This window comes from Tursiops truncatus, chromosome 4, assembly GCF_011762595.2.
Source record: "Tursiops truncatus isolate mTurTru1 chromosome 4, mTurTru1.mat.Y, whole genome shotgun sequence".
Classification (NCBI taxonomy): Eukaryota; Metazoa; Chordata; class Mammalia; order Artiodactyla; family Delphinidae; genus Tursiops; species Tursiops truncatus.
The window spans coordinates 131,961,879-132,033,967 of record NC_047037.1 but is presented as its reverse complement, the minus strand read 5'-3'; the positions used below and the strand labels follow the sequence as shown (position 1 = coordinate 132,033,967).

At 40.8% G+C, this 72,089-nt stretch overlaps 1 protein-coding gene and 1 non-coding gene across 2 annotated transcripts; both read left to right on the top strand.

Annotated features, from left to right (window-relative positions):
- Nucleotides 1–45,655: 45,655 nt before the first annotated feature.
- Nucleotides 45,656–65,325, top strand: EPCIP (exosomal polycystin 1 interacting protein). Its single transcript, XM_019922270.3, has 2 exons — nt 45,656–45,944; nt 61,893–65,325. Exon 2 carries the CDS (start codon nt 61,952–61,954, stop codon nt 62,609–62,611), a length of 660 nt encoding a protein of 219 aa, XP_019777829.1. The 5' UTR covers nt 45,656–45,944; nt 61,893–61,951; the 3' UTR covers nt 62,612–65,325.
- TRNAE-CUC (transfer RNA glutamic acid (anticodon CUC)) lies at nt 47,191–47,263 on the top strand. The gene has a single exon. It is a non-coding gene; the product is annotated as a tRNA-Glu (tRNA).
- Nucleotides 65,326–72,089: the final 6,764 nt, after the last annotated feature.

Here is a 72,089-nt window from a genome sequence, read left to right as displayed (position 1 = left end):
TTACAATTTCAATAAATGTTTACTAAAAATAAAATGGAGTGAATCTCCACTACAGCTAGAAGAGGCATGTGCTAAGCTTCCTCCTTTCACATAAAGTGACAAAGGAAGGTGACGAAGCCATAGAAAGCAATGGAGAGATTATCCACAGGTCAACCAAGTCATAGAACATGGGATATACAAGGGTTAAGTTTTTTCTCTTACATCACCTATTCATTCAAATAATTCAAGGGACTTTTGTAAGCATTAGGAAATTGGTCCCTAAAATGTCATAGGCTATTAAGGTAAGAAAAGGAAAGAGGGGGAAGGCAGTCGAGCTGCATTGTAAATCTCTCTGATGAGAACCTAGAGAGGACACAGGACGAGCCACAGTTCTGAGCTGCAGGCTGCACGAGGCTGAATCAATAGAGGCAAATATGGCTTCTCAGCCACCGTGTGCTCTGGCCCACAAAAGTCAGCTGGCAGGACTTGTATCATATAATAAATTCCCAGAGGACAGCTTGACTACTTATATAAAAACATGTATATCCTTCAACCCAATAATTCCTTTTTTAAGTGTTTAAGAGCTAATCAGAGATGTACACAAAAATGTCTGCATAGGGCTTCCCTGGTGGTGCAGTGGTTGGGAGTCCGCCTGCCGATGCAGGGGACGTGGGTTCGTGCCCCGGTCCGGGAAGGTCCCACATGTCGCGGAGCAGCTGGGCCCGTGAGCCATGGCTGCTGAGCCTGCGCGTCTGGAGCCTGTGCTCCGCAACGGGAGAGGCCGCAGCGGTGGGAGGCCCGCGTACCGCAAAAAAAAAAAAAAAAAAAAAAAATGTCTGCATAGAAGATGCTCATTTCAGCATTCTTTATAATATGAAAAAAATAGTCATGCCCTCAATGTCCCACAAAAGGGCTATATGAGGGACTCACGCTGCCTTTAAAAGGAAATACACAGGCATAAAATCAGTGATATGAAAAATATCTCCATGACATATTGTTGAGCAAAAACAAGCAGTTTATAAAATGACATGCATGGTATAGTGTCATTTTTATTCAATGAGATGTACAAATGATAGAGAGACTTTTGGAAGAATGGTCTCCAGTCAATTGACAGTGGATATCTCTAGGTGGAGAATTTAGGAAAACCTTTACTTTGTTTCTTATTCTGTCCTGTGTTGTTCCAACCTTCTAAAAGAGTGCATGTGGATTTTATCATCTAGTCCTGGAAGGACGGGGAAAGGACCACCGCTGGAGCCTCTTGGAAAGTCCCGGGAAACCCCAGGATACCAGTGGGAGGCCCCGTGGATAGATTGGAGGGTAGGCAGAAAGGCTTAAATGATGTGGAAGCAAAGAGAAAGCCAAGGCAGTTTATGGCAAGAGGAAGGACTGTGACGAAGCAGAATTTCCGGGTGATTAGACTGAATTCTCTTTGAGTCTGCATGGGATTGCATGTCCCCATTATTATTCATAGAATTGCTGCTGTCAGAGGACTCGGTGGGCCAGTGGAACAGCCTGGCTAACCGAGATTTCCTCAGTTAGCTTAGGGCCTGTGCAGGAAAAACAAATACCAAGTTAACTTTCTCAAGAAATACCACCATCTTTCGAGATGGAGGAGAAATTGTTCCAGGGAACATACTAAATCATCAGGGTCCACAGGTAGGCTCAAAACTATCTTGAATGGCAGTTGCATTCATCACTATGAGATATACCAAGTTTTTCTTTCCTAAAAAAGGATGAAAAGAGAGATCAAAGGATGTATTTCTTACTATGACGGGAATCCAACAGTGATTAGGGAATATCCTGTAACTATTATATTTAGGTTTGAAATACTCATAAACCAAAGATGTTCATAGTTATCTACTAGAAGTGTAAGAGCTCTAATGGGCGAAATTCTCTGGGTGGGTAAATGAGAAGCATTTGGGGCCTGGTTACTAGTTTGCCTGATGGGAGATTCCTTATAGAGTGGGTAGAGCTAGCAACAGAAATTAAAAGTGTTCACTTTTCAAAGAATCTTCAATAACACATTTTCCATTACCTAAATTCACAAACGTGTCCTAAAGATATACCCAAAATACTTATTTAAAAGGAAAATATCTCCAAAATTATTATCCCAAAGAGTTCCAATTTAAATGTCTGGGAAAATGACATCCTAATTTTCAGAGGGCTTTCCTATTTGATCCTTTTCAAACTTAACTGCCAAAAGAAATAAAAGATAAAACCATAAAGTAAAACCAAGCTGCAACAAAGAATCTTCAAACATTTGAGCCTCTTTAAACATTTTAGAACATCTCAAAGTGAAAAACGTCTCTGCTCAAACCTAGTTAGAAAATATTTGATGTTACAACACAGATTTTCTATCATGCACTTTGAGTTAACACAGAGATACGACCTAATACAAGAAGCATGGCTTCTCCCACTGGGAATTCTTAAGATATGAGAAATATAGCATGCTGCCTATTTACTTGGTTTGAATTAATAGCAATGTATTTATAGGATATTATTGAGATCAACGTATTCTCTGGCTGTTCACCGCTTCAAATTTTTCCCATTTAGCAGAATCCATACATGGCTAATGTTAAAAATGAGTTTTTTTGTGAGACCAAAAAAGAAAAAAAAAAGTATTTGATTGTATAATCTTCAAAGTGTTTAATTTGTATTAGAGCTAAATCCAGAGGCTCTGAAACCTTCGGGGCTCTCCATGTGGATTTTTGTTCTGGTTCACACACCTTGAGACAAAGGCTCATAGTCAAGATGTGAAAAAGACGTTTTTTTGTGTGCGAGATGCGGGGCAAATTTATTCCCGAGGCAGCCTGGAATGGGCTTCAGAAAATGGATAGAGTGTCTTCTTAAAGAAAGGGCCTCTAAGTGAACTCGACTGCCATTCAAAAGATTTGCTCTGACACTTAACAAGTGGTACAGGAAGAAAGGAAAATCTGTTGTTAGGTTTGGGGTGTTTATCAGCCCCCCTCGAGACACTTGACCTAATGCTTTGGCCCCCCTAATCCGCTGATCTGCATGCCGTGGCTTCGCAAGCCGCAGCCCCCAACTGCCGGCCAAACTGCCTACAACACTTGTCCCAACATGCAGCTCCCTGGGTACATTGTAAGCCGCTCACCTACTCCCCTGCCTCCCCTGCCTCCCCCCTCGCGCGGCTCCCCCTAAATTTAATTCTGCTCACAAATTGTGAAATAAGTTGTTTGGGCTGGATTTGTCGAGGGAATTGTCCCACTAATGAAACAGTCTGTTCATTATACAGTTGTAGGACGGAAGATTCAGAGCTCCCATACCCCGGGCCCCGGGCAGGTTAAGGTTTTTAGACTGACAGTTGACAAAAGAATGAATAGCTCTCTCCTGTCAAATCAGGCTTACAAACAGCTTGGCATACAAACAGTTACTGCTTGTATGCATGCGGATTTAGGGTCCCCGCCTGCTAATGCCCCAGATTTGTAAGTACAAATTGGTTAGTCTTCAAACTGTTGGCAAAAGGAATAAAATGACCAAAAATTAGTTTGTGTTAGCCTTTCCCCAACCTCCCCGCTCCTGCAAGTGAAACATTAAAAGAAAAAAGAAAAGGATAAAATAGTGTGTAATGGTCTCATGGAATATTGTTGGGTTTTTGCTTAAGACATCAAATTAAGCAGGATCATTGTTTGGCAGGAAACATTTTGTTTTGTTCGGGCACCCTGCTTCCCAGAAAGCAGCTGAAGATCTAATGGAATTAATTTAAGAGGCGTGATTTTAAAAGATGGTGGGGAGGAGATCAAAAATTTTCATTTCTATTCATTTTAGTACCTGTTGCTTAAAAGTAGTCACAATACTTCCCTTCCTTTTAATTGCATTGGTCTTTTAAAATGAGTCATTTAGATTTCTGAACCTTTCTCATAGGCAATTATGTGTAAATTAGATAAAACCCATTTTATTTTTCTATGGCGTTTCAGTTGTTTTGTGAGTACATTAAACTAATTTATTGAGGCAGAATGCTTTACAGGTAATAAAGTGAATATTTTTACCATGTGATTTATCATCAGTTTGGTGATAATTTTTAGTCTGGATTGGCTTAAGTATAGCTCTTTGATTTATTATAAATACAGGAGACTAGCAGACAGAATTAATATCACATATTTCTATCACTTTATAGGAGAAACAAACAAAGGTAACAGACTAAGATTTTTTTCAAATTCAAGCTTGATCTAACTAACATTTTTGACTTAAGAACTCTTTCCTTCTTGATCAGATACAGCCCCAGGAAGGCCAAACTCCCTGTAATACTAGGAGTTAGCACTTCATATTTTAGTAAGTTCGTTATCACGTTTCTGTGTACCCTAAAGACAATTTTAAAAAACCAGATCTTCTGGCAACTTTGCAAGCAGCCATTATGAATTAGTTCAAACATCCCTTAAAACCTTTACCCTTATCAGTGTCTAAATCCTGTACTGTTATGTTGCAACATTAAGAGTTCCAAACAATAAGTCTAATCTTAACTCATAAATGTGCAAGGTCAGTGATATTTGGCTGTTGGAAATCTGAATAGAGCAAAAACATTAGGCTGCTAGAGGGTAGGAGGGACAGCCTCCATCCCTGATGTGGTTGAATCATTTTCTATGATATTGTTCAAGTATATACTGCACACATGAGCCCTGATGTCAACAGTGGTCCTTTAAATCTGGGGGCACGAGTAGGAAAGAAAGTTTCAAGCAACTCAACAAAGAACTGTACACTAGGGCTGCACAAAAACCATCCCCGGGGGGGTCTCTTTCTATTTTCCATCTCTCCTCCAAAACTTTGCCAATATTTCCCTGCAATGGCCATTCTTTTTTCAGCAAACCTAAGACTTTTTCCTACTTCATCATGACATTTTAAGGCATTTCAAAGACAGATGCCATGACTTGTGAAGAACTTTGGGCTGAGAAAACGCATATGTTTAGTGAAATCTTTTTAGAGAATTACGCTTAGAAAAATGGCACTTCCCCATGAATTTTGCCATGGAATGACTCCTTTACCATGGAAAGCTGTTGGAAAACTCAAGGGCTTCAGTAATCAGTCACCTGTTCGGGGCAGGCTTCTCCTTACAATCCACTAGGATTAAAAAGAACCCAGGGATGAGTAAGACCAAAGCTGATCCAAGTTCCATGCAAAGATTGAAGAAAAATGAATAAATTCTTAGAGCTGCCTCTTTGCCTTAGTACTGATGAGGTACGCAAGTTGCTGGTGGAAGCCATTTTTAATAGCAAGTTGTAGACTAAAATACAAAGCTTTTCTGCTCAAAAAAGGAGACCTGGTGCTAAAGAAAATGGCATAATTAGCAGGGTAGGGGATGGGCATTGTATGCAGGTCTCTGTGGAAGGAAGTACCATTGACCTACATGTACAGTCTTCCAGGGTGGCAAAGTGACCCTTCTAAGAGCTACCCTGTCCCTGCAACATGGGAAGAATAGTATTTCCTACTGTTGTTGTGATGAATAATTTATGTGTAACACTATGTCTGGTCGCCTGGTCCAGCAATTAAAAATATATATAAAATCAGTATCTATATCTAGATCTGTATCTATCCAAAGCAGAAAAGTACTAGTGTCTTCTGAGGCATCCAAAAAACCCAACGGAAAACACAGGGCCATGGTGTTAGCCTAATAAGCTAACCTGACTGGTAATCCCCACTCTGGTGCTAGACTACCAGGTAAGACTTAATTTATCAAATGTCAGGTCTGGATGTCTGCCTCCCTCATTTCACAGATGAGGAAACCGAGGTTCAATTTCACATGGGGTTAAAACTCAGGTCGTCTAACCCCCAGTCTAATAATGTCTTCAGCACATTCATTTTAAAGGAAATACTGTAAATTCTGTAAACTGGTTTATCTTTCGGGTACTTAATTCTCATTTTATTTGTATAAAAAGGGACATTTGGGTGAGCTCAGTGCGTTTTCTAATTGACACTCTTTGGTCACTTTTTGCCTTCTGAGTGTGTTTGCAGATCTGTAAGAGCTATTTTTAGAAGTTAATTACAGTGTCTAATCTTTCCAGGTAAATGCTGAGGTGATGGTTATTGTCTTGTTACTTGCGAAGTCAAATAAACCAAACTAACACATCTATTCTTTTTTCTTAACATCTTTTAAACATTTAACACTGAAAATACATTTTTCACATAAAAGAATTATTGATTTGAGAAACTGTACCTAAACCTGGGCCCAAGGGAAAAATGAATGGCAAACAGGAATGCCAATTAAAACAGGTTTTATGAGAAATGTACTTGCTTCACCTTACACAGGTTTTCTAAGATGCCCTCAGCTCCCCTAGAAACCTCTAAAAGGTTTTTGTTTTCTCCTTTCCATTCCCTTTCTGGGTTGGCTGCCAGACCAACTTCACCACAAGCACCAATTCAACAAGAAGGGACAGAAGCTAAAACAACTACCCCTCGGGGCTCAGGTTAGAATATTAGCAGCTCATCGCTTGGACTACATATTGCATCGATTCAACAGACTCCTTGTAAAATTCAAGTATTATCAGCACACCAGTTCGGCAGAGATTATCTTTTAGAGAAAGGGGTACAGAAAGAGAAAGCTAGAGCCCCCAAGATGAATTTCATCCATTCTCCCAGTACCAGCTCACAGAAGATGCATACGAGAGCCACCACTGTTTAACTAAAGATGGGACCTGGATATTCAATCCCGTGTGAGAAGGAATATGGTGTAGGAGGTTGAAAACCAAAACAAAAAACAAAGAGGCTGTGCAGTCAGAGGACAAGGCTTTGAATTTTATTTCAACTACTCAAAAGCTATCTGACCTTGGTTATTTTTTTTCTGCATGTATAGACTTTTTTTTAGTTAATTTTTTGTCGAAGTGTAGTTGATTTACAATATTTTATTAATTTCAGGTATACAGCATAGTGTTCAGTATTTTTGCAGATAATACCCCATTGTCGGTCATTACAAGATAATGACTATAATTCCCTGTGCTACATAGTATATCCCTATTGCTTATCTATTTTGTACTTAGTAGATTGTATCTCTTATTAATCCCATATCCCTAATTTGCCCCTCCCTCTCCCTTTGTTAACCACAAATTTGTTTTCTATGTCTGTGAGTCTGTTTCTCTTCTGCCTATACATTCATTTGTATTAATTTTTAGATTTCACATATAAGTGATATCGTACATTTGTCTTTGTCTGATTTCACTAAGCATAATACTCTTTAGGTCCATCCACGTTGCTGCAAATGGCAAAATTTTATTTTATTTTTGTATGGCTGAGTAATGTTCCATTGTGTATATGTAACACATCTTCTTAATCCAATCACCTGTTGAGGGGCGCTTGGGTTGCTTCCCTGTCTTGTCTATTGTAAAGAGCCCTGCTATGAACATTGGGGTGCATGAATCTTTTCAAATTAGTGCTTTTGTTTTTTTCTGGGTATATGCCCAGGAGTGGAATTGCTGGATCGTACGGTGGTTCTATTTTTATTTTTTTGAGGAGCCTCCATGCTGTTTTCCACAGTGGCCGCACCTTGTTTAAGTTATTAAACTAGGTTGTGCATGGTTTCTTCATCTATAAGGGGGGGGTGATGTTGGATATTCTCAAGCTCCTCCAGTGCCCTGCTCTTCTAATTGAGGTCCTTGGACCAGCAGTATCCACACGACCTTCTTAGGAATGCAGAATCTCAGGCCACGTTCCACCTGCGGAATCAGAATCCTTTTTTAATAAGACACTCCTGTGATTCATACACATGTTAAAGTGTGAGAAACGCCGGCTTAGAATACACTTTTCTCAACACTCTCAACTTATCCCTTGAGGCTTTGGCTGGGTGGTGTATAAATGAAGGCTAGAGTTTTCGACTAGGATCCCCCATACACCAGAACACTACCCAGCAGTAGGGGTTGCCAGGCGGTTATTTAATGAGTTTTATGAGACATTGAATCTTCCAGACATCAAGGTAATTTGACCATTAAAGAAATAACTTTTTTTAAGGTAGCCCAAAACAAGCCAACTCAAGCGATTAATGGGATTAGTGTGGTGATACTGAAATCAGAGCTGTACCACGTGAGTCTCTCTCCATCACTCACCACTGCTGTCCTCACGGCTTATCATGGCACATTGTTTCATCAAATTAAACACCAGAGGGATGTTGTAAAGGCAACATATGGTCCTCTTTCAAAAGTAGTTAGCCTGACATTGCACAAGTGGCCTCGTCGTGGCTTCCCTGAAACCTTCTAAATCAATGCATTGAGGGTATTTGCTTTTGCAAAACAATGTCTCATAAAAGTAGTTGCTTCTAATTGCACGGTTGCTGTTGTCAGAAGCACAGCCAGGATATGAGATGTGAAGGAGAGCAGAGGGAATCAGGTTAGGAGGGGGAAATCAACTGTTCATCTTTTCCTGGGAGACCATCATGGCGGCAGCAATCATAGGAGAGAAGATGTCTGTTCTCAGAACTGCCACTTGGATGGATGTGGAGCTCTCAGACTATTTTTTTTTTTTTTTTTTTTTTTTTTTTTTTTTTTGCGGTACGCGGGCCTCTCACTGCTGTGGCCTCTCCCGCTGCGGAGCAAAGGCTCCGGACGCGCAGGCTCAGCGGCCATAGCTCACGGGCCCAGCTGCTCCGCGGCATGTGGGATCTTCCCGGACCGGGGCACGAACCCGTGTCCCCTGCATCGGCAGGCGGACTCTCAACCACTGCGCCACCAGGGAAGCCCTCAGACTATTTTTTTACCCTCTCTATTAGGCATAGCAGACAGGACGTAGGTTTTAGAATCAAGATATGAATAATTACGTGCAATTAAAAGACTTGCTGAAAGGGAGAAGATTTTCTTTAATGATCGGGAGAGAGAGAGGACAGTGTTCTGTGGAAGAGCCAGGCTCAAGGCAGCCTTGTCAGCCTCTGCTGGGCCCAGTGGAACCTTCAGAGTTTATAAGAGGCATTTTATACGCCACTGAAAGGTGAGACCAGCCCAAGACTGAATTTCAAGAGAAAAGTCATTAGGCAATATTAGGAGTAATGTTTGGTTGTTATTTTGCATTTATGTGTCCTCACTTTCCTCACCAAAGTATAATTACCAAACAGCAATCCCCACAGAGCCCCTGTGAGCCCAGTGTGGGATGGCATCAAAGCCATCTTCCTTTCTTCTGGTTGCAACTTTTTTCCCCACTCTCCCCTCAAAACACCCCCAAAATAAGAGGGCTTGACCAAACTGGGTGTGGGATTTAGATCGCCACGGTGTATGTCAAGTCATTCTGCGGTACACCTTACATTTATACGGAGCTGTATGTCAAATATATCTCAATAAAACAGGGGGAGAAAAAAGATTTTACCATGAGGTACCTCCTGCCTTCTGGTTTGTGTGTAACACTTTGTCACATGTTATGGAACAGTTGCCACCGCCCTTAGGGGGCAGCCCTAGGTCCATAGCCCCTTCTGTGTCTATGCAGAGGCAAACACAACCAAGCAGGTAGGGAATCTTTGAATCACAGCCTGAAAAAAAAAATCTTTTTTTTTTTTGTATTGTTGAAAAAGAAGATATGATTGTTTTATAAATTTTTTTAATATACTGTAGAGGATAAAATAAAAAGTGAAAGTTTTGTCAACTGACCATCCGCTCTGATCACCCCTCTCCCTTCTGCCTAAGGACACCACTGTTACTGGGTATGTTAGCTATTCTGAAAGGGATCTTAGATGGTGCCTCATCACTTTCCCAATGGTTTTTGGAATCTCCTCTATGATGCTGAGAATGAGTGAAAATGTCCCTGTAACTTCACCCTGGTGAGAATATCTCACAAATAACATAGCCTTTTACACTGGAAGTTGGGAGATACTGATTTTTATCTTGATTGATTTTTTTAAACTCCAGTAGGATCATAGGGATGTTATTTTGCTCTTCATAAAATGGACATGATAAAACTCACCACCTTCTTACCACAGGGCAAGAAGCAATAAATAACTAGGTATCCAGGATGATAAAATCCAGGACAGTGGCAGTTTTAGTGACCTCAAAATTCCAAGTTGCTTTCCTTAACCCAATGAAAGCTTTAAACATTTAAATAGGCAGAAGTTGAATAAACAATCGTCAAGGTCGTTATCTGCCAAAGAAGCTATTCGTAAAGTAAAAGGATGATTTTAATAAGAAATAAAACTCATCTACTGGTCTATTAAGAAAATTCAGCGTGGAGAGATATCGTTATAAATGTGAGGGAAACATTGTGTTCCTGCTGGAATAACAGGGGCGTGCGTGTCTTAGAGTGGAGCGTGGCCCCTCCGTTACAAGGCTCAGAACATAACACAAATCTATGCCCACAACCACGACAGGGGCAGGACCTCACGACCAGGCTGCTCCTGGTGTGGGATTCATGGGGGTTGGTGTGCATGTAGAGCCTTTGTCACTCAGCTGAAATAATAGATAGTCTTAACCAATTTAAATGACCTTAATAAACTCGTAACCCTGGTGTTTTGGCCACTTTGGGATCTGCTGTAGCTGAAGCGTAGCAAGCAACCAACCTGCTGGGAGAAGGCGCGACTCAAAACACACCTGTGAAAAAAACACACCTGTGATGAGTTATTTTTTGGTATCAGTTTAAAGCCCAAACACTGATGCAGTTTGGCCCTCTTTAGAGCCAGGCTGCATCAGCCGCTCTCCCCATTAGTTAGCGTGAGCTCTAAGATGTTGCTAATAGCTACACGTCTTGTAAACATGTGGAGTGGACCCGGCCCCTGAAGGCTCTCACTGTTAAGTGATATCTCAGCTGGGGCTGGCAGAGCCAGCGTCCCTACCAGGCAATAGCAGAAAGGTGTGCAGCCTCTGTGCAGAATCAAAACATCGTGCTCTGAGCGCTCCCTTTCTGGTGTGGTTCCCATAGAGGTGACTGCCTTTTGGTAGTAACGATAGTAATACTGAGGAGAATGAAAAGAAAGAAGGGGAAGAGCAGGAGACAAAGCTTGCATTTACACTCACTAGGGAACATTTCTGATGAGGTCAGGTGGTGGGATTTTGGAAATACTGGTTTCTTGCCCCCAAGGTAAATGGGGACATCAGCCTAGCAGAGTAGAAAGTCTCTTGGAGTGTTCCTTAGTCAGCTGAGATAACCGGTCAGCCGCTTTAGAGCTACTAACTACCAAAACTAAAGCCACAGCTGAAGATGATGAAAAACAGGTTTGCAAACCAGCTTTCAGCTAGGAAACTGCTAAGGGAGAAGAAAGGATGAGTGAAGAGGTGGAGAGGCCGCGTGGCTGCAGCATGGTTGGTTTGCTAACTTTATGCTTGAGTTCTTTTGTAGGATTAGGTTCAATTTTAGGTGTGCAGTGGAATATGGGGAAGGGTGATGGTGGAAACCAAGGGGAGAGGAAGCCTGAATTTGGGGTGAACTCATCCCTGTTTGTCAGTTTCAGCTGAAACTCTGCCAGTTTCAGCACTAAAAGTCCAGTGCCCAGGGAAACCTCTCAGCCCCAGACCAGGACAACTGGTCACCTTCCTGGAGTCACAGAAGTGCATAGTGGACAGGGACCCCAAAGACAATCTCATCCAACTCCATCTTATATAAGGGGAAACCGAGGCCCAGTGGGGTCCATGAGCAGCACAGCATGGGGCTCAGGTCTTTTTAATAAAGGATGAATAGATCTACTGTCTTGTCACGTGGGTGAAATCACCAGAGATTACTAAACGCAAATATGGCACCAAAACAAAGGACAGGCTCAAAGGAAGGTGGGTTCTAATCCCGGTGCTGCCGCTAAATGGGGACCTTGGATAAGATAATTCCCACCTGCCAAGCACTCTCCACAGATTATTTCAGAATCTGAACGATAGTCCTTTGAGGGAGGATTAATCTATCCATTTCCCAGATGAAAAATTGGATTCAGAGACATCAAGTAATTAGCCTAATGTCATAGTAAGAGGGGAGATTTGAAGGTGGGCTGTTTTGACATCAAAGTAAATATCCTCCCCAGAATGACACTTAACTGGTACGAAACTGCAGGGAAATTCCGACAGCCCATTGCTCCCACCAAACGACTCATCAAATAGGAACGACTGTTGGAAAAGAATTCTTTTCTGTTTGTTCACTGCAATCACAGAGGTAACCCAATCATCACAGAATGCCCAAATGGTTGATAACTGAGGGATAAGTACCCTGCTACTTCCAAGAAGGATTTAGCTTAGCAAGATACACGTATTGACCTGAGCTTTCATTTCTTTTCTCTTCTTTTCTTCTCTGAGAAACTCAGTATCTGATAGGCTTAAAAAATTTTTTATGTCATCAGTTTCTTATCTCTACCAGAACCAGAATATAAACTCAATGAGGACAAGAATTTTGTTCACTGCTATAACATATATACCTGGCACAGAGTAGGTTTTCAGTACATCTTTGTTGAATGAATGAAAGAAATTCAAAATTAGACATATAGAAAAGTTAAATACTTTTGTTATACATTTTTATTTTATAGCATATTCAAAGTTGATTACAAGCTCAACAGAAGAGGAAGTAGAAATTAGGGAAGCAAAAATATATCTGCCAGAAAAATTTTACTCAAAAAATTATTGGATGGGCTCTTAAATAAATGTGTGTATTTTTAATTTTTGTAAATTAACTATTTTAGTTATACTAAAGGAGACTGTTATTTAAATGACTCAATTTTTTTATGTGTGTGGGGATCATATAATGAAACAAAGAAACGAAATTTTATGGTAAAGTTAAGTCTCGCTTCCCTTTGTTTATATGGTGATGTATACATAGGGAGCACAAAGATGAATGGTGTGATATTTTATAATTATTTTTGCCTTTTGCGTATTTATCAAGTATCTACTGTCAAAACAATAATAAATAAACCGAATTTTTCAAGCTGATTTTTAAAGTAAATCTTTAGATCTTTTCTAAATGATTAACATTTTTAAAATTAGAAATTTCTACAAACATATACAAGCACCTCTGTCTTTTCAGCATATATGTTATATATAGGTTTCCTCTGATACTGTGGATGAAGTGGGTATGCAAAATTAGGGTTTGGGTTTTATGAATGAAGCTTTATATCACTTACCAAGTTCTATGGTCCCTAAATAGTTAGCATTTGAAAATGATAACACATCTTTGAAATGTATATTTGACAGTGTCAAGTAAATAAGAATAAATCACATAACTTCAAAAATGTTATTAAAATAGCCTCAGCCCTTAAAACACATTTTAGAGGAAAAAGTAAACTCTTATACAGAGTTAATCATAATAAAGCAATAAGTCAGGTTTGATGGCAGGAGATCAGAAAGTAAGCTTAAAAGCAATATATGGTGTTTGGAGTTTCTGTACAAATGTAATGGTCTGAGAAATAACTTTCTCATTGGATTGCACTGCCACTCTGTTTTAGATGTGCTATTAAGATACTGATGGAACATCTTCTTTCTTTGTGGATACAAGAGGTCTAGTACCATAAAGAATTGATTAAATCTGTGACCATTTCAAGGCAAACAGTGCATGAAATACCCATACTACAACAAGGAAATGTGTCAAAGCCAGGTTAACAGATGCATGAAGCCATATGAACTCTGCTTCTTTTGGCTTAGTCTTTATATCTCCCTAGAACTATGACTAATCCTCTTTATGTGAACAACTTCAAAGACTCTGATTTAAAACACATGGCACACATATAACAGACAAACTTAGTTCCTGCCAGCAGGTAATCAGAGGCAACAAAAAGTGTCTCTTGATGAGGAATTGCCTTGTTGTCCAAGGCACCACTTCAGTTTATCCAACAGAAATTCATCATGTCACAGCCCACTGCTCAGAGGCAGAATGAAGCCTGGTTTGCTGAGGCAAAAAATAATATAGCCTATCAGACTTGGAAGTGTTCAATTTCATCCCAGTTTACCTACTTATAGAAAAACCTATTAACTTATGTATAACTAACTTTGTAACCAGGCACTTTAGTTAATTATCTTATTTCTAACAGCTTTTCAATAGACTTTTATGAATTTTAGAAATATATAATAATATCATCTGCAAATAATTCCTAACCCCATATGTACAGGAGTTTTTTGTTTGTTTGTTTCTCTTCTCTTTTGTCTTCTCTTTTCTTATTGCATTGGCTAGTACTTCCAGAATAATATTAAATAATAGTTTTCATAGTGGTCAATATTGTCTTATCTTTGATAATAGGAAAATGTTTTTTCCCATTGTGTCTAGGATCTATTCCTAATTAAAACTTTTTAAATAAAAAATGGCTGTTAAATTTTGAGAAAAAGTTCTTTTGGCCACCAAAAATATACTTATGGGGTTTTTGCCCTGTGACCTATTAATATAGTGAATTTTGATATCAGATTTCATACTGTCAAACTATCCTTTCATTCCTATGACTTTTGCATTTTTATTTTTTTTTTTGCGGTACGTGGGCCTCTCCCGTTGTGGAGCACAGGCTCCAGACGCGCAGGCTCAGCGGCCATGGCTCACGGGCCCAGCTGCTCCACGGCATGTGGGATCTTCCTGGACCGGGGCACGAACCTGCATCCCCTGCATCAGCAGGCGTACTCTCAACAACTGCGCCACCAGGGAAGCCCGACTTCTGCATTTTAATAAACTCCTGAATCTTATATGCTAATATTTTCTTTTAGAATTGTACCTAAGGATATACAATAAAGAAATAGTATTATCCCTCTCCACACTGATGTTTCTATTCTCTTTGGCACTGTAGGAAGGGGGATGCTGTTAATACACCTCTAGAAATTTTTGCTGAAAGCAAATAATAATTGTAGTTCACACTTATATAGCACGTATTCTGTGACAGATGCTAATCTAACAGCTTTGCATGTATTAATACCTTCAATCCTCAGAGCCGCCTGTAAAGAAAGTACTATCATCATCATCATCATCATCATCATCATCTTTGTTTTTCAGATGAGGAAACTGAGCTTAAGTAACATGTCCAGCGTCACACAGGTAGTAAGTGACAAAGTCCAGGCAATTTACCATGAAAGTTTATGCTTTGATTCCCTAAGTCACTCATTTATTCAACTGTAACATGTACTTACTGAGTGCCTACTATTTTGAAGGCACTGCACAATACATTTGCCTTTAAATAAGCAAATGAATATTTAGGCATATGTAATGAATCTAATATCTATATCCCTTTAGTCCAGGCAGTATTTCCATAAATCTTTCTCCCCAACCTTTTAATATTTCTGTCCCGCCTACTGAGACCCAGTATGTAGACTGAGGGAATACTAAGTTTAGCCCAAGATACTAGCTTAGTCTGATGGCATCCTGGCAGATCCTGTGTGGGTGCCCATGGTGACAAGGGAGAACTAAATACCAAATGTCATCAAATATCAGTTTGATAAAGAGGCTGCAGGTGATGCTGCCAGACACAACAGGTCTTGTCTGGAAAAGGTAGAAAACTAGCTATAGGCTAAGATGTGCCGTAGACACAGCGTGCCTGGTCGGGAGGAGGGTAAGACACAGGGAGAAAGTACGTCCTCACATCCATCAGCACAGGAAAATCACTGAGTGCAAGTTCCAAACAAAGCTTGAGCGTGGAGCCGTGGCCAGGAGGTGGCTTTCACACCATATGTCTTTTCCCCTGCCCCAGAGCCCCTGTGGCATTTTTGAAGTGTTGGTCCTTGATACCTTCTATTACCTGGTTTTAATTAACCTCCTGAAGCCCCTTTGTGTGGGTGGCAGTGTCAGCTGTGAGGGCGATGAATAGAAGGCAACCCTGTCAATATTTTTTGGAAGGAGCCTTGTGAATGGGCCTGATGAGCCGAGGTTGGGGGGCAGGGAGGGTTGGAAGGAGTGCTTCCTCTTTAATCCGGCATTTAATCACTGGAGCTGAGGACAATGGAGGCTCCTCCAGCCTCCCAGAGTCCAATTCCATTTGGCAAGACCAGCCCTCTTTCGTCAGCCTCCCAAGGAGGCCCCACCTCCCCACGCTCCACACAAGATTCGCTTCACAAGTGTCATTGAGATGAAACAGCCAGTCCATGGGACTTAGGACTGGGGGGCCCAGCCTCTGCGACCAGCCCCAGCCCATCCTTCACAGGCCTTTGTTACTCTATGGATCCATAATTCCCTGAAAAGCTTTATTTTGATTTCCAGTCACCTTTGTATTTAAAGTTCTCAAAGCAAGTACAACCCAGTGGAGTTATTTTCGACATACATTATTTTTCCTAAGAAAATTGCGATTCCACTGAAGAGTTAAGGGTGCCAGGTGGTTCATAGCAATATGAAATTATAAACCCAGTGGCACTAATATAAAAGGAAACTTCTCAGTGATTTTAATCTCTTCCTTTCCTTTCTAAGTCCTTAACTGCTATGGCTATGTAATTCTATATAATTGCAGCAAAGATGGGATTTTTGTATTTTGCGTTTTTTCAGCCATGTGTTGTTGAATATTGCTCTGCTGCTTTTGTAACGATTGTTTTAGCGTCTAGATATTTATTTCATCAAGCTCATATAGTTAACCTGTACCCTACTGCTGGAGATATATATATAAAGGGATGTTATACTATAGGCGAGACAGCTTCAGCCCTGGGCTGCCTTTTTCCAACAGTGTGATCTGTGTGCCTTAACCACTCTGAACGTGAGTTTCTTCGTCTATGAAGTGAGGGTAACAGCACTGTGCCTCCCAGGGCCACCATAAAATCAGAGATGATGGGCATGAGAGCTGTTTCTGAGCTGCAGAGCCCATACAAGTGGTAGCTATTATTAGCTTGTTTCCAAATGTTCAACCTTAACAGTAAAGGTTATAGTGAACATTTTCAAACACATAGTATTCAACTTCTTTTGAATTCTTTGCCTAAGACAGATTCCAAGAAGTCTGATTACTGGATCAAATATTACGAACGTGTATTTCATGTTATTAGATCTTAGATCCGAATTGCTGCCTGATTTTCAAATGCTTTGAACCAGGTTACATGGTAACTGGCTATGTAGCCTTTTGCCAAGACCTCACGGACACAGCAAATTTTCATCCTAAAACATGTTGGCTAATCACATAAGTTGCTGCCATTTCCATTGCTGGAGTGCTGGTGAAGTCTGAATATTTTTCATGTCTTCCTTTATGAAAAAGAATTTCTTTTGTGTGTGATTGCTTATCTATTTGTCACTAAGTGAGCTTTTATACAGTATTAAGACCATTTTTTAAAGAATGCAAATTCCCCAAGGTGGCAAGAAAGAGACTACAGCATGTAGAGAAACCAACTTGAGCTTTAAAACATCACTTATATACATACTTGCAGGATTCTGTAGTCAATGAGCTCTCAAAAACCAAGAACCCAAGTCTCAACTTTTTTCTTGAAATGCCTCCCTCCACTATGGTTTATCCACATCTGATGCCTGACCCTGAATCTTTGGTCCTTTTCTGCAGTGTGGTGTAATCAAATGGTGTTGCCTCTGTGCATCCCAGATCAGGAAATTGGGAGACCATGCAGCCTGGATTGAGTGGGAAAGTCTTTTTTTTTTTTTAACATCTTTATTGAAGTATAATTGCTTTACAATGGTGTGTTAGTTTCTGCTTTATAACAGAGTGAATCAGCTATACATATACATATATCCCCATATCTCCTCCCTCTTGCATGTCCCTCCCACCCTCCCTATCCCACCCTTCTAGGTGGTTACAAAGCACCGAGCTGATCTCCCTGTGCTATGCGGCTGCTTCCCACTAGCTGTCTATTTTACGTTTGGTAGTGTATATATATCCATGCCACTCTCTCACTTTGTCCCAGCTTACCCTTCCCCACTCTGTGTCCTCAAGTCCATTCTCTAGTAGGCCTGCATCTTTATTCCCATCTGGCCCCTAGGTTCTTCTGACCAATTTTTTTCTGTATGACAGTCTCTAGGTCCATCCACCTCACTACAAATAATTCAATTTCATTTCTTTTTATGGCTGAGTAATATTCCATTGTATATATGTGCCACATCTTCTTTATCCACTCATCTGTCGATGGACACTTAGGTTGCTTCCATGTCCTGGCTATTGTAAATAGAGCTGCAATGAACATTGTGGTACATGACTCTTTTTGAATTATGGTTTTCTCAGGGTATATGCCCAGTAGTGAGATTTCTGGGTCATATGGTAATTCTATTTTTAGTTTTTTAAAGAACAAGCAGGAAAAATCTTGAGAGAGGAGGCAAAATTGCCCTGCCTTGGATCAACAACGGCAAAACACAGATGTGAGGAGCTGGTCCACCTAAAGCATTTAGTGCTCAGCTATCCTATCTATGGGAAACTTCCATTCCATCCAGGAGATGGGTGTTCACAGAGTCAAAACTTGGAAATAAATGGCAAAACACAAAACAAAGAGATAGCTATAAGAAAACTCAAATGATAGTATTATAATCACAATATGTGAGTGTAAATATAATGGTATAATATTTAAGTACAGTGTTATAATTACAATATTTGAGTATTAGTATATTAGAATAATATCTGAGTATGGCATTATAATATGTGAATACTGGTCCTATAGTATATTCTTTGAGTATGGTATTAATCTTATAACATTTGAGTATTAGTATTTGAGTGTAATATTAATATTATAACATTTGAGTATAATGTTTAAGAATAGCATTACAATTATATTATTTGGGCTATATCCTAGCTGGAGGACTTCACGTTAATGTACTTGAGCTTCAATTTCCTCATCTGTGGGAAGATATTTTTTCTCAAGGTAACATGAGAAAAATGTGTGTTGAAATATACGTTTGTAATATTATTTAATGCTTTACCATTTACAAAGCACTCTCATGACCCTGTCTTGATTGAACCTTATGGACTCATTTTACAGATGAAAACACGGAGGTTCAGAGAAGTCATGTGAATTGCCTAAGGTTACAGGAGCCAGATTAAACCCAGGCCTAGACGTCTACATCAAATGGTATTTTATTTTGTATCTCCTAAGTATGTGGCAAGCTTATATTTACTTACGTTGTCTCGTGCAACCCTCCAGCCTCTCCAGATGAGTGGTCAGTCCTACTTAGCCCTGCCCCATAGAATGACACTGAGGCTCAGGGAGATGTAATCGCCCAGGGAGTTGATGGCAGAGCAGGTTGAGCTGTGGTCTATCTGACTCCAAAGGCTGTGCTTATTCCACGGCACATCCAGCCTCCCCGGGAGATGATGCATCTTGGCTGGGGGAGAGAGTCAGGAGGCTGCTGGAGCCACATGAGGCAGGGGCACTGTGACTTTCTGCAGAAACGCTGAGTGGGTTGGGGACCACAGAGGCCAACAGCTTTCATCTATAGCTCAACCAACCAACAGGTTGGTTCTCACATATGTGCTCCCATCTTCATAGCACATCATTGAAAACGAAGCCAAAATCCCGCTACTTATTATTTCGTTTGGGATGCACAAAGAAGATGAAACGTGAGCAAAAACTTCTTTGCCATTTGAGCTAATCACTGAAAACAGATGGTTTGCTCGCTCAAGGTAACGAATCTCTTTCTTTTCCTAAACCTTAAGACACACACAAATAAACAATACACTATCATTATTAGCTTGTTGTTAAATAGGTTTAATGCAAGTTTCTATTTCTTTGGTTTTTGCCTTCTGATTATGGTGTACTTTGTAAAACTCCAACAAAGTAAAGTAACAATTAACGGAGTAAAAAGTTTTCGAGTAAAAATGAAAATGTTCTTCTCACCTCATTTAAATAGAGAAAATTTATTCTTCAGGTTTAGGGTTCTGCTTTTTAAAGTGTGTGGTTTAGGACTTCCCTGGTGGTGCAGTGGTTAAGAATCCACCTGCCTAATGCAGGGGACACAGGTTCAATACCTGGTCAGGGAAGATCCCACATGCCTCTGAGCAACTAAGCCAATGTGCCACAACTACTGAGCCCGCATGCCACAACTACTGAGCCTGCATGCCACAACTACTGAAGCCTGCATGTCTAGAGCCCGTGCTCCGCAACAAGAGAAGCCACCGCAGTGAGAAGCCCGTGCACTGCAATGAAGAGTAGCCCCCACTCGCCGCAACTAGAGAAAGCCCATGCGCAGAAATGAAGACCCAATGCAGCCAATAAATAAATTTATTTAAAAAAAAAATTTTTTAATAAAAAAAACCGTGTGGTTTATTAAGGAGGATTTTTGTATTATTCTCACAAAATTCCATGTTAATTTGCATTCCTTCCTTTTTCAGGAGATGTAACAACATTGTGATTGTATTAATCATATGAATTAAATATAATATGCTTTGTTATTGATTTTCATTTCATTCCTTAGCATCCAGTACAAATATTAGAAAGGCCATGCTTGAGTTATGGTCACTGCAAATGACTGTAGGTAAACATTTAATACTTTAAAAACAAAATCTTTTCATAAGGTTTCTTTTTTAAAAAAATACAGCTAAACTGTTAGTCCTCCCATATTAAAACAGATGCTATTAAAATATAATTGTTAGTTACAAAGGGAAATGGAAGTCATATTAAATTAATATCATATTATAGCAAATTAACTTGAAATCTATTTATATTATCAGTTTTCATTTTATTTACAATTTGATGGCTTTAAAAAATTATGCCGCCAACAGACACATGAAAGAACGCTCAACATCATTAATCATCAGAGAAATGCAAATCAAAACTACAATGAGATATCATCTTACACCAGTCAGAAAAAAATCTACAAACAATAAGTGCTGGAGAGGGTGTGGAGAAAAGGGAACCCTCTTGCACTGTTGGTGGGAATGTAAATTGATATAGCCACTATGGAGAACAGTATGGATGTTCCTTAAAAAACTAAAACTAGAGCTACCATATGACCCAGCAATCCCACTACTGGGCATATACCCTGAGAAAACCATAATTCAAAAAGGGTCATGTACCACAATGTTCACTGCAGCTCTATTTACAGTAGCCAGGACATGGAAGCAACCTAAGTGTCCATCGACAGATGAATGGATAAAGATGTGGCACATATATACAATGGAATATCACTCAGCCATAAAAATGAACAAAACTGAGTTATTTGTAGTGAGGTGGCTGGACTTAAGAGACTGTCATGTTGAGTGAAGTAAGTCAAAAAAAGAAAAACAAATACCATATGCTAACACATATGTATGGAATCTAAAAAAAAAAAATTGTCATGAAGAACCTAGGGACAAGATGGGAATAAAGATGCAGACCTACTAGAGAATGGATTTGAGGATATGGGGAGGGGGAAGGGTAAGCTGGGACAAAGCGAGAGAGAGGCATGGACATATATATACTACCAAACATAAAATAGATAGCTAGTGGGAGGCAGCCACATAGCACAGGGAGATCAGCTTGGTGCTATGTGACCACCTAGAGGGGTGGGATAGGGAGGGTGGGAGGGAGGGAGACTCAAGAGGGAAGAGATATGGGAACATATGTACATGTATAACTGATTCACTTTGTTATAAAGCAGACACTAACACACCATTGTCAAGCAATTACACTCCAATAAAGATGTTAAAAAAAAAATTATGCCATTGCTGTACACCTGAAACTAACACAACATGGTGAACCAACTATACTTTAATGAAATTTTTTTAAATTATGCTATTTCTCCATGTCTATCATTAGTTGAATTTTATGCAAAAAAAAATTTTTTTAAAGTCTGTTAAAACCAGAGATGATTTTGAAATAAATTGAAACAAAAATGTGTTTCAGGGCTTCCCTGGTGGCGCAGTGGTTGAGAGTCCGCCTGCCGATGCAGGGGAAGCGGGTTCGTGCCCCGGTCCGGGAAGATCCCACATGCTGCAGAGCGGCTGGGCTTGTGAGCCGTGGCCGCTAGGCCTGCGCGTCTGAAGCCTGTGCTCCGCAACGAGAGAGGCCGCAACAGTGAGAGGCCCGCGTACTGCAAAAACAAAAAATAAATTTAAAAAAAAAAAAAAAATGTGTTTCATGGTTTCATTAATAGAGCAAGTTACAGAACACAGTTTGACCTTGAACTGTAGATGATTAGCATATGTTGAATGTGGTGGAGAACAGTTTACAGAATTAAGTTTGCCCTGGGAAAAACATGTTAAAGGCACGATTTTAAAACAGATTTCCTGCATTTTCAACTACAAGCAGGCGAGGATTTGTATGAATTACAGAGGATAGGACTGTGGTCTCTGGAGCTGCGAACTGTGGGCCTTTGTAAGTTTTAGTTAGCACCCTTGCAAATCCATTGAACAAGCACAGAAATATTTTAGATTTTTGAAACAATTGATTTCTTGAGTTTCAAAATATTTTTCCCATATTTCAACAGCCGTGAAATTACAAAGAGAATAATAACAATATTCTGCAAAGAAGTGTGGTTTTTGTATGAACACCGTTTTTAAAAACTTTACAGTCCAATTTAACTGGCTGGGCTCAGTTTATGGTGCGCGTGTGTGGCTGATGAGTATGTTCTGAAGGAAAAATAAAGTGAGTAATGATTTGTGATTGTTTGCTACCTGTAACCACGTTGACAGCATTAGAGCATAACGCTGGTGACATAATTAAAATGCAAGAGAGCTATGCAACCCTCTGGGGAGAAATCAGAGCCCGAGGAAGGGTAATCTCCCAGCGCCAGGCCCCAACTCTGCCAGGTTCATTAGGACACCTCGGCCTGGAGCCCTTCACCCATCTGCCAGGGGGGACTTGGCTTTGCCCACCTTCCATGGTTCAGCTCCAGAGCTGGGAACACAGGGCTGAAAGACCACGTGCAACAGGCAAACATGGGTGAGTTCTCCCGTTTATCTTGAATGCCCATGGCCTCTTTTCTCATGCTTTGTACCCCTTCTTAGTCCCAGCTCTTGGTTAAAGATCTGATATCCACATTTATGCCCCCCTGTCATTTTAAGTAGTTGGGTTGCTTCTTCTATTTAAATCTGAAAACTCATCTCTTACATAGACAGAGGGGGTTGAAGTTAAAGTTCACTCGTGAAACTATGAGAACACAGATGGGGTAGCAGAGCCACCAGCCCTGGTGACCAAGCTTGCTAACGTCCCAGGTCTCAAAGCTGCAAAGGCCTCCAGGGGCCATCTGGTTGGGCCTTCAGCTTTCAGCCTTGAGGCAGGTAAGGTGATGGGCCTGGTGACTGCCTAGGTTTGTCAGTCCACCAGGGCAGTAGCGCTGGGGCAATGCCAGCCCCCCGACACCGGCCCCACCCCCTGGTGGAGTGAGCTCCTCCCTGTAATGAGCTACACAGCACTTACTTTCTGTGGGTTTCCTGAAGACTAGAATTTCCGTGGCGGCACTGAGAGGAAACAGTGAAATAGCAGGTGATTACATACAGGCTGTAATCAAACAGGCCAGGCCCTTGTAGACAAAATGAAGAGCATGGATTAAACGACTTCTCAGGTCCTTCTGAGCCCTCCAGTTCTGAGACTCAAAACAATTAGGGCAAAGGCTGGTTTTTCTTCTTTTTTATTAAAGTGTAGTTGATTTACAATGTTGTGCCAGTCTCTGCTGTACAGCAAAGTGACTCAGTTATACACAGGCAGACATTCTTTCTTTTACTATTCTTTTCCATTATGGTTTATCACAGGATGGTGAATATAGTTCCCTGTGCTATACAGTAGGACCTTGCTGTTTATCCATTCTATATGTAATAGTTTGCATCTGTTAACCCCAAACTCCCAGTCCAACCCTCTCCCTGCCCCCCTCCACTTGGCAACCCCAAGTCTGTTCTTTATGGCAAAGACTGCTTTTATTTTTTTAATTTTTTTAACATCTTTATTGGAGTATAATTGCTTTACAATGGTGTGTTAGTTTCTGCTTTATAATAAAGTGAATCAGTTATACATATACATATGTCCCCATATCTCTTCCCTCTTGCATCTCCCTACCCCCACCCTCCCTATCCCACCCCTCTAGGTGGTCACAAAGCACAGAGCTGATCTCCCTGTGCTATGTGGCTGCCTCCCACTAGCTATCTATTTTACGTTTGGTAGTGTATATATGTCCATGCCACTCTCTTGCTTTGTCCCAGCTTACCCTTCCCCCCCCCCATATCCTCAAGTCCATTCTCTAGTAGGTCTGCATCTTTATTCCTGTCTTACCCCTAGGTTCTTCTGACCATTTATTTTTCTTTGTTTTCTTCTTTTTTTTTGGATTCCATATATGTGTGTTAGCATACGGTATTTGTTTTTCTCTTTCTGACTTCCTTCACTCTGTATGACAGTCTCTAGGTCCATCCACCTCACTACAAATAACCCAGTTTCGTTCCTTTTTATGGCTGAGTAATATTCCATTGTATATATGTGCCACATCTTCTTTATCCATTCATCCAATGATGGACACTTAGGTTGCTTCCATGTCCTGGCTATTGTAAATAGAGCTGCAATGAACATTTTGGTACATGACTCTTTTTGAATTATGGTTTTTTTCAGGGTATATGCCCAGTAGTGGAATTGCTGGGTCGTATGGTAGCTCTATTTTTAGTTTTTTAAGGAACCTCCATACTGTTCTCCATAGTGGCTGCATCAATTTACATTCCCACCAGCAGTGCAAGAGTGTTCCCTTTTCTCCACACCCTCTCCAGCATTTATCGTTTGTAGATTTTTTGATGATGGCCATTCTGACCAGTGTGAGATGATACCTCATTGTAGTTTTGATTTGCATTTCTCTAATGATTAATGATGTTGAGCATTCTTTCATGTGTTTGTTGGCAGTCTGTATATCTTCTTTGGAGAAATGTCTGTTTAGGTCTTCTGCCCATTTTTGGATTGGATTGTTTGTTTTTTGGATATTGAGCTGCATGAGTTGCTTGTATGTTTTGGCGATTAATCCTTTGTCAGTTGCTTCATTTGCAACTACTTTCTCCCAGTCTGAGGGTTGTCTTTTCCTGCTTTTAAATCGAGAACACCATCTAGCTTCCTGCTCCCTGGTACCTCCTACATTCCAATTTCTTAGCTAGAAAATTCTCTGCTTCCCCACCCCATCCCCCATCCCCACCGCCAGCCCTTATGCCCCTTGTCTCCAAGTCTTATTATTTCCTTCTTCAAATTGTTTCTCAAGTCTTTAGCTTCTCCTTCCAGTTATATTATTGCACACGCATCCTATCACCTCCCCCACACGTCTGGGCCACTCTTAGGTGCTTAATGTGAGACGAGATTTCCCTGCCTAAAATGTCACTTCCATCACGTCACTGCTCTGATCCACAGAGCACCACCCCTCCCCATGTTCTGGCCTATGCCCCTGCCCACTTGTACTCCTTATTGCCTCCCTGATGTCAATCAACCTTCTCCTCCAGGACTCCACTCTCTAGCTCACCACACCCTGCTCACTCTTGATCAGCTATTTGTTCACACTGTTTCTTTTCATGAGAAATCCTTCTCCTTCCCCAACCCTTCCAAGTGTTATGGGCTTAACTGTTCCCTCGAAATTCATATGCCGAAGTCCTAACCCCAGAACCTCAGAATCTGACTCTACTTGGAGATTGTGTTTTAAAGGAATAATTAAGTTAAAATGAGGTCATATGGGTGGGGCTAATCCAATATGACTGGTGTCTTCATAAGAAGAGGAGAAGAGGACACAGACGTGCACGGAGGGGAGAGCATGTGAGGATATGAGGAGAAGACAGCCACCTACAAGCCAAGGAGAGAGGCCTCAGAAGACAACCATTTTGCTGATACCTTGATCTTGGAGTTCCAAGACCTAGTCTCCAGAATTGTAAGGAAATAATATCTGATGTCGATGCCCACCAGTCTCTGGTACTTTGTTACACAGCCCCAGAACTCACACATCAGTATCACCCACTCACCAAAGGATCCGTTTGAGTCCCACATTCTCTGACTGCTCTTGTCTATCCTGTTCTCCCCTTTCTCTGAATATCATGATGGAACTTTTGAGAGTTCAGCTGGGCAAGGAAAGACATGAGGATGTGATAGTGATAAGAAGTAGTGACAGGGACTTCACTGGCAGTCCAGTGGTTAGGACTCCGAGCTCGTTTCCACTGCAGGGGATGCGGGTTTGATCCCTGATTGGGGAGCTAAGATCCCACATGCTGCACAGCGCAGGCAAAAAAAAAAAAAAAAAGTGTAGTGTCAAATCGATAGCAACAATGGATTACAGGTCCAAGTTGGGTCAAAACTTGTGGGAGTTGGGAGTTCCAAAGATAAGTGGTCATAGTGGGAGATTGAGATGAGTAGGAGAGGCAGTCATGACAAGGGGTCACATCCAGTGGTTTGCTCTTCAACTGGCACTTTAAGTTGCACTTATGATCAATCTCTCAGAGGCTAGTTGTTAACAATTTTCGAATTGTCCCAGTTGTTCCGGCACCTCCAAGTTATCACATTCACTATTCAGTACTTAGTAGCCTCCAGCGGGGCAAGGGAAAGGAGATCTGTCAAAGGGCTCCTCGATTCAGGGCTACAAGGTGAGGATGAAGCCTGTAAAACAGAAGGTTAGGGGAGCACAGGGAGCTAACTTACACTGGGGGCACAGCAAAGAAGAAGAAACCCAGTGCCCTCAGTGAGCTTACCTACTAGTAGGGGTTGCAAATGCTCCAGGGGCCACTGGTGACAGTACATCTATTCCCACAGAAAAGTCAAAATAAGGCACATTCCCAGTCCAGCTCATGAAAGTCTATTTTGAAGTTAGAAATGGGTCAAATAAACCATACATCTTTCAAATACAGCTCTCTTGCAGTCATCAAAAAAAAAAAAAAAAAAAAAAGACTAAGGTAGCCCTTTATGAACTAATAAGAAATGAATGTCAGAAATGTTAAGAAAGAATCCAGGGACACAACAGTGTGTGTAGTATGCTTCCATTGTGTAAAAATGGGCAAACATACACACACACTTGGACTTACACACACACGAACTTGTGTATTAGAATAATTCTGGAAAGGTATACAAGAAACAGGCAACACTGACTCTGAAGAGGGGAACTGAAGGACCAGGGTGAGAAGAGAACTTAACTTTTTTTAAATTGGAGTATAGTTGACTTACAATGTGTTAGTTTCAGGTGTACAGCAAAGTGATTCAGTTATATGTATATATCTATTCTTTTCCATTATAGTTTATTACAAGATATTGAATATAGTTCCCTGTGCTATACAGTAGGACCTTGTTGTTTATCTATTTTATATATGAGTCTGGATCTGCTAATCCGAAACCCCTAATTTATCCCCCCACCCCAGCTATCCCCTTTGGTAACCATAAGTTTGTTCTCTATGTCTGTGAGTCTGTTTCCATTTTGTAAATAAGTTCATTTGTATCATACTTTAGATTCCATATACGTGATTATCATATGATATTTGTCTTTCTCTGTCTGACTTACTTCACTTAGTATGATAATCTTTAGGTCCATCCATGTTGCTGTAAATGGCATCATTTCTTTCTTTTTTATGGTTGAGTAATATAAATATAAATATAAATATAAATATATATATATATACCTCATCTTCTTTATCCATTTATCTGTTGATGGACATTTAGGTTGCTTCCATGTCTTGGCTATTGTAAACAGTGCTGCAATGAACACTGGATGTATATATCTTTTCGAATTATGGTTTTCTCCAGATATATGCCCAGGAGTAGGACTGCTGGATCATATGGTAACTCTATTTTAAGTTTTTTAAGGAACCTCCATACTGTTCTCCATAGAGGTTCCACCAATTTACATTCCCACCAAGACTGTAAGAGGAGAACTTACTTTTACTGTATTTCCTTTTTTACTGTTTGCTTTTTTATCACACGGTGTTACTTTTTCAGTTAAAAAAAACTAATTAATAAAAAGTAAATATGCACACTTGGAAAGAATAAAGTCAGTTTAACTTTTCCTCTCATACTGTATTCAAACCAAAGTCCAGATGGATTAAAATTGTTACATTTTTAAGAATTAATTATATATTGCAATCATCAATGAAATAATTGATTCAAGCAAGAGCTATCAATGGATTTAAAAAGCAAGTAGTGAGAGTTTTTTGGGGGAACAAGAGAGTCACACAGTCTCAAAGCTTCACCCCACAGATTACTTTTTAATTGTGGAAGAAAATTTAACCTGATCTCTGGGTGAGGAAGGATGTTTTCAAGCATAAAAACAAAAGACAAAATCCACCCCCCCACTGACACACATACAAATTAAACAGGTCTGATTGCACACAAATTCAAATTTTCTTTCCCTCAAGAAAATTCCACTGTAAACCTAAGAAAAAGTAATCTTCAAATTTCAAAGAATAACTACTATGAATATGGTAATGAGTTAGCATATGTATTATATAAAAAACTGACACAAATTGACTTTTAAAAAATAAGATCACAATAGGAAAATGGACAAAGGAAAAAGATATTTCACAGAACATATGATAATAGGAAAAAAAAATCTTGCTGCATCATTCATCAGTCATGCCAAGTGAGACGAGATTGCACTTTTTACTTTTCAAATTAGCCAAAATTTGAAACGGGAGAGTACTTAAAGTAACAGGCAGCCTCACTGAGGCTGGAGGAAATATAAATCAGTTGAAATGCTCTAAAAAGAATTTAGCCAGTGTACATCAAGAATTGAAAAACAGTTCATAGGACTTCCCTGGTGGCGCAGTGGTTAAGAATCCGCCTGCCAATGCAGAGGACACGGGTTCAAGCCCTGGTCTGGGAAGATCCCACATGCTGCGGAGCAACTAAGCCCATGCACCACAACTACTGAGCCTGTGCTCTAGAGCCCGTGAGCCCCAACTGCTGAGCCTGTGCGCCACACCTACTGAGCCTGCGCTCCTAGAGCCCGTGCTCCGCAACAACAGAAGCCACCGCAGTGAGAAGCCCACGCACCACAATGAAGAGTAGCCCTCGCTTGCCGCAACTAGAGAAAGCCCGCGCCCAGCAACCAAGACCCAACGCAGCCAAAGAATAAAAAAACAAACAAAAAAAAAACAGTTCATATACATCAACTTAATAATTCCAGTTCTATGACATTAATCTAGATAAATAAGCCGAATGCAAACAAAGCTTTATCTAAACTATTCATCACATCATTGTTTATAATAGCAAAACACTGGAAGCCACTCAAACATCCAGTAATAGGGAAATAGTTAATTACATTACAATACTTCCGTACAATAGACTATCTTGCAGCCAATAAAATCAGGATTTCTTTTTGGTGAGATAATAATAAGTCAAATAGCAGCAAACAAAACCATACAGTTGGATCCCTATTTGGATTTTTTTTTTAAGAAAACCGTTAAAAAAGAATTGGAAGATTAACAATGATCATCTCTGTGTAGTGAGACTATACGTGATTTTTATGTTCTTATTTATACTCCTTTGACTTTTCTAAACTTTGAATCGATTTTATAATAGGAGAAAATTTTATGTAATAATGGTAATAGCAACATAAAAGCTAACGTTTATTGGGCATTTCTTACATGCCAGGCACATTACCTGTATTATCTCATTTATAGATACTCCTGTGTTGGAGGGATTCTCATTACTTCCACTTTACAGATAAAGAGATCAAACTCAGTGTTAGCTCCAGAAATCAAATCAGGCAGTCTCTCTCCAGAGCGCACGTTTGAAGAATTTTAATTGATGAAGTGAAATGCTCCTGATAATTAAATATTATGACAATTTTTTTGTAATGAACAGAGAAAAATATTGACATCAAAATGTTAGCAGCGGTTATCTCTGGGGATGGAATTTGGGATGATTACAATATTTTTATTTTTATTTATATTTTTAAAAATAATCATAGATTACTCTGATGATAAAGGAAAATGATAAAAAAATATGAAGTATTAATATTATGGGTTAACTCAGAAAACTGACAGCCATGCAGTAGGAACATTTTAATTAGAAAGTATATTTTGAGTTCCAAAAAATTTGAAAATACAGCCCCTTCATAGAGAGGTGGCTGACTGTGCCATTTTTGACAACTCAATATACTTATACAGCAAGATAATAGCACTTTTTCAGTACCTACCAAGTACTTCTTTGTATATACCAAAGTGCTAGTGCAGTTGTTTTTTATTACTTTCCCTTATCTCTCTTTTTCTAAATTTTGTAAATTTATTTTTTATTGAAGTATAGTTGATGTAAAATATTATGTGAGTTTCTGGTGTACAGCAAAGTGATTCAGATATATATACTTTTTCATATTCTTTTCCATTATGGTTTATTACAGGATATTGAATATAGTTCCCTGGCTAGCACAATATTTTGAACATAGAATTATCTCCATAAATGTCTATTGATGAAAAGTGTCAATACTAAAAGAAATGTTCTGGAAAAAAAATTTTTTTTAAATTAATAGGCACAATAACATAAAGTAAGCATCTTATAAGGTGAATTGATTCCTAGCTGAGTCATATTAAGACCTAAAGCTGCACTGCCTATTATTCAGATTCTTTCCAAGACAATCGGATAAAGAAAGCTTGTGAATATAGAACATCAGAAAGAAGGAAAGCAAGATTCATTCTCAAATCCAAAGTTAGGTCCAAAGACACTTCCTCAGAAAAATATCTGCTTCCTGCTGTGTTTTCACTGAAGCGTTTGCTGTAATTAAGTATACCCTCTCTTCTCTTTCACTCATTCTCTTCCCTTCCCTACTTCTAACTCAGTCTCAGTCCTCAGGGGACTGTTAGTGTCATTCCTTCCTCAAAAATAGAAGCTTGTACCACTTCTAAATTGACTTCCTGAGTCAGGAAAGCTACTGAGAGAGCTTGGGCACCTCCTAGAGGAAGCTGGCAAGCCTGTCAATCTGGTTTGGTTTGCAGAGAAACACTGCCATCTAGTGCAAGAAAAAGCAATGCTTCCATTCATTTTCTTGAGCTAATGGTGGATAAAATATTTATAGCACAATCTCACTTTTAGGTTGAATCACATTTAAGCTTTCCCAGGAAAATGTCTGAACTTCTTTCTACCGTAAAACGTATATTTCAGTGAATTGAAAAAACACGTGGGACTTCCCTGGTGGCACAGCGGTTAAGAATCCGCCTGCCAATGCAGGGGACAATGGTTCGAGCCCTGGTCCGGGAAGATCCCACATGCCGCGGAGCAACTAAGCCCATGGGCCACAACTACTGAGCTTGCGCTCTAGACCCCGCGAGCAACAACTACTGAGCGCACGTGCCACAGCTACTGCAGTCCACGTGCCTAGAGCCTGTGCTCCACAACAGGAGAAGCCACCGCAATGAGAAGCCCACGCACCGCAACAAAGAGTAGCAGCAACGAAGACCCAACGCAGCCAAAAATTAAATAAATAAATTTATTTAAAAAGAAAGAAAAAACACGTAATTGGGTGATTCCTATAGAAATCACCAGAAACCTGAGCTAGACAGGAAAGGGAATGAGGAGAGAATAAAGGTATCTTTAGTTCATGATTAATTTGCTGTTTCCCTCATTATTACTGCTACTTTCGCTTGTTTGTGTACATATTTAGATTCTTTGTCGAAAGCTTCACCTAACCCAGTCCCATGGACTCAAGATTACATATGTGCTCGTCAGCAAAACTTCCTGATGTGATAGTCTGCTTTGGTAATCTCGTTTTGGGAATATGCTATTAAGAAATGACTTTCAAAATAGAGATGAACTAACACAACATTGTAAAGCAACTATACTCCAATAAAAATTAATTTAAAAAATACAGATGAACTGATGATCCAAAGCTCAGAGTAAAGACTTAAGATTTATTGGCTTCCCTGGTGGCTCAGTGCAGGGGACACAGGTTTGAGCCCTGGTCTGGGAAGATCCCACATGCTGCAGAGCAAATAGGCCCGTGCACCACAACTACTGAGCCTGTGCTCTAGAGCCCACGAGCCACAACTACTGAGCCCGCGTGCCACAGCTACTGAAGCCTGCGTGCCTAGAGCCCATGCTCCGCAAAAGGAGAAGCCACCGCAATGAGAAGCCTGCACACTGCAACGAAGAGTAGCCCCTTCTCGCTGCAACTAGAGAAAGCCCACGCACACACAGCAAAAAAGACCCAACACAGCCAAAAATAAATTACTTTAAAAAATAATAATAAATAAATAAATAAATAAGATCATTGAGTGCTAGTCCAAAACACTTACTAAAAAAAAAAAGAAAGACACCATTTAGTGTGAAGAGGTAAGCCACAGTGTGGGAAAATATATTTAAAATACATGTACTTAACAAAGGACTTATATGTAGATTAGTAAAGACCTCCTATAAAGTGATTTTTTAGAAGCTAGAAAACCCAATAGAAAAATGGGCAAAATTATGGACAATTATTCATTTCACAAAGAAGATATCCATCAAATAGTTATCAAGAAAAGGTCAACTAATATGTGGCAGCCTGGATGGGGGGCAGTTTGGGGGAGAATGGCTACATGTATATGCATGGCTGAGTTGCTTTGCTGTGCACCTGAAACTATCACAACATCGTCAATCGGCTATACTCCAATATAAAATAAAAAGTTTTTTTTTAAATTTGAAAGAGAAAAGCTCAACTAAGCCCACAATTCTATACCGCTATATACCCACTAGAATGACAAAAATAAATAAGACATTACCAAGTATGGATAGGATAAGGAAAACCTGGAACCTTCATATACTCCTCGTGGGAGTGTAAAATGGTCCAACCATCTTTGGAAATTGCTTCACAAGATGTACTAAAGCTGAAACACTTGTGTACTCTATGACCCAGCAATTCCACCCCTAGGCATGTATTCAACAGCGATGTATACAAATGGTCACCAGAAGACATTCGTAAGAATGTTCATGGCCTCATTATTTGTAATAGCCGAAATCGTCATATACGCCAAATGCCCACAATGGGACAGGCCACAGCAGCGAGAGCCCCGAGCACCGCAAAAAAAAAAAAGAGAGAGAGAGGGAGTGGGTAAATATATTGTGTTATATTCACACAGTGGAATAATATAAAGCAGTCAGTGAGAATGAGTCAAATGAATAGATCTTATAACCATCACGTGGAGTGCAAGAAACAAACAAAATACAAAAATAATGTTTCCATATACATAAGGTCCAAAAACTGGTATAAAATCAATCTAAGGTGTTCTAAGTCAGAGTAGTGGTTATCTGGGGGAGGCGGAAAGACTGGAAGGGGACTTCTGAGTCTGGTAAAGGTCTCTTCCTTGACCTGAGCGCTGGTGACAAAAGCGTATTCAATTTGTGAGAATTCATGGAGCTTATGCACAATTAAGACCTGTGAACTCTGTTGCAAAGAGGTTTTATTCCAATAAAAATTTGCTTAATCAGTCTAACGAACAATGTGCAAGATCTCTATGGAAATGTCTCAAACTCTATTAAAAGACATTAAAGAATATTCAAATAATGGAAGTGTATGTCATATTCACAGAGAGGGGACGTCACTATCACAAAATTCAAATTCTCTACAAATTTATCTACAGCTTTATTGCAAGCCTGATTTTTAAAAATCCTTAGGGGGTTTTCTGGGAAGTGTGAAAAGCTGGATCTAAAATTTTTAGAGAGGAGCATGGGTCTAGAGTAACCAGTACAGTACACTCCTGGAGAAGAGGAATAAAGTGGTATAAGGAATTTATTGGGATTTAAATCAATTAAGGCAATTTGATATCGGCACAGGGATACACAAATTTGCCGGGAGAATAGTATAGAAAGCAGAAACAATCTCAGACATAGATAGAAATTTTATGTTTGCATACCAATAAATGGAACTGGGAAAATGAGTTATTCGCATAAAAATGGATACTTACATCACATCATGCTCAAAATTCATTATAGATAGATTAATAACTCAAATGTGAAAAGCAAAACTTTAAAATGTTCAGAAGAAAATATTAAGAAATATCTTTAAAACTTCAGATTAGGGAAGGGCCCCTAGGGATCCCAGCCCTAGGATTCACTGGCTGTGAGATCCTGGGCAAGTTACTCCCTGTTCTTTAGTTTCCACATCTGAAAAGTAAGGATATTTGTAGCACCCACCACACAGAGTTGTTGAGAGGTTTCCATGAGGAATACGCAAAAAGTGTTGAAAACACTGCCCGACACTTATTAAGTGGTATATAGGTTCTTGCTTTTGTCGTTATTATTATTTGTTGTTGCTGTAGAAGTAGTTACACTCAGTTACAAGGGACAGGCATTCTCAATCTGGCAGATCTATGCCTAACAACATTCAGAAATTTTAGTAACTAAGGGAAGAAAAGGATATTCAATAGTGGAGGGTAGCAAAGAAGACGGAAAAGCAACAGAAAAACATAATAAAGAAAGGACAAATTAAGAATTTTTGATCCACTCCTATCAAAAGCCAAACATATGTAAATGGATTGAATTACTCTAGTCATCATTTCATTTAATCTGTATCTGTGTGCATCCCTGCTGCTTACCCCCGAACTGCCCCCACCAAGAATAAGCTCCATGGGGGTGTATTTTTGTCTTCTTTCTGTCTACTTCCACATTCTGAAATGCACAGTGCATCGTGGAAATCCAATAAAAATCATTTGATCAAGAGGACAGAATCTCCAACCTTGATGGTGCAAACATGAACCGGACAATGTGTTCTTTGTCTATTTGGAGGCACATTTTCTGGTAAGTTGCTGCAGAAATCAGAAACATAGCAAAACAGAATCATCTTGGAGGTCCAGTAGACTTTGCAGTAAGTCTTTTATGCTCATCTATTATAACAAGTAAATATTTATGACTACCTAGAGTGTTTTAAATAGTTCTTTAATTTCACAGTATTTTTACTACATGTTCATAAAACATAGAAAAACTGCAATGTACAGAATTATGACTCACCTGCCCAAACAAATGACATTACGCAGATACAACATTTTGTGATTTTGCCGCTATAAGGGTGTGTTTTTTCTGCAGTAATTTTACTGTTATACCATGCTTTTTATTAAAAGATTTATTACCGTCATCCTAATTTTATCAGCCAGTTGAACACAGCATTTCCTGCTTTTGCAAGTGACACTTAAAATACTGAAAAACTGATTTTTTTAAAATTCTGTGAACCATAACACTTAATTTCATTTCTAACTGACCAAATAGTAACATTGCTTTGTCACCTAAAGCCAGTCAGATTCCATGAGTTTATAAAAACATTATTTTGTGCAAGTCCCACAAATGATAGTTCTATGATCTGAAATATCCAGTGTTTACTAATTCCTCCCCAATAAACTTTAAGGGTTTATAATAGACACCCAAATCACCATTTGAGAGCTACATATTAGGAGAAATCAATCAGAATTAGTACAAGGTTGAATAACTAGTGCAGTAGGCCTTTCTTCCCATCCTCTTGACTCGCTGGGCCCCCCTCCCCCTCCCATCAAAACAAGAAGCTGATTTTTGTTTCTGGTTTCATCATATCAGTGTCTGGTTTATAACTAAGTTAATCTCTCATTGCTTTGTGGATAGCATCTCTAACAGACATTACCTTTTTGTCAATAGTTTGACACTTCTAGAAGAAATGAGATCCAGCGAGTGCGAGCACCTCCTCTAACAGAGCGTTTGTTAGGGTAAGTGTTGCTGGTAAACCTTTGGGACAGCAGGGTTTAAGGGCTGATTCTGTGAGAATCCAGTGTCACCAGTAGGTGGCGTACCTGGTCAGAAATCCATAGGCTGTGGGTATGTATGGAGGTTACAGACAGCTACAAATGTTGGAAGCAGAAACTGAAGAGATGCTCATGGCCCAGATAGACTAGCAAATATCAGGAAGTGGGTATTTAATAACTGAGGCACAATAGTAACCGAAAGTGTAGGATGTAAGTGAAGGATAGCACCACTAAGCTGGAGCAGCCCTCCACTTTGAGTGCTACAGGTGCTCTCTCTTGGGTGATGGAGCCCCAGTCTCTGGTCCTCTGGGCCAGGGCTCTCTCCGTCTAGCTGTCGGTGGATTCCAGCCACCTGCCCTTCAGCAGGCAGCCAGTAGATCCCCAGCTTAGCTGAAGGCACAGGCTTGGTGGGGATTCAGGAACTAGGCCCAGCAGGTTCCCGCATCTGGGATACATGAACCTACAGATACCATTACACTGGCTGTTTAAACCCAGGTCTCCTAAGAGTCCCCTCCCTCATGGATGTAGATTTTGCTAGCTGGGCTCTCTGTACAAAGTTAATAAAAAAGCTAATAGGTGTCCATTCCCTTCCCCTTCCTTCCCCTGCCCTTCCTTAGCTGTACCCTGCCCCAGGCAGTCAAATGCCCACCAGGTTTATACTTCAGTCTCCTAAGACTTTAGGTAGCTTGAGCCAGTTCCTCAGAGCACGATCACTTCCCAGTTCACAGAAAAAATGGAATTTCTGTTGCCTCAAAATTAGACTAGATCCTGAGCCATGATCACCTTCTAAATGACCAGCCATCCACTTCTGCGGCATCTCTAAAATATCTCTATGTTCACAGCATAAAGGGTGTCCTTCCATTATCATATTCCAATTTTAAGTCCGCTTCCAGTAAAAAGAGGTGATACTGGTTTTAATGAATGATTCCTGCAATCGGCCGCAAAAAAGATGGAACAGTTATGCATGCTGTCAATTAATGGATATGCTGTTCCCTGGTTATACTGTCTTGAAGAAAAGGAAATTCCAAACTAAGCCAAATCATGAATATATCCAGAATTTTAAAATATTACAAGCAGGTTTTAAGAGAATGGATGTTGACAAAATAATTCTTGTGGACAAATCATTGAAAGGAAAGTTTCAAGTCTATTTTAATTTGCTCAGTGGTTCAAGAAAATTTTTATGCGAGTACGATGGAAAAGACTATGACCCTACTGTAGCTGCTAGACAAGGTCAAGATATATCAGGAGCATTTTCCCTGTTGTTAGGGTTTGAACAAACCAGCAGTACAGCTCCTTGGAGGCCAGTTAGACTCAAACACTAATACAGGTTCTGGCTGGGAGAAAAGATCTTGCCTTAGGCAATGGGTATTATGAAGCAGTGAGGTTAACGCCGCAGGTGAATGTACTGAAACAGCTGACACGTAGGAGAAGCAAAGGATTTCTACTTTGGAAAGCTAAGGAACTTTGAACTGATTGCCAGGAAAATGAGGAAGAAGATTGCCCTGTATTGGGAGTGTGGCATCTCTGTACCACAGATGAAGCTTTGTGATTCCTAAGGAAGGGGCCCCATGGGAAGGACCAGCAGAGCATTAACAGCCTGGACCAGCGAAGCAGCAACATCTGAATGCTTCACTCCAAATCGTGCTTAACTCTAAAACACTCTCCTTTATTATACTTAGAGGACTTGCTGGTTTCTTTCCATAAGCAAAAAGCACTTCTTAAAGTGCCCTTTGCAGCAGTGTTATTTATTTTCCAATTAGTTTGAGTTGGGATCATTTTCCTTACAGCACAGTATTAACATCTAGTGGGTTCACCTCAGAAATGAAGAGGCTGATCTTGGGAGCTCTCCTTTGTGCTCCTGGTAAACGATGATTTCTGGGGAGGATGTGTTATGAGGTGGAGACTTCATAGAGAAATGCAAAGACTGAATTGAAGTAAGCTACAGTGAAATCTGGTTACAGAACATTTTAATGACTTTTACCACCATTAATAAGAGGGAAAAAAGAAATCCAATGAAAACTTTTCAGCTCTTACTTCATTTAACCTCTCTGTCCTTTTGAATACCATATACTCCTATCTCATTTGAGAAAGGATTTAGGATAAGTTTAATATTTTTGGAATGTAGTATAATAGGTTGATCTTTTCTTACTTTTTCAATTACTATTTTAACAGCTTTATTGAAATATAATTCATATGGTATACAATACCCTTGTTTAAAGTGCAAAATTCAATGGTTTTGGTATATTCACAGAACTGTGCGTCCATCACCATAGTCAATTTTAGAAACTTTTCGTCACCCCAAAGAGAAACCCACACGCATTAGCATTCATCCCTATTTAACCTCAAGCCCCCAGCCCTAGGCAACCACCAATCTACTTTATGTCTCTATAGATTTGCCTACTCTGGGTATTTTATATAAATACCATATATAAATATGGTATAAATACCATATAAATACCATATATAAATTTATATACATACCATACCATATGTAATATTTTCAGACTGGCTTCTTTCACTTAGGTAAGGTTTACCCATATTGCAGCATGTGTCAGTACTTCCTTCCTTTTATTGCCAAATAATACTCCATGGTATAAATACACCACATTTTATTTATCCATTTGTCAGTTGATGGATGAAGACAACGTGGGTTGTCTTCACTTTGGGGGTATTATGAATAATGCTTCTGTGAACCTCTGTGTACAAGTTTTTGTGTGAATGTGTGTTTTCATCTTTCTTTGGTACACACCTAACAGTGAAATTGTTGGGTCATATGGTAACTCTGCATTTTATCTTTCAAGGAACTTTCAGACTGTCTTCCAAGGCGGCTGCACCATCCATTACTTCGTATCTAAAAAGTTTCTCAGTGCTCCAGAGATTTAATCACACTATCCAATTAATTTTCTCCTTATTTTTCTATGATATTATATTTTAAATTCACTAATCGCATATGGGCTGCATTCAGTAGATGTGAAGTTTGGATTTTCCTCCAAATTCCTCACCAGTGATTCCAGAATCATTGCTGAGTAATCTTTAATCTCCTCTTTGATATGTCTTCTCTTCTTTTATATATCACATTTTTATATTTAATAAATGATAATTCTGAGTTGTTCATGCTGTCCCATTGATCAGTCCAAGTCAATACCACGTTATTTTAAAGACTGTAACTTTTTTTTTTAATAATGCATGTTACTAATCGTTCCTTATCACTCTACATTTTTGGAATATTCTTTGTTTATTATGTCGTTTGAACTTCAGAAAATTTGTATTTACTCCTTTGAAAAAAAAAACCAACGGGATTTTATCATATTGCATTAGCTCTTTAAGTTAATTTGAGATGTTATTATTTTTACAATATTTAAGTCTTCTACCTTGAAACATACAATTTCTGCAGGAGAAACTTCAGAACAAGTCTTGAGTACTTAGTGACTTGTTTCCTCTATGAAATAAAGGAAAAAGAAGAATCAAAAATGCTTCTGAAAAAAAAAATGCTTCTGAGATTCGGGGTCTGAGTGACTAAGAGGACCTTAATACAAGCCGACAGAGTATTGCTAAGGGCTATCAGAAAGAAGAGGGAAATGTTTTCAATGTTACTTTGGAGGACAGAAAAACAGTCAATGTCTCAAAATTATGAGGAGATAGATTCGGCCAAACATACTAAACCATTTTACATAGTAGAGCTCTCCAAAAATGAAAAAAAAAAACAAAACTGTTGTGTGAGAAGGTAAACCCTTCATTTCCGGAGGCATTCAGATGAAGATGGATTACCAAGTATCAAGATGACAGCCCTCCTATTTCTAACCGTCTGTGCTGACTGCTTGTTCTCCAAATGGCCTTAGTATAATTGAAACAAGGAACTGGAATTTATGAAGAAGAAACGTAAAAGAAGATCAGAGTCAAGGATGGGCTTTGGGTAGTGCTCAAAGGAAGGAGAAAGAAGAGATAAAAGAAGAGAAAGAGGGCTTCCCTGGTGGCGCAGTGGTTGAGAGTCTGCCTGCCGATGCAGGGGACACGGGTTCGTGCCCCAGTCTGGGAGGATCCCATGTGCCGCAGAGCGGCTGGGCCCGTGAGCCATGGCCGCTGAGCCTGCGCGTCCGGAGCCTGTGCTCCGCAACGGGAGAGGCCACAACAGTGAGAGGCCCGCGTACCGCAAAAAAAAAAAAAAAAAAAAAAAAAAAAAAGAAGAGAAAGAGATGATTCGAATGACGAAGTAAACACTAGAGAAAAATCACAGACCCATGGATGATAATGGAGGACCAAGGAAAGGCTGGCTAATAGTCAAATACAACAGAGAGGCTTAGAAAGTAAAGTAGTAAGATTTACTTTCTAGTAAAGCTTAGAAGAGTCACTAGGTTCAAAAATAAAGTCATAGGACAACCCGGCGAGTGAAGGTCCAGTAGATCTATTTGACAATAGAGTCATAATTGAGTGACACTGTAAAGTCAAGTGAAGGTTTATTTTTTCCTGTTGAAGAGGTTGTGCACATCCGAAGTTCAAAGTCCAGACAGTACAGATTTAGAGATAGAAAGTACAATAGACCCTGGCATTTGTAACTTTGATACTCATGGTTCTTACTGTTTGTCAATGACCCCACGATCCAAGGCAAGTAGTAATTTTTAAATGTTGCCAAAGCACACACTGGAATCATGTCTGCTGCGAAAGTGCTGTGCAGGAGTGAGTCACTTTTTTGGAGAGCGAGCCTAGCCAGCTGCCCAACATCTGTATCATATCATGGCTTTGTTATTCTCTACTAATCTCTGAATAGGCTGTAACTGTCATGAAGTGGTAGGAACTCTACTTCTTCATAGATCCAGACAAGCTCATGGGTCATGTTGCTATTATGGTGATGTACTATGACAAATTACTTTAGTCCAGGTGACGCTTGACCAATGTGGGGTTTAGGGGCACCGACCCTCCTCGAAGTAGAAAATCCTAATGTAATTTAAGTGGACCCTCGGCATCCACAGTTCCTCCATATCTTCCATCCACGGTTCTTCCTCCACAGTTCCGCCCATAGATTCAACCAACCATGGATCGTGTGGTGCTATAATATTTACTAATGAAAAAGAATCCGCATGTAAGTAGACCCACACTGTTCAAACCATGTTGTTTAAGGATGAACTGTACTTTACAAAGCCACCGAAGTGCCTGAAAACATCACCATGATGTCTTGGATATTCTCTCCATTTTCTGGGGGGAATCATACATGAGAGATACTCAACACAGTGCGATTTTTGAAGCTCTCAGGACACATCTCTTAAAATTATTAAGATTCTACTTACTGGAAGAGGTGAGGCTATCACTGTAGAAGAAAGCTCTCTCAGGAAATGGGAAGGGCTGGTTTTTAGCTCAAAGAAGGAAGAATTTGGAAAGAAGAATAAAGGATGTGTCTCAGACTATTTCCCCAGAGAGCAGACCTCAGAAAAATTGTATCTGCATGTCCTTTATTGTATCTGCATGTGATCTCAAGAAAGAGTAAAAGAGAGTGAAGCAGTGAGAAGCTGCACAAGGTATGTTACTGAGTTGCTTGATCCCATGGACCTCTTGAGAAGCCATATGACATCGTCTCAGGACTGCCAGTCTGGGATGAGAAAGGAGGAAGCATTTATCCAGCAGCTTGCATCCCTCACTAGTCAAAGAACATTCCAGGAAGCATTAGCTCTCCAGCACTTCTGGGTTGTACTTATGAGGATACCGAGGGGTGCCTGCAGAGTCCCAAGCCACGGTGAAAACAGGTAAGTCCTAGGACGGGAGGCAGGAGGTGCTGGCAGAATGCCTCCATGTGCAGTTGGTTGGGTGGCTGGAACAAAAGATAAGTGTGCCTGAAAGGATCTGAAGTGGTACATGAGAGATGCCTGATCCAAGATGTTTGTGGTTTAAGAAGACGCGTGTTGGTGTGAATAGGATGATAAGAAAACTCAGACCAGGTCCTGGCTCCTCTCAGGGCAAAAAGATGCCAGGCACTCTTACAGGAATGAGGATGCTGTGTTAGGAATGAGTATTTGCTATAAGTAGAGAAGAGTTGTCCAAACCACCGGGAAGAGCAGACTGAAAGGATGATGGGATAGTGGTAGGGGTCCATCTGATGCCAAGCATCATGAACTTTTAATTCTTTGCATTTTCTCCATGAGTGCCTTCACCCTAAGAGTAGGAACTGAGAAAGCAGACTCTGTGGGTCGGGTGGAGTGGTATGGGGCATCTAGCAATGGTTGGGTGGGAAGGTCATCAGAGTGGTGGGGAGGGCAGCATGGAAGCAGCTGATCAGAGAATCAAGAGTAGGTACAACAGACAAAGTAAAACCAAGGCCCCAATGTATAGAGGTTTCTGTGACAGTAGGAGCAGAGCAGGAGCATGGGAGAAAGAATAAAAAAGGAAGCAATGACATCTGGAAGGTGGAACAGAGCCGTACACCGATGACAAAGTCTACAGCACACTCAGTGCTACCAGGTGAAGACATAAGTGTCTGTATCCTGCAGTGAATTGAGTAATAGGGTTGTTGACATCGCCAAGAAGGAGTTGAGAAGGAAAGAAGGAAACTGACATGGTTCCTGAAGTGGTCCAGGACAGAATAAACAGTATTAAATGATACTGGTGATGATTTGGAGGTGGCTAAGCCAGTGGTAGTAGAGTCCTCAGATGATAATAACTAGAAGAAAGCCTGTTGAAAGCGGTGGGGTATGACCTCATCATAGAAGAGTTTAAGGAGCCAGCATGTTAATGAACAATCAAAGCAGCTGCTGAGGTTTAAAGACAAAGCAAGATTTGCTTCAATAAAGACTTACACGAGCACTATTTCTCCAGGACGTGTTGGAGAGGTAGGTGTAGATTTTCACTCTTACTTAATACACTGGGTATCATTTGAATGTGCTAGCAGGAGCCTGCATTGCTCTTGTGATGAGAAAAAAATGAAAGAAGCAAAATTAGTCAACGACAAAAGTAGGATTCAAGCCCACAGGGAACAAATACTTTTCCACCACCCCCTTGACTCTGCAGCTGAACAGAACAGGCAGTGGAATGGTTTCTTTAGTCTTCCGAACACTTATCTTTGCTAAATCAACTTAAATCATGTGACCCCATTAACACAAAGAGCAAATGGAAGTGAGTGTTTCAGAAAGATGGAGAGATATATAACCTGTGGTAAATGTTTAACATGCCACACACAGAGATCCAGCCATATTTCATCGGCAGCTGTCTTTTTTTTTTTTTTTTTTTGGACTTCAAGTTTCCAGGGAGGAACCCACCCCTACATTCTCTGTGCCTTCATTCCAGCCCCTGACTCGGCAAGAGGTCCTGGAAAGCATCCATGTCATAAACAGAGATGGTGACAAAGAGTAATGATTATAATAGCTACCATGATTGAATGCCTCCTCTGTGCACAGTTTAGGCTCAATACTGTGTGTAGTTTATCCCAGTTAGTCATTAAAATAACTGTGAGCAGGTTATATTAACTCTATCTTGAAGACTGGGTGGTACAGAGCTGCTGTAGGGATTCAGCAATGTCCTCAGGGTACCAGGCTCCTTCACGTTCCTGCTCTGTCCTCAGTGATAGGAATTACTCCCCCAATCTGTGTCTGTGTTCAAGCAGGAAGAAGCAGCAGGAGAGGCAGTACCAGCAAACTAACCTTGTATTGGCCAGAACTAGTGTTTCATTCAGGGATCATGTCGATTAGAGACAACAGAGTCCACTTTAGCTGGTTTAAACACAAAGAGTTCCTTAAGATATACAGAGAGTTCTTAAATCATTGGGGAGGGCTGAAAAGACTTTAGTTGAACTCAGAATGCCACCGTAGAATTGGGTCATCAAGGGAGCTGCCGCCTCTTCCATCATCAGGCAGTTGCTGAATTAAGAGGCCATCTTCTCCTACAGGAAGCCAGGGCCACAGTCATCGGCTCCAAGGCATCTGCCACAACCTGGAAGCAAGTCAATCAGAAAACACCCCCCACAGCACTAGCTCCCAGACTAGGCCAGTTCTGCCGAGACCCAGGCCAGCAACAGAGATGCTCACAACCCTTCTCTTGCTCCCCACTGAACTCAGTTCCCAAACAAACGCTCATGGTCTTCTCTCCTTGTGACTCAGTTCCGACTCAAGGATAAAGGATCAATAAAACTTAAATCACGTGTGGAGCCCCAGCTGCCATGGCAGTTGAGGACTCTGCAAATTGACTATTTTGGTTTTCCATTCTCTGTAGCAGAGGCAAGCGAGAGAGAAAAGCGTTGGCACAGAGGTTGAGTGCACCAAGCCATTGTATTGGCCACAATTTTTCTGGAAAGTTGGGAAAGCTGGTGTATGGACAGTCATCCTTCCCTTCTTCCATCCTAGGCATCCCGGCCACACATATCATCTCATTTAATCCTCACCTCAACCTCTCAATGACATATTGCTATCCCCACTTTATAGATGAGGAAACTGAGGCTTATAAAATTTAAATAATAATGTTCAATATCCTTTCATAACCTCAGTGGAATATAATCTGCAAAAAATAATAACTGGATCACTATGTTATACCCCTGAAACTAATGCAATACTGTAAATCAACTGACTGCAATAAATAAAAAATTAAAAGCTAATAATGTTCTAGAAGGTAGCAGAATCGAGATTTGAACTGAAGTCCATGTTCCACCATCCTCATGTGGTAAAATTAATATGTTTGCTTTGCTGAAACTAAACACCAACAATAATGGATTCTCTCTATTCTTAATTCCCTTGCTTCTAAATATGAATCACTGGCTTTCAAGGAATACTCGTAGGTGCTCTCCCATCTCGAAACCTTTGCTCCAGCAAGTTTCTTAATTGCCTGTGTTGCTTGATCCCATGGACCACCTGAGAAGCTTGATGATGTATGTGTCAGGACTGTATGAGGTGAGAAAGGAGGAAACATCCATCAGCTCACATCCTCCATTGGCCAGAGAATCATCCCATGAGGCATTATTGCCCTTTTTCTCCCATATCTGACTATTCATATCCAGCCAGCCTTTCAGGCCCAGATCAAGCACCTTTCCACAGAGACTTCTCCAGTCTCCCTGCCAAAATGTAGTCCTGCATTTTCCGAATCTCCTACATGTTTTCTTTGTACCTCCCTTCAAACATTTCCCACATTCAACATATATAATCACCCCTTTCACATTATAACTTCCTTGAAAACAAGAATGACGACATTTATCTCTATTGTCCTTTAAAACTTCCGGCACAATGCAGGAGTGTAGAAAGTTTCACCAGATGAATAATAAAGAAATGAATAAATTTCCCTAGGGAGGTGCTCTCTGCTTTAATGTATTGGATAATCAGTATCTGGGTAATTATAAATCAATTACTCTAGTTTTCTAATGTTTTTAAGTAGAAAAATTTTTCTCCATCACCATCATTCACCTGATTTCTTCCATAGTGAGCCCTCATCAATTAATGTCATAAAATGTTTTTTACATATTTATTTGATTTTAACATTTTTATAAAAGGAACTAAAAAAAGAGAGAACAGGACAACACGTTTGTTGTTCGTTATTGTTGAAGTATAGTTGATTTACAATGTTGTATTAGTTTCTGGTGTAGAGCAAAGTGATTCAATTATACACACACACACACACACACACACACACGTATGTTCTTTTTCATATTCTTTTCCATTATATGTTATTACAAGACATTGGGTACAGCTCCCTGTGTTATACAGTAGGACGTTGTTCTTCATCTGTTTTACATATAGTAGTTTGTATCTGCTAATCACAAACTCCTAATTTATCCCTCCCCCTCCCCTTTCCCCTTTGGTAACCATAGTTGTATGATGCTATCTGGGGGTTGGGGGGGGTTGCGGGATCTTAGTTTCCCAACCGAGGATCGAACCCGCGCCCCCTGCATTGGAAGCGTGGAGTCTTAATCACTGGACCACCAGGGAAATCCCTGGTAACCATAAGTTTATTTTCTGTGTGCGTGAGTCTGTTTCTGTTTTGTAAATAAGTTCATTTGTATCATATTTTAGGGCTGGCTTTGTCAGCACATATACTAAAATTGTGTCATATTTTAGATTCCACAGATAAGTGATATCATATGATCTTTGTCTTTCTCTGTCTGACTTACTTCACATAGTGTAATAAACTCTAGGACTACAACTTTGGAGTTGAAATGAGTTCACTTTCTCTCTGGAAAAACCACAATAGGACAATTTTTATACTAGTTCAGGCATTTGCCATAAGTAACAATTCATTGGACCAAAATGAGTGGAACAAATCATGATAGTGAAAGCATCAAGGAGCCTCCACGCTCTACACTTAATTCATTCAATTTCCTGCCACAGTAGAATTTCTTGCATTACTGTTAGCCCTTCAGGTCAGCATAGAGCAGCAGTCTCCTTCATTCCTTCTGGAAACTTTCCACTTTGGAACCCCCAAAAGAGTAGCCAGCAGTCTCCAAGGTGGGTTGTCTCCCACTGTGTGGTTCATGAAACCGGTAGGTGGGCAGCTTCCTTCTGGTTGCCATGGAAACGACCAGGGCCACTGGCTCTCTGAAAACGGAAAAGAACAGCAAGTGCAAGAACAGGCATTCCGTCCGTCCTGACTTGCAGATTATAGCAGCTGTCAAGCCAGAGTGGAGCATCAGGCAGAGATCTGGGAGTGGCGGAGCCAGCCTTGCAGTGGAGCCTGAGATGTAAGTCATTTCTCTGTTCTTTTCTGAAAAGCATGTCTAGCTTAACAGTTTTTAATAGCTTCACAATTTCTGCTGCATGGCAGGAAAGTGCTGGGATGGTTTGAAGAATCACCATCGGCACCACCTTCTTCTTGTAGTGTTTGCATTTCCTGAATATAACGCGTACTTATAAGTCACTTTCACCGGGAAACGCTCCTTTAAGCTTCCAGGCATATGAGTTGCTCTTTACTGAGATTCTGCCTTTAAAAGGAAATGTTTTCAGTACATTAAGCAAAGAATGAAATGGTCTTCTCAGTCCCTAAACAGATAAACTCACTTAGGTTAATATTATATAACAAATATCGCCGTGGAATCTGAGCTTCCTGTTTCTATTTTTAAATCTGGCTAAAATAAAATTAAAAAAAGAAAACAAACAAAAAAATCCGGCTATATTACCCTGTTGGTCTTTAATGCTAAATAACAATTAAATGAAAGAGATTTGTGTCATATCTCTTTTCCTTACCGTGATCACCAGCAAAACTAGGAACTCTCAAAACATTGGCTTTTATTGTTTCTTCACTCTGATTTTATCTAATGGTATTATATTTACTGTTTATTTACACACTATTCATAAGAAAACATAGGAAGACAAGAAGAAACCAAATTTAGATGAGCATCAACATTTGGATTGGTTAACTTTTTAAAAACTTGGTTCTTGCATTCAAAAGTGAAACAAACACGATAAATACTGTAGTAAAACAGTGATGGGGGTGTTTTAATCAAAACCAGTAATCCTTACACAGTTCTGCATATATTCATTGTTTAATAAATATGTTTTGGGGCAGTTTTTTAGCAATAAGTGTGTTGGTGTATATTGAGGAAAGGAAATGTTTCAAAAGAATTGTGCATAATATTTATAAAAACCTGTCCTTAAAAACTACCAAAAATATCAGACCTCATTTGCTTGAAATGTTTTTTAATGAAAAGGATGGTATTTCGCAAGTTTTTTACTTTTATTTTTATACCAAACAATTCAATGTAATGCACTATTTAAACATAATGCTTGAAAGGAAAAAAAAGATTTCTCATCATGTTTTTTGACAGAAACTGGGCATTTTCTGAAAATAACAGATTCAATACAGTATCTATGGAAATGAATACTTTTCAACAGTTGACATAACACTTCCCAATTTTCTTTTTCGCATCAATATTTTTATTGCTTGAACCCAGTGTACGATCCACTTTTAAAATTCAGGGTTTATGGAATTCCCTGGCAGTCCAGTGGTTAGGACTTGGCACTCTCACTGCCAGGGGCCCGGGTTCGATCCCTGGTCAGGGAACTAAGATCTCATAAGCCAGACAGTGCAGCCAAAAAAAAAGAAAAAAAATTCAGGGTCCAGTGGCTCGTGTCTCTGTGTCAATGGAGAGAAGAGACAAAGCACACAGTTCCAGGGGTGTGTGATTAAGGGGGCCAGACCTGCCGAGATGGGGGTTGGAGCACCAATGATCTAATTAGCTAAACGTATAGCAAGCCATTCACAGGAAATGCTTGAAGGGTTTGCAACCATTGGTTAATAAACTCTCACAAGAACCTGTGTTGAGTAGAAGGGTGCAGTAGCCACATATTTTAGTTAAGACTTCCCACTGGCTTGCTCTCTGAGAATCTTTGTCCCACATTCCATGACTATGTTAACAGCAGCAGCATTCAACCAATGTTGTCCTTATTTTAAAATCTAATGTATAAGCCATTTCTTTTTTTAAAAAAAAAAAGCGTTCTGATGCTTGTGCATGATAGAACGCACTTCATTCCTTTTATTTCCCGTTCATGTAGCGTGAGGTTTCTATGCACACTTGAGGTTAGAGGCCACGGACTCTAGTAATAGAATCCGAGGCACGGAACGTCATGTGAGTAGGAACTTGACCCTGGGGTGGGAAATGAAACTGTAATTTCCACCATGATGCCTTAGAGTATATTTGGCTGTCTGGGTTCAAATCTCAGTTGTTTCTTTCTGGCTCTGTGACTTTGACCAAGCTATTTAACCTCTCTGTGTCTTCATTTTCTGATAAGAAAATGGGGCCATAATATCTACCTTTACGATTATTGTAAGGATGAAATGAAATAAAACATGTAAAATACTTCAAACAGTACCTGGTACAAAAGAAGCACTTATTAAATATTATTAATCTTTGAAAAATATGTGTAGTTCCTGATTTCAGTCATTTTTCAACACACATGGAACTCCCACATTTCTTATGTGAAAGTACGTTGCCTCCTATCGACAACCATTTTCTATATTTAGCTAGTTTAGCCCTGGGAACAGGGCTAAACAGGGCTGAGGGGCAATAAAGGTGTGTGTAGTAAAATGTTAGCACGATAACATCTGTTCTCTATCTAGTGGTCTGAACTCTCTTGGGAGTCAAGAGTTGTATATTTGACGAGTTCAGTCTGAGGTGTCTGTTAGCTATTCAGGTAGAGCTATTCAAGTGAGATGTTGGATACATGAGCACGAAGCTCAGGGAAGGGTGTGGGAGCGGTTAGTCATCAGCATGTAGATAATACTGAAATCCAGGGGTTAGCATGCAATCACCAAGGGAGTGCATATACACAGAGAAGAGAGCCAGGCGCCAAGCCAGGAGCATGCAACACTCAGGGAAGACGAGCAGACGTCAGCTGGATACTAAGAAGGAGTTGGCATTGAGGTGGCAAGAGAAACAGGAGCATGTGGTGTCAAGGAAGAACAGAAAGGCCTTTGCTCAGGAAGGAGGGAGCTGGCAACCATGTTGAATGCTGGTGAGAAGTCAAGCAAAATGAGACGAGGACATTAACCATTGGTTTTGGCACATTTGGGGGGTGGGAGTCACTGGGAATCTGATAACAATCATTCCAGTGGAATGACCCTAAGAACAGCCGGCTTAGAGTGGCTTAGAAAATCTAACATAAAACAGGCCCTGGGCTCTCAGTATAATTATAGATTTGCTTGCAAAAGCTTGGTTTTAAATTTCTTTTATGGTTAACTGATGTGGACCTATGAGAGGTCTGAGGTAGGCAAGCACTGTCATCCATGAATCTAGCCAATCAAGATCCGTGAAAGATGTGAAGACAGTTTAAGAGATGAGGGTGGTTTCTTAGCAGAAGAGAAATAGAAAACACTCCTGACACAGGGGGCAACATAAGCAGCATGAGGGAGGCATCACACACACACACAAGAAGACAATACACACACACACACACACACACACACACACACACACACATCCATCAGGACTTGTTCTAACAATATTCCCTGATGCCTTTCCATTCCAGTTTTGATCCATTTCCCATAAAATGATCACTTCTCATTTGCATTTCTGAACTGCCTGGGCTCCAGGGTCATTAGGAAGCCAGGATCTTCTCTGTGCCCAGGAGCTTTACAGGATTCCTTTGGAGTCATGCCTAGTCACCATTACATGGGTATTCAGTTTAGCCCAAATTGTGTTGCCCATATTATCCACTAGAGTTCTGCTCTTGTCACAAAAATAACCTTCAATGAGTCATCAATGAGGTCAGGAGGCATTCTTTTCAAATAAAATTCTTATGTTAGAATAGTTTTAGACTTACAAAAAAGTTGTGAAGATAGCACAGAGAGTTCCCATAAACCCCGCACCCAGTCTCCCCTATTATTAACAATTTACATTACTGTATTATACATTTGTCACAATTAATGAATCAATATTGATACATTATTATTATTTTAACTAATATCTGTATTTGATTCAGATTTTCTTAGATACCTAACGTCCTTTTTCTGTTCCAGGATCCCATATTACCTTTAGTTGTAGGCACATAAAAACCCTAAAAAATCTTCCAAGAAAGCAACAAGGTTCAAATTACCTTTGGTTCCAATACTTGTAACTAAAACCACTAAAGGAAAAATTTAACTCTTACTTGTCTAAAATCTAATGGTTGAATACAGATGAAAGGAAAAAGCTTAAGGCTTACATCTTAAGGAAATAGTTTAAGGTATTTTATGGGCTGTAATAATGTACAACTGTAAGTGGAAGGCCTGAATCCCTTTTTATTGTTCTGGAAGCAGGTAATTAAAATATTAAAGGTCTGCCAGCATTTTTTTGTTTCTCATCTCCTAGCAAAGGGATTACTCAGACTTATTTTCCTTGGCAACCTCACACTCATATAATACAGGCCCAGTAATTTGAGCAAAGCTCTCCCTGAATTAGTTTCACAAGACTGGATGCTTAAATGTTAGATTGTGGGGAAGTTTGCAGCAGGGGTTATTATAATCCCTCAACGGAGAGCAATTAAGGCAATGGCTTCTGATGCCCACAAATATCTGTGAGACCAATATATACTAACTCAACTCATGCCTCCCTGAAGCCTGGGGAAGCCACGTGGAGTGATGTAGAAGGACGGTGATCTGGGGTCCTGACTCGGGTCTCATGGTCCCTATCCTAGGTGAGTGTGTTTCACCCTTTGTCCCCATCAGATTCGCAGAAAAGTTCCAAGGCAACTGCAAACTTAGACGATGCTCACTGGTAAAGTCACAAGAGGTTGCAGATGCCTCATGGGTCTTTTGCCAGATGTCATTCGATGACCTTCAAGGAGACTCACAAGCAAGGCGTAAGATATTGAGTTTAAATTGCCACCCTCTCACCAGTACACAAAATCTCCTTATACTTCCACTGTCATGGCTGAACCACATGCTGAAATTCCTGCTAAAGAAGAAGATGGATTTTGCTTGCTAATTTGATATGATACACTCCACAATTCCAGGAGGTAAAAGGTAAAAGAGGAAGTAAAGGATCAATAACATGCCTCTCTGACTTAGCTAATATAGGGATTTATTTGGATAATATAAATATTTACGGAGTGCCTCTATGAGTCAGGCGCTAAGGACAGGGGAAACCATGGTCAGCTTGAAGACCAGGGGTCTGTCACAATAGAAATCTGACTGACACAGCATACCAGCAGCAATTGTTCCAGCATCCAATAGACAAACTCGTGGACGAAATCAACATTCAATTAAGCTGAATGCTTTCAAAACATAAAACGTCTGCTTTTCAGTTCGTTCTTTTAAAAAATAGTTTTATATATATATATATAGCTATTTTTAAAAACTATTTATTTATTTTCTTGGCTGCATCAGGTCTGAGTTGTGGTACGCGGGATCTTTGTTGCGGTGCTCGGGTTTCTCTCTAGTTGTGGCACACGAACTCAGTAGCTGTGGCGCGAGGGCTTAGGTGCCCTGCAGCATGTGGGATCTTAGTTCCCCAGCCAGGGATCGAACCTGCGTCCCCTGCATTGGAAGGCAGATTCTCTACCACTGGACCACCAGGAAAGTCCCCAGTTAGTTCTTAATTATCTTAGTCTAGACGCTTTTGAGCACTTTAGTTCATTTCTATCATTAACTATGTTTAATCTGAAAGCAGTAATCCAATTGATACTTGAAGAGATCCTGGCTTCACCAACCAGTGGGCACAAATAAGGTTTAATTAACACTAATCGCTTGTATCTGGTTGGTTTGTGCTCCCATCTACCTGATACAGGTCCTTGCCTCCTTCCCACCCCCATGTCTACACAATAGAGTCTCCTCTAATCATTTCTTGGCATCCCCTGGAGTGCCTCACCTGTATTCACAAACGGTCCTTTCTTGTGCCTCTGTCCCCAGCCACCATTGGATGTCGACTGCCCCCCCATGCCACTGCCATGGGGCTCCCTATTAACTTGTTGCCCAGAGAGCAGTGTCTGGGGACATCGCAGTCTGTCCTCCAGGAGAGGCCAAATGATGCTATCTGCCCCTTATCCCTCGCTGTTTCAGAGCTGGGCTGCCCTCAGTGCAGAAGTGGGGAGAATGACTCTGTCCCCTGCTCAGTGTCACACTTTCTCACCTGGGCAGGGTCCACTGTGTCCCGAGTGTCTGAGTTCTTGAGAGCCGTCCATACAGTATCTGCCTACAACTCCACTGGACTCAGCCCAAGGCTTTAATTAGTCTGGGTTAAGAAGAGGCAAGCGCTGTCCCGTCCCTCCACCCACTCCTGCCCCAGACCCTCACACATCATCTTTACTCTTCCTTCTTTTTTCTCAACAATTCCACATATACAAATTCCATATATACAAATAACCACCTGGTCACCCTCTGAACTCATGAGACGTGTCCAGATGCATCTGTTCAGACTGGGCTGGGTCCAATACAGGGCGGCTACTCTATGACAGCTCTGAGCTTGCTACTACAGAAGAATGGAAAGGAGTTTAGGACATTGTTACCCTAAGAGCTTATGATCCAGTCTAGTGAGAGTAATAAGACACATAACACAACTAGTGAATACTGCAGGGCTGTGAATAAAGAGGAGCTAGTGTGCTTGATCCAAAAGTGGTTTGATTGGGTGGTTTTGTTTCCTCATAATTTCCATATTCCTTTCCTATCACCATTCTAACAAATTCCCACAAACTTAGTGGATTAAAACAACACAAATTTATTCTTTCACATTTCTGGAGGTCAGAGGTCCACAATCAGTCTGACTCCGCTAAATTCAAGGTACTGGCAGGGCTAATCCTTCTGGAGACTCCAAAGGAGAATCCATTTCTTGCCTCTCCCAGCTTCTAGAGGCTGCTGGCATTCCTTGGCTTATGGCCACATCACTCCAGTCTCTGCTTCTGTTGTCACTTTTTCTTCTCTCTCTCTTCCTGTATCCCTCTTAGAAGGACCTTTGTGATTTCGTTGGGCCTACCCAGATAATCCAGGATAATTTCCCCATCTCAAGGTCTTTAACTCAATCACGTATGTAAAATCCTCCTTGCTTTGTAAGGTAATATTCACAGGTTCTAAGGATAAGGACATGGATATCTTTAGGGGCCGTTATTCAGCCACCACAATATCCAGCAAGCACAGAAGAAGACCAGAAAGAAAGTGTTTTGATCATATCCCATGCTTTTGCTGTCTCTGTAAACATTTTACACACATTGAAATGAGTAGAAATGGGAATTGGACAGTTATTTCCATTTACCAGACTTGCTTACTAATAATTTCAAGGCCTCGCATTCCTCAGAATTTACAGGAGGACATTTGTAAATGAGGTTCAAGAAAAAATGATACAGGAAGATCTTTTTGTTTTATGCTGAGCCTGTTCTCTGTTCAAATTTTCAATGCAAGCAGTGCATTAAATTAAGCATTACTTTGGATTTTGGGGAAGGTGGCTTTTGGGATGTTCTAATATCCCAAATATATATATATTCCTATTATCACTATAATGCTGACATTACAAAATGCCGTAGTTTATGAATAGTACTATAGTACTCTGTGTATTATAGTTGCTTATGAGTAGTAGTAATAGTACTTACGAACAGCATTAATAGACTATATATTATGACATGCACCTTGCTTTACTCTTATTATAACCTTGTGTGGTAGGTATTATCATTCTCATGCCATATTGAGAAAAATGACTCAGAAAAGCTCTTTGGCCCAAAAATATTCAGTGAGGTTAACAATCACAAAAATGCTTTAAATTGTGTCCCCTGAAGACCTGAATTGGATGCTTGAAGCTAATTTGGCCTAAATTCCAACTTATGGAGACATGAACTTGTATCTCCTCTTTTTCTAGATGAGGAAATCTATCAGATGATAGCAAATAGTGTAGGTCTTACTGTATAAATCAAATGAGAAATTGATCCCACCAGAATCACAGCAAACCCCGTTTCCTGCCTCTCATGATGAATCACATGAACTTCGATGAAGGGGAAGTGATTTTTGTCGACAGAGACTTTACAAGGTGGTGACTTCAGAATGACTTGGAAGGGTGTGTGAAAATTCAGTGGCTCGTACCAGGGATGGGGAGTGTGCCGTTGTGGAATGTGAAGAAGAAAGAAAAGACAACACTTATCCTAGTAAGAAAACATGGGGGAGAAACCCAAATTCGCTTTCAACATTATGAGCTTTGAAATATTAAGCAATAAGAACATTATTCCTCTTTCCAATATCATCTTATGTAGTGCTTCTCTCTAAACTGTCCCCTGCAGTGCCCTTGTGGAGCAGAGCCAAGGAAAAGGAAAATGCTAAAAATCTTTTTTTTTCAAGAAATCATTCTCAAGATCCTCCACCTAAAGCCTTCATCCAGCATCTCTGCGAGCTTCTCACCCACAGAACAGAGTAGCCAACATTTCCTCCCTGACCTCCATGGGAAGGGTGATTGCACAGCCACAAACGAGTGGGAACTGGGCCTGAGAACAGGTGGCCACACAATTCTGGGTCCTAGAAAGGAGTCTCACCCCACACTTCTCCTGTATTTCTATTTAACCCTCGCTATCCCTCTAACAAGGGGCAAGGTAGGGATAAGGCTTAAAGCGCAATCCCCTTGGGCAAGAATGTGTTTACTTAAGTCTGTACTAAGGCTAAACCACGTGATATTAGACCCCTGTATGAGTGGGCTGTTAGCACCAGGCATCTGAAAAGAGTGGATGAGGGGATGAGCAAGGAATTAAGAGGAAGGCACAACAAGGGGACAGCAGGGCAGGAGCCTCGACCTCATTCCCACCTCCTCAATCCCACCCTCTTGTGCCCTCTACCCCCTCAAGGATTCCAGATAGTGAAATAAATTTATCTGGAGAGCCTGGAGTTAGAAGGAGCCAGCAAGTGGAGAGAGATAAACCTTCAAAGAAAATACAAAAGAAAAGCATTTTCTCACTTAGAACTCATTGTTTTCTGGTCTCAGCCCCTCTAATTCAATCTCCACCTGGCACCTGCATGAACTTCCTTAAGCACAGATCTACACGGGTCTCCCCTGCTTACAAACCTTCAGCGCCTCACTTTTGCCTCTAGCAGGGGCCTCCAAAGGGGGGGTGTACATCAAAGGGGGTACACGAGCCAGTGGGGTAGAGCTGACAATACTCAAACTTCCATTTTTATTTTTCATCTGAAGTATTTAAAATTCTACTCTTCGTGTACAGTATAATTACGGTATTTCTAATACCTTTATAAATTAAAAATTATATCTACTGGGGAGGGGTTCTATTGGTGGGGTGAAGATCAGAAGCGTTTGGACATCAAACCGCTTAGCTTGGGGGGCACAGTCCCAGCCTCATGGCCCCAAGACATGCCAAGTATTCTAGTCTGAGATTTTGCTCAAGCAAGTCCTCTATGTGCAGCACCTCAGCTATCCTCACCCTATCCCCTCTCTCCTCAGTCCCATAGCACCATCTCTGGGAGTCTTTCCCATTTCTCCCTGCCCAACACTTGGTCTGTGTCTTTAATGAGCACTCACCATGCACATCACCTTAGAGTTGGTTGCCCAGTTGTTTGTTCCCAGAGTACATGCGATGTTCCTTGAGCAACCCATTAGACTCCAGCAGTGAGCGAGGCCATCTTAACTGCTGTCCATGTCAGCAGGCAGTGTGTGCCCTTTTTTTTTTTTTTTTTTTTTTTTTGTGTACGCGGGCCTCTCACTGCTGTGGCCTCTCCTGCTGTGGAGCACAGGCTCTGGACACGCAGGCTTAGCGGCCATGGCTCACGGGCCCAGCCGCTCCGCGGCATGTGGGATCTTCCCGGACCGGGGCACGAACCCGTGTCCCCTGCATCGGCAGGCTGACTCTCAACCACTGCGCCACCAGGGAAGCCCCAGTGTGTGCCCTTTTGACAAAATACACTCCAAGAGTATGGGTACACATCTCACTTTGTGGGTACACCTAAGATTCCAAATTGTCTCCTTTTCAGGAATTCCTCTCATTTTCAGCACCTCCAAATCTTCAAGGATTTTTGCAGGCACACACTCTGGGGATTACATCTGCGAGAGACATCCTCACTTAGCTCCGCAAGTCCTGCTTCAAAGTGGGTTTCTTGGGATGCCCAGACGCTGGATTTCTTCTCCCTTTCTTCCCCGTGCTGCGTTCAGATTTATATTTCAGACTGTCTGCTTCTTGCTGGAGCATCTCATCCGCGTCTGCTTCTCTTCTCCAGTTTCTTCAATTGAGTCTTTCCCTTAATTGTCTTTGCACTTAAAAACAAATCACTTCTAATTTCAAATTCAACTTACATCTGAATTAAAATTTGAAATCACTCAATTTTTGATTGCTGTAAGGATTTGGAGAGTGTCACTCTATTTTCCCACAATCGTTATGTCTTGTCTTTTGTGTTAAGACTATCGAATTCAAAGCATCATTCTTCATGACATTTCAAATCTGTTTCAGGCAAATGGTCCAAAGGCTATCCTCCCGCTGACACAATATCTCCTTACTAGTAATACCTTCTTATAAACAAAACTAGTCCAGTTTGAAACATTCCTTTTGGAGCCAAGTATAAACATTATCTACATTTGGGGTGTAATCCTAGATTGAGAAGGAATCTGTGTGGAATTTGTTTTGAAGTAACTGATGTCTGTATCTGCTCAATTCAGGAGTCTTTGCTTTCATGCAGCTAGCTGCTAGTATTAATTGCTCTCAGGATTTCTCCAACTGAGATATAAAAATATTTCAAATGAGTCTGAATAGGAGCTCTGGTTTCTAAACGTGTTCAGTGATTCAATGATCAAAGATTTCACGGCCATACATGGTTTTCAGCATCTTGCCTGAAAAGTTTAGGTGGACTCACACCACCTGAGCTTCTTCTGTCATGGGTGCATAAAGCTGTTCATTGTATCTCACAACCTAGGTACGTCAGAAACTTCTAGTGCCCACCAATACCCACATTCTCCTCTCCTCTCCCGACAAAGTGCTGGGCTTCATTTCCAAGCTGCTTGCAGCCACGTGGTACCATGTGGCTGAGTTCCGGCCCATGAAATGTGGGCAGAAAATACTGTGGAGGGGACTCCCCTGCCGGTGCAGTGATTAAGACTCCCCGCTTCCCCTGCAGAGTGCGCGGGTTCGATCCCTGGTCAGGAAACTAAGATCCCGCATGCCGCGCAGTGCGGCCAAAAAAAAAAGAAAAAAAATACTGTGGAGGAGCTGAGGGCCCTAGAAATTGGCCTAAATAAATAAATAAATAAATAAAGCCTGAGTCGCTGAATGACCGTGGAGCGGAGCACACCCTCCCTACCTCCACCCCCCTTTAATGGCATTAGGCTGTATGTAAGGGAGGAATGAACCTTTGCCCTAGTTTCACTGTGCATTTGTTCATTAGTGGGCAGACTCCAGCATGGCATAAGCAGAATGGCCACACATAAAACCCACACCCCCTGCCCCTCCCTATGCCCCTGGCCCTCCCTATGCCCCAACCCTAGGGGTGTGGAGGGGGCTTATATTAGGACACAGTCTGCAAATCTCAATGATGGAGCCCACAAAAAACTGGGATGCTGAGAAATGATCTGTCAGAGGAAGTCAGAGGATTCCAGCCCCACAGGACCCCTCGACTGCCCCTTCCCACTGCCACCCCTGCCAACCTCATATCCTGTCAATCTCTCTATCCTACTTTTGATTTGAAAAATTCTGGTCACTCTATGCTAATTACGTAGGTAATTTTCCTTTTATGTTTCTCACTCAAGAAATATTTCTCTAAGCAGATATTATGAACTTAGCCACTCCCAGGCAGTCCTAGGTACAGACTTAATATCCCATACAAATTGCTATTAGAATTATTACCACATTACTGTGTGATCATTGGTTCCAGTGTGTCTTCGACTGGGGTATAAGCCCTTGACGAAGCTCCTACTACCTTTATCTTCTAGCACAGTGCCTAGCGCAAAGCAAGCGCTCAACAAATGTTTACCGAGTGACTGAAAAATCATAGTTCGCCAAATGTCAGCGTACCAAGACACTTTTAATCGCTTCTTATAGATATCCCAGTTCAGATTGGCTTGAGTAGGGAAAACAACTTGGCTCATATATTTTTAAAAAATCAAGGAAGAAATAAAAAAAACAAAAAAAAAATCAAGGAAGACTGTCAGGCGTGGCTTGATCTGGGCGCTGAGGAAAAGACTGTTAGGAATGTCTCTCTACTTCTTGTCTCTGTTTTCCTCTGTGTTGGCTTCATTCTCAAGCTCACCCATTCTGGACACAAGGCAGTTACCGATAGATTCGTATTTCCCTTCTACAAGCTGAGCAACCCCCAGAGAAAAGAGTGTCTTTCCCAACAGTGGCCCCCCTACCATGGGCAGGAGCAGGTCAAGGGGCGGGGGCAATGTGATGTATCTGTGCTCGCTCTGCTTATGCCAGGCTGGAATTTGCCCACAGATGAAGAGATACATAGTGAAAGTAGGGTGTTCATAATCCACATTCAACAAAACTAAAGAAAGAAATCCATGATAAAGCTGAAGGAGATCCTTAAAAAACTAAAAATACAACTACTGTATGATCCAGCAATCCCACTCCTAGGCATGTATCTGGAGAAAACCATAATTCGAAAAGATACATGCACCCCAGTGTTCACTGCAGCACTATTTACAATAGCCAGGACATGGAAGTAACCTAAATGTCCATTGACAGAGGAGTGGATAAAGAAGATGTGGTACATGTATACAATGGAACATTACTCAGCCATAAAAAAGAACAAAGTAATGCCATTTGCAGGAACATGGATGGACCTAGAGATTGTCATACTGAGTGAAGTAAGTCAGACAAAGACAAATATCATATGGTATCACTTATATGTGGAATCTAAAAAAAAGGCTACAGATGAACTTATTTACAAAAGAGAAGTAGAGTCACAGATATAGAAAATAAACTCACGGTTACCAGGGGATAAGCGGAGGGGGGGGGAATAAATCGGAAGTTTGGGATTGACATATACACACTACTATATATAAAATAGATAACTAATAAGAACCTACTGTATAGCACAGGGAACTCTACTCAATACTCTGTAATGGTCTATATGGGAAAAGAATCTAAAAAAAGAGTGGATATATGTATATGTATAGCTGATTCAGTTTGCTGTATACCTGAAACTAACACAACATTGTATATCAACTATACTCCAATAAAAATTTTAAAAAAAAAACTGAAGGAGAAAAATGTCCAACTAGCATCTCTGTGGAAACCCCATCAATTGGTTACCAGGGATACTTGTCCCCCTCTGTAACCCTTCATGAGGCTTCAGGCATCTGGCCTCCTTGTTCTGGCCTTCAAGTTCCCTGATGTCCGGAAGGCAGCGCCCTCACTGCTGAGGCCCAGCCAGGGCCTTGACTGCTAGGAAGTTGCTCACAAATCCCTTTGGGGATCTCCAGCTCCACTGGAGAGCTCCAGGAAATCCATATCTTTTTCCCTTCTTACCACTTGTCTTCTTCCATGCACTCCTCTGAATGGTAACAGCACCTAAAAGAATGAGGTAGACACTTGTCACCAGGTTCCAGCTGATGTATAGATGCCCATCCTTCCCTTTCCCTCTAAGGCTGGGGTCAGAGCAGGCCATTGATACGATGACAGCATTCCTAGTTCTGGGATGCTGGGGTTACTGGGACATGAAGTCCTAGAAACCTCCTGTGGAATCTGGGACAGGTGATCATCTAAAATTATCTGTATTTAGTAAATTATGCACTGTTCCTTACTAAGTGGGGTATTTGCCACCACATTCTAACACAATTTAAAACTGTTAAGCCTCTCGTTCAGGGAGAATTCTGGATCTACATGTTTCCCAAAGCCCTTTCTTTTACTACAAAATGAACTAATGAATAAATCCTTTAAGAAAACCCTGTGCCATGGATCTAGAGATTGTCATACTGAGTGAAGTAAGTCAGACACAGAAAGACAAATATCATATGATATCGCTCATATGTGGAATCTAAAAAATGGTACAAATGAACCTATTTACAAAACAGAAATAGAGTTACGGATGTAGAAAACAAACTTACAGTTCCCAAGGGGAAAGGTGGGGGAGGGATAAAGTGGGAGATTGGGATTGACGTATACACACTACTATATATAAAATAGATAACTAATAAGGACCTACTGCATAGCGCAGGGAACTCTACTCAGTACTCTGTAATGACCCATATGGGAATAGAATCTCAAAAAGAGTGGATATATGTATATGTATAACTGATTCACTTTGCTGTACACCTGAAACTAACACAACATTGTAAATCAACTATACTCCAATAAAAATTAATTTAAAAACCTATTTGAAAAATCCATTTTTAGAAAGAATAAAAACACTACTTATACTTAAAAAAAAAAAAAAGAAGAAAACCCTGTGCCAACTTCAAGATAAACACAAACACTATCAGACGCCTTATCCAGTCTCCCGACTGGATTTTAGCCTACCCCTCTCCTATGATCCTATATTTGTGTGTACATTCAGGAGAGCTTTCTCGGTTCAGCCTTCCTGGTCTTCCTCTTTTGCAGATGAGCCCTTGGGGCAGGGTCCGGCTCTTGCCCATTTTTGTTTCTTCTGCTTGGCCTTACCTGACTCCTGCCTTTGCCTCCTTTCCCTTCCCTACGCTCATAGCCTCTGGTCCTCACACGTAGGCCTGACCCACCTTGGGCTCTGGAAGCAGAATCAAGTCCTTTAGAACATAAGCTCATTGTCTTATTCTGGGCTGTATCCCCTGGGCTAGCAAAGTGCCCGCCACCTAGTAAACTCCCAACGGGCATTTGTTGAATGAATGAATGTATTAGGATTGCTGTGAACCAATGTCTTACCATCCATACAAGTTTACTTGACTGAGCTGATTTTTAATCTCCCAGCACTCACGCCACCAACCTGTTGATGGACTTGTGCTGTCTGCCTGTGTACCTGACCCCAGCGTTTTTAGCTCTGCCCCCCACCTTAGATCTCACATTGACTTACTCTGCCATCTTGTAGCCTCATCTTACTCCCTGAGGAATGCAGGTCTGCCTAGCTTCTTTCCTGCTGTCACCATCCTCTTTGGACACATGTGTAACTCCCTGGAGTGACCTTCCATCAGTCCTTCCTTACCACGCTTCCTGCAGGGGGCCATCACTAGCTCTGGACTCTCCTACTCAGAGGTCTTATCCCCAGTATCTTGCCATGCCTACCACCGTATGTATAGATGCACTGAACTGTATTGTTTGGTCTGTCTGTTCAGTCATCAGCTAACTCAGGAGAAATTTCCTTAGTTTTGCAAAACTGAAATCTGGTGCCCTATTTCATAATGTCTTATTCCAATCACACCATAAAGGAAGACCACACGTCTATTATACGCCAGGCACTGTAGGGCATTTCCCCCCAAATTGGACATCAGGGTTGCTCTTTAAATTAAACAAGCATTCCTACCTTATTTAGGTCATTTAACAGTGCTTATACATTGCTTCCTTTTGGAGCCCTATAGTAAGTTATTTAATAAAGTCAATTTATAAAATTTGTTCGGGGAAAGGAGTAGATAAATCAGGATCATTGTGATTAACTGGTGTGTGATTAATCTTTTCATTGTCGAGTAACACAGTTAAAGTGGATTCTAATTCTGGACTAGGAGACCAGGAAAAGTATGAATGGTCCTACAAACAGATTAATATGATCGAGGGGAGCATGTTTGTCTAGTTAGAAATTGAAGTTTACCATTAACTAAATGTTTCACCGGTATTCATGCTGTGTTAACAGGTAGCACTTGGGTAGCTGATTCCGACAAGGAACTGTTTGTCTCCTGAATTCCAGGAAGTCAGATATTGAGGGGGGGTGGGGATATGTGCCTGTTTAGAGAGTAGTCAGGTATTCAGTACTGGCAACGGGAAGTTTGGAGGAAGTTTGGAAGTACGCGCTTAGAACACTCCAAATCCCTGCCCACAGACAGGCTGCGGTAGGTCTCCTGTCCGGCATCTGCTCTTGCTTACTTGTTGGCATGTTAGTCTCACTGCCAACAGACATCACGGGGAGTTTTACCCCTCAGGTGGGCAGAGTTCATGGGACTGGCTGAGGCCTCCCAGGAGGTTCTGAGAAAAGAGCGTTGCCTGCACTTGGGCTCCTAGAATTGCCTGCCTTTGCTAGAAACTGCAAGAGAGAAAGTTTAAGACGGGTTATGTAGGGGGCTCCTTTTCCGGAAGCTGCACGTTTCTAATGAGAGGCTGTGATCGCAGAGCTGCACGTTTTCTTTCAGGTGAGTTCCAGTGAATCGGCTCATGAAGGGGAAGCTCGCTGGCCCACCCTGAGACAAGAATGGTACCACCCTCTGGGTGCAGCCTCCTTGTGCTCGGTGCACTGGGCGTCTTTGCACTTGGCTGCTTCGCGAGAGCTCAGAAGAACGGCACGCTAATTTTCACGAAGGAAAACACCATTCGGAAGTGCAGCTGCTCTGCAGACATCCGGGACTGTGACTACAGTTTGGCCAACCTGATGTGCAGCTGTAAAACCGTCCTGCCTTTTGCAGTCGAGCAAACCAGCTACAATGACCATCTGACCATCTGGTTCACAGACACATCTGCACTGGGACCCCTGTTGAACTTCACGCTGGTCCGGGACCTGAAGCTTTCTCTGTGCAGTGCCAACGTTCTCCCCACTGAGTACCTGGCTATTTGCGGTCTGAAGAGGCTTCGCATCAGCACCGAGGCCAAGCATCCCTCCCCAGAGCAGAGTTTACTCATCCACGATGGTGGGGAGAGAGAATCCAGAGAGAAGCCCATGTTGTTACACCAAAGCTGGCAAACCTGTATGTATATCTCCTTCTTAGACATGGCACTTTTCAACAGGGAGTCATCCTTAAAATCATACAGTATTGCAAACTCTGCCAGCATGGCCAGCAACTTCCCCTACTTTTCCTACTTTAAAACCTTCCCAGTTCTAAGCAACAAAAGCTATGTTGTCACATTCATTTACTAACATTGTAGCTGTGTCCAACCTTTGGGACCTTGGGCACATTATGGATCATTTTAACAAAGAATCTGTGAACAAGGTCATGGGTATTCCTATCCTCAACTTCACTTCACCCCCAGCCCCCATTCTGCTGGCCCCCTCTGCTCTGCCCATGCCCATCCATGGTAAAACAAAATAAAAAGAGCCAAAAAACCTACTTGATTGAGTCCAGAAACGAGCCTTGAGGGCCAACTAGAGGCTAGGTCCTTGCTACTGGGGGCAGGTGGAGAAATGTCAGATCAGAAATGGAGAGACCAGTGCACCCCAGGAACTGCTTAGTGGAGCTCAGCAGAGGGGGTGACCCCCAAGAAAGGCGCCTTCCTTCAAAACATTGCCTTAATTTTTTTTTTTTTTTTTTTTTGCTTCATTTTGTTAGATAGGTTGGAATTCCCCTAAGTAGAGAATGATAGACTTCAGCATTTTGAGACTGTGATTGCCACAGAATGATTAGGCTCTCTTAGACTGGTATTTTCCAAATATCTTGTTAAGAATATTCACATTGAGAAAGGGGAATCTTGTGAGTGTGTTTAGTGAGGGAGGTTTGAAGCTTGGAGGATAGGGTGGGACCTTAGGACTGAATGAGGGCACTAGGGTCCTGAGGAAGGGATACAGAAATCAAAATTGGAAGTCACAAAGGCCAAGTGCATTGGATTTTTTCCTTAGAGCAAGGCCTAAACCCAGGGAAAGTTTTCCTCTTCTAGCCCTTCATGTCCCTCTCTTGTCTTGCCTACTATCTTCGGCCCCGCTGTACCACTTCCCCCTTTCTCCTCTCATTGTCTTCATCCCCCACCTCCTTCTCCTGCTCCAGAAATCGGAACTTAGATTAATACTAGGAGAACTATGTTTGACTACACTAGGGACTAGCCTGGGAATGTAACAGTCCCTTATAACATTACTCCCATGGGTAAATATGCCCAGATTACTAATAGATAATAACTAATAATTAACGAAAGAACTTAACGAAAGTCAAGATACTTTGTATGATGGGGTTAACACAAAATGGTTTTATGTGCATTGATACAAGGAACTAACACATTTCTTTTTTAATTAAATTGACTTGGGGATTCCCTGGTGGTCCAGGTCAGGATGCCGCAGTCTCACGCCTGAGGGCCCGGGTTCAATCCCTGGTTGGGGAAGTAGGATCCTGCAAGCCATGTGGCACAGCCAAAAAATAAATAAATAAATACATTTAAAAATTAATTAATTAAACTGACTCATCATTGTACGAAGAAAATCTTCTCTCCCAGAGACCCAACTTACCATTAAAGTGGAATATAAAGAATCTGTGGCAATTATGGTATAAATGTCTAAATTCAGAGTGCAAAGAATTTGAAACATTACTGAATTTATGATATCATAATAAGAAATAGTTCTATTATGAAATGACAGGCTGTCTTGGAATTGATGACTTTATCTCACATTCATCACATTTTTCTCTTAACCTTAACACAGGGTGACTGAAATAACCTGAAATGTCTACATTTGCGTAATTGGTGGGGGATTTGGCCATTAGGGCTAATTAGCATGCATCTATAATGTCAGTGTTTAAATTAGGCCAAAACTAAGACCAAAATATGAATTTTAATAGAAAAATGTAATGACCTCATTACTGACATTGTATTTGAGAGGTAAGATTAAAGTGATGGAAAAAGACAAAGAAGAAAAAAAGAGGGAGAAAGAATGGCAAGAAGGATACAAGTGAAAAGATTAATAATAAATATATTTACTATCATTAGTTACTGAAAATGTAGCAAATTGAATTTTAATAGATTTTTATTAATAAAGTATAAACTTAACTGATGTTAGACATTATGAGCATCTTAATGTGCATATCTTCCATTTGGTGGCTTTTAATAGTTTCAGAGCCCTTTCACATGTGTTTTAAGTGATTCTTATAAGAAATAATTGTGGGTCAATGGGACTTAAATCAATAGAGGAGGAAAGCTAATTAAGTTATAAATCAAGCCTGAGGTTGCCAGGTTTCTAGACTGAAATGCGGTTCAGGTTGTGCTGACAGAGGACAAATAGGCATATACATGGGGAAACATGGCATCTGGCGCTCAGTCACAGGGTTGGGAGGACAATAGGGAGCGGTGGGGATTGTGGCGAGCTGAGCAGGCACATCCACCTGAAGGGTCCACAGCAGTGCAAGCTGGCTGAGTGTCACTGCCATGGGACAATACAGCAGGGCCAGATCTATCCTTCAAGGGAATTAGGAACTCCAGGTGATTTGTAAACGTTGGCACATTATTCTGCTTTTTTGTTTGTTGCTTTAAAAACCACTGTGTGGGTCAAACTATGTCAGTGGTCCCCATGGAGTCTGGGACTAGCCATTTGTCGCCTCTGATCAGTGGTGTGCTAGTGAAAGTTTAGCCGTCAGCTCTCCCCACAAAAGTCTGTGTGTAGATATAAATGTGCATAAGTTTATTATAAATTTTATTGATAGAAAGGATGTGTAGCACACAATTTACAAATGATAATAAAATGTGTAATGCTCTTTATTATAAACTCTGTACGCAATTAACTCTCAAAGAATGCTTTAGTTGATTTTTGCCAAAATCTTGTATCCAAAGCCAACCTAGGGCGCCAATTGATGAGCAAGTATAATTCTGACGTAAGTGTTGGTTGATATTTTCATTTATGTTAGGAGTAAGAGGAAAGTTAAACAATAAAGATGTATGTGGGAATGTCACTTGTTAGTCAATGATGTAAGCAACTTCTTTGCTGAATCAAATAATTGGTTTCAAATACTGGAGGAAATTTTCCTCGATTTAGGGGACTAGTCACAATGTAAGGGCTACAGACATGATACATTTTTACGTTTAGTCTGCACTGTTAACATTTTTCCCATCACACTCAACAAAACAATAAGTAAAACCCTGATATGTAGTGTTTTAAAAGACATTTTAAAGACATATTTCTTAGCTTTATCCACTGAGAGGGCCAAGAAGCAACGACACTCCTGTAGCAAAAAGCACATCGATACCTACATTTTGGTTCCTCAAAACCATTCCGCATTAAAACAAACAGAAAAACAACAACAAAGAAAATAGGACCCCGGGACTTCAACGCAGGGAGCCCGTGTTCGATCCCTGGTTGGAGAACTAGATCCCGCATGCTGCAATTAAGTCTGCATGCCGCAACTAAAAGATCCCGCAGGCCGCAACTAAGACCTGGTACAGCCTAAATAAATAAATAAATAAAAATTTTATAAAGAAAATAGGGCCTTGAAGAAATAACTGATTGCACAGGGCTAGGGCAGCAAAAATTTAAGGGTGAGCCTGGAACATCTTAATGTGACAGAAAGTAAGAAAAGCTCAATAAATTGATGGGGACATATAAAAAAAATATAGAAGTCAGCTTAAAGAATTCCACCGGTCACAAAGGGACCATCTGAGTATCAATATGATCAATTACCAGAGTGGATTTTAGCATATTGACTTGAAAAAAAATTCCATGAGTTAGTACTGTCAAAACAAAGGAAGGAAGGAAGGAAGGAAGGAAGGAAGGAAGGAAGGAAGGGAGGGAGGGAGGGAGGGAGGGAGAGAGGGAGGGAGGGAGAAAAAGAAAGAAGTGGGAATGGGGAAGGGAAAGTACTACTTTACAGAAGAATGGCAACAAATACATATAGAAGGAATAATAGAAATACAAAATCACCATTTTGCAAACACCACCATAATAATTAATTCTGAAAAGAATCATTAATGGATGCTAAAATGATTGGATGAAATATGTCTAAAAGTATTATCATCCTGCAGAGTATTTGTAAACCACAAATGGTACCTTTATGATGGAGAAAGGTCCCTAAATGAGTGACTGAACTTAATGGGACAAATTGGCATCATGGGCTGCCTGATGTGATACACCTGAGAAGGACACATTAACTATGAAGTATTCTTGCCTAAAATGTTAAACCTGCATCTAACCCAAATCCAAATTGAGGGACATTCTGCAAAAACAACAAATAAGCAAACCAAAAAAACTGGCCTGGACTTTGCAAAAATATCAGTGTCATGAAAGTTTAAAAAAAGGGATGAGCTGTTCTAGAATGAAGGAGACTAACTAGTCATGACAACTAAATATAACGTGCAATCTTCACTGGATCCTGAATTGGGGAAAAACCAACAGCTATAAAAGACAGGAGAATGGGACTTTCCTGGTGGTCCAGTGGTTAAGACTCCCGTGCTTCCACTGCATGGGGTGCGGGTTTGATTCCTGGTTGGGGAACTAAGATCCTGCATGCTGTGCGGCATGGACAAAAAAAGGGGCAGGAGAAGATAGACGTCTCAGCTCGAGCATAGAGAGTAAATTTCTCTTTCTCTGACTTTTGGTTATATTGAGGCCCTCAAAGGATTGGATGATGCCCATCCGCACTGGTGAGGGTGATCTTATCTCTACCAGACACCCTCACAGACACACCCAGAAATAATGTTTTATCAGCTGTCTGAGCATCACTTGGCCCAGTCAAGTTGACACATAAAATTAACTGGCACACACAGGAAAAGGCAACTCCGTAGAATAAGCAACCATTTTATCTAGTGAGAACAAACTGCTGTCCCCTTTATGAGGGAAAGGGTCTAGTATAATGAAACTGGCTCATCCCCCCAGGGAGTGTTCCATATTGGGGGATCAAGGTTGGATGCTAAACAGATCAGAAGTCCATTTGAATCCATACAGAACCTTCACCCCTGACACCGTGGCTACTTTGTTCATGAGTCCATTGGGTAAGCACAGGAAGAGCTAGGGAAGGAGGTAGACTGGTATCTATAGAAGGAGTCATCTCATCCACCTTATATTGTGAGCACCCTTTTTCGTGGGGGCACTTTGGAGTATTCACATAGACACAAACGTCCTCTTACCTGTGCTTATTCTGAGTCTGTCCTTGTAACTCTTCCCCACATCTCCTTGTCTTATTCCAAGTCCTGTAACATTCACCCCAGCCTTTCTTCCTCTGGGTTTTGTGAGAGAAGTAAATCAGATAGAAAATGATTTGAATGATTATTCTCTCAATTCTCCCAAGATGGAACACGCCTAGATGCATACAAGATAAGTTAATTTATTACTTAAATGGATACCTTAGGACATTAAGGCTAATTGTCTCTAGGAGCCCCAGTTGAGAAGTGGTGATCCAGCCAAGCTATTAATTACTACTAATGAGTCAGAATAGATCTGTAGTTCTACCCAAGTTCTTTCCAGGCAAAGCAGACAACCAGATGCACTGCTTGGTGTTCTTCTGCTGGGAAGGTTTCCCTTCACTATTTCCCTCATGCCTATGCCCGATTGGGGCTATAATGCTACTGAGCCCACTTCAGATGATGCCAGCACATCGTGTGGAACCATATGTGCTCTAGACTTGAATTTTTTCTTCCTTAATCAGTTGGTCATAGGTATGGCTCAAGGGACAGTGAGCAATGCATCAAGAGTAAGAGCGGGGCTTCCCTGGTGGCGCAATGGTTGAGAGTCCGCCTGCTGATGCAGGGGACACTGGTTCGTGCCCCGGTCCGGGAAGATCCCACATGCCGCGGAGCGGCTGGGCCCGTGAGCCATGGCCGCTGAGCCTGTGCGTCTGGAGCCTGTGCTCCGCAACGGGAGAGGCCACAACAGTGAGAGGCCTGCGTACTGCAAAAAAAAAAAAAAAAAAAAAAGAGTAAGAGCAACAAAGCACAGGGAACAGGTAAGTACTCTTTCAACTTGCTTGTGTCTTCAAGACCGCTAGCATCCAGTCACATATATACGACTTCCACTCATGTATAGAGGGCTGTTTTCATGCCCATCATTATATTTTTAGCAGATCAGATAACTTCAGTTTATTTGGGGCAGCTAAGATCATACGGTCACTTGGTGTCCCATGGTTAAATATTCAGTCTTTATTAGGGCTTACATCAAGCCAGGAGCAATTTCTCAAAAGGAGAATACTTATTTGTCATTTAATTGAATTCAACTTCAGCTTGCTACCTGATACTGGTCACAGGCCTAAGATTATCCTTACTATAAGAGTATTTAAAGCCACAGGACTTAGTTTGGTCACCTAACAAGAGAGTGAAAAAGAGGGCCCAGGATCAAACAATAAAGCACCTGAATACTTAGGGACCACTTAGAGGAGAGCCAATAAAGGGTTGACAAGGTTAGTGAGGAAGGAAATAACATGAGCTGGGGTGTTTTTGAAGGAATGGTGTTCTGGTAAACGTTTAATAATCAGCTCTCAAGGAAAAAGAAGTCCAATTTGAGGCATTTGCTGGTTTCCATGGTGTAAATACTCCTACCATGGCCAATTTCAAGCTACAATGTGGCATCACTGAACTTGAAGTTGGGAGATGTGCAGAATCAGCTCTGTAAGCTAGACGAGCCAGCCCTAGCACACCATAGAGAGGACAGTGTTTTAAGTAGGAGAGTGGGGTCAGTTCTGTTGAAGGCTGTTGATGGGTCAAATAACGTAAACATAGGAGGGTCCTCTGGCTTTGCAAGAGGTAAGTCATTGGTGACCTGAATAATGGAAGTGTTAGTGAAGTTGTAAGGACAGAAGTCAGATTGGAGAGGTTTGAGGAATGAATGGGACATGAAAAAGGGCTGGAGTTAGTGAAGGTATATGTATGGAGAAGTCTGGCTGTGAAGGAGACCAGAGAAACAGAGCAGTGGCTGGAAAGAGTGATCAAAAGAAATTTTAGGATGGACTTACTAATATAGTGTGCATGCAGGTGGACATGACACAGTACAAAGTGTTGATGAGGCAGAAGACAGGAAGGCCAAAAGAGTGAAGGCTTTAAGGGGATAGAATTCTGAGCACAAGTTGATGAACTCATCTTTGATAGGGAGAAGGCCACGTTTTCCATTTTCATGAGTGGAGGCAAGGAAGAGGAGTACAGATACAAGTTGGTTTGTAGATGTGGTTCCCTCTGATGATTCTCTCTTTTCAGTAAAGAATTATGTAGTTATTAGTTGGGGATAGCATGAAGGGCTTGAGAACAAGTACATAATAATCTCCTGGTATGGGAAAGCAAACTGACCAAGGGAACATTAAAAATACTAGATAGATAAATTTGTTGAAATCCCTAAGGTGCAGATGACTCTCTCATGTTCTCTTCATTGCCATATGTTTACACATTTTAAGCCTTTGCCATTGTTTCGTTGGAGTGCTGGGAGAAGGAAATGATAAAAACCTATGGTTATTCCCACATCTTTAACTCAAAGTCGATTTACCTCTTAAGGTCTTTCCTGCTTCTTCTTTGCTTATTGGTTTGCTAAGAGCTATTAGGTTCTTCTTAAGTCAGTTGTGAAATTTGTATTTTGCTAGAATACACATTTTCTGTAGAATTTCAAATGTATTGCCACTGGGTTCCGTAGCACATTTTCTCATAATTAATTCGGCTCTTCCTCGTGTCTGGTTATATGTAAAGTTGTGGGGATATGTATGTGTGTTCTGTATTCTTCCTTAATTAAGCTTGGGTTTTTCCTTGTAATTCCTATGTCTGGGGATTTATTTTCTTTATTTTTTATTTTTTTTGCGCAGTACGCGGGCCTCTCACTGTTGTGGCCTCTCCCGTTGCGGAGCACAGGCTCCGGACGCGCAGGCTCAGCGGCCATGGCTCACGGGCCCAGCCGCTCCGCGGCATGTGGGATCTTCCCGGACCGGGGCACGAACCCGCGTCCCCTGCATCGGCAGGCGGACTCTCAACCACTGCGCCACCAGGGAAGCCCTGGGATTTATCTTATTATTTTCTGATTTATTGATTACTGTTTTATCTTTGACTATCCCTACTCCACACATTCTTGAATTGTTTTGCTGGGTTTTTCTTTCCTTTGTCATTTCTGAGGCTGAATACTTTATTTCTGTTTTCACTTTGGTAATTATAAACTTAAAGTTATACATTATTCTCTGTGTACCCCTTTAGCTATGTACCATATATGTTTATATGGAAATAACATTTTTATTAATTTCTAGAGTTTTAGAAAATGTATATTTTATTTCCTCTTTGATTCAGAGATTTAGAAGATGGTTTATTAATTCCAAAGTAGTTAAGGCTTTTTTTTTTTTTTTTTAATTAGGAAGTGTCACTCAACTTCTTGAATTCGGTTTGTCATTTAACTTTTTCTCTGGTTGGAAAACGTGCCCTATAAAAATCTCTATTTTGAAGAATTTGTTCAGGTTTTTTTTTTTTTTTTTTGGTAGCCAGGTTAATGACTGATATTTATAAATGTCTCACAGATGATGTAGGTGATTAAATGGACTCTGGAGAGTACAAAATTCTATCTATCTATGTATTTGAGCTCACTGATTATATTATTAAAATCCCATATAAACTTACACATTATTTGACTACGTCATCTGCCTGATTGAAACTGAGAAGCATATTCAAATAATGTATTACTAAGAAAAATAATGTATTTAGTGTCCATTTGAAGTCTGTAGTTAATTTAAGAGAAAATAGGAAAAATTAGCCACTCAGGGACAGATAAAGAGAAGGCCACAGTCTGGCTCAACTATGACTAGGGTTTTGCTGGGTGAGTACAACAGAGCAGGAGGCGGAAAGGGAGTTGAAGTTGTTGCAAGGGAGTGACTATAATCTTGTCCCCATGAAATCCAATCTGGATAAGGAGGGAAACAAAGGCAGAAGCAAGAGGATGGGCAGTGAAAAGTCATGGGTTCATTGGACTGGAGGTAGAGTAAGCAGACTAGAAGGATGGAAGTGAAGCTTTCACTGGGGAAGACTCCCTGTAACTCACTAGTAACTTGGAGGAGGTCCAAGATGCAATGATTATGATAGGAGGACTAGAGTCAGGCGGTTAGAGAACTAACTCCAAGTAGATATTGCACTGGAATGTTGAAGCCACTAAGAATGAATGAGTGAATGTTCATAAAACAATTCTGGAAAGAAATTCACCAAAAATTAACTGTTAAGATTATAATTGATCCTTATTTTCTTCTTTGTATTGTTCTACATTTTCTAAATTTCTAAAATGTAGTAACACAGGTAGTACTCTTAAAATCAGACAAAGGTTATTTTTAAAAGTCAACTTAGTTTTTTCCAAAATCCAAAGCTTGGGCTTCCCTGGTGGCACAGTGGTTAAGAATCCGCCTGCCAATGCAGGGGACACGGGTTCGAGCCCTGGTCCGGGAAGATCCCACATGCCGCGGAGCAACTAAGCCCGCGCGCCACAACTAGAGCCTGCGCTCTAGAGCCCGAGAGCCACAACTACTGAGCCCGCGTGCCTAGAGCCCGTGCTCCGCAATAAGAGAAGCCACCGCAATGAGAAGCCCGTGCACCACAACGAAGACCCAACGCAGCCAAAAGATAAATAAATAAATATTAAAAATAAAATTCAAAGCTTGATTTGATGCTTCCCTCTGTAATCATACTATAATGTTACTGTGTATTTATTGTATAGTTTTGCTGCCCTAGAGTAAAACTAAATAACACAGAAAAAAAGAACATTCTTTTGTCTTTAT

Bases quoted from the DNA above. Each gene is read 5' to 3' on its own strand.
- EPCIP (XM_019922270.3), top strand. From the start codon at position 61,952: ATGGTACCACCCTCTGGGTGCAGCCTCCTTGTGCTCGGTGCACTGGGC.